The sequence below is a fragment of the Squalius cephalus genome (genome assembly GCF_949319135.1).
Source record: "Squalius cephalus genome assembly, chromosome: 2".
NCBI lineage: Eukaryota > Metazoa > Chordata > Actinopteri > Cypriniformes > Leuciscidae > Squalius > Squalius cephalus.
The window spans coordinates 14,492,610-14,564,698 of record NC_137123.1 but is presented as its reverse complement, the minus strand read 5'-3'; the positions used below and the strand labels follow the sequence as shown (position 1 = coordinate 14,564,698).

The 72,089-nt window shown below is 38.8% G+C and overlaps 1 protein-coding gene and 1 pseudogene across 2 annotated transcripts; one reads left to right on the top strand and one right to left on the bottom strand.

The window, feature by feature from the left end:
* Positions 1 to 26,415: 26,415 nt before the first annotated feature.
* LOC307152420 (adhesion G protein-coupled receptor E3-like) lies at positions 26,416 to 41,948 on the top strand (the record flags this gene model as incomplete). The annotated part of the gene is made up of 10 exons (XM_079861057.1): positions 26,416 to 26,575; positions 33,503 to 33,622; positions 33,749 to 33,930; positions 34,040 to 34,201; positions 36,657 to 36,863; positions 36,941 to 37,173; positions 37,259 to 37,325; positions 37,408 to 37,499; positions 38,444 to 38,606; positions 41,853 to 41,948. 10 exons carry the CDS (start codon positions 26,416 to 26,418, stop codon positions 41,925 to 41,927), a joined length of 1,461 nt encoding a protein of 486 aa, XP_079717183.1. The 3' UTR covers positions 41,928 to 41,948.
* Positions 41,949 to 42,685: 737 nt separating this feature from the next.
* Positions 42,686 to 43,868, bottom strand: LOC307152694 (dnaJ homolog subfamily B member 1-like; annotated as a pseudogene). The gene is made up of 2 exons: positions 43,418 to 43,868; positions 42,686 to 43,326 (listed from the first exon to the last, which is right to left on the bottom strand). The product of its transcript is annotated as a dnaJ homolog subfamily B member 1-like (transcript).
* Between the last annotated feature and the right edge of the window lie 28,221 nt (positions 43,869 to 72,089).

The following is a 72,089-nucleotide window of genomic DNA, read 5'->3' as shown; positions in this document are numbered from 1 at the left end:
ACACACACACAGCGGAGAGAACAGCGGACATGAATTGAATTATCAAAAGAAGTCTAAATGTCTTTATGTCGCTCTGAATTAGCAGAAGAAGAAGAAGAAGAAAAAGTAATGTCTAAAGCTGTACTTTTTGTTACATTTTGTAATAAAACGTTTTTCAGAATTTCTTTATTTAATATATTTTCGGCTAATCTCTCTGCAGACCCCTGCTACAACTACACTGTGCTGAACGATACATGGAGATCCGTCAATAATACATATGGCTCACATTACAATAACTACATGTGTGACCAGTCTGTCTCCTGGAGCGGCTGGTATCGTCTCTTCATTAACAACATGAGCGCTCATATCCCAGACACATGTGTTGCTCAGTCCAGATGTGGCACTGATCTCGCACTGTGGATACGTGGTGGACACCCAACAGTAACAGATGGAGTCGTCACTCGAGATTTCTGTGGTCACTGGAACAATGACTGCTGCTATATCGGGTCTTTTCCCATTAAAGTCAAAGCCTGTCCAGGCAATTATTATGTCTATGAGCTGGTTAGACCAACTGTGTTCTGTTCAGCATACTGTGCAGGTAATTATATTCACATGAGCTCTTTCTACACACTCATGATATTTGTGTTTCTGTTCATTAATCACTATTCATCCAAACTTTCAGACACTGGCAGCATTAACACCAGCCCTACAACTGTCACACCAGTGACCATCTCACCTGGTAATGTAACACACTGTGTTTCTATTGGCTTATTTTCTGAATGCTTTCTAATGTATGTAGGCTACAGATCAGGGCTGCATTTCCCAAAATCATCGTAAGCCTAAGTTGATCGCAGAACAACTGACACAATGATCGCTATGATCAGCTTAGGCTTACGATGCTACTCTGTATCATTGGATAGATGTGTGTGTGTGTGTGTGCGTGTGTCAGAAGAATTAAATATTTACTGCATCACTATAATTAAATAAAAACTTCAGCTGTTGTTGCCAGTACTTTACTGTAGAAAATACAGTAGCAACATATTGTTGCCTCTAATTGATTTGTTAATCCATACAGTGATTTCTCAGGGTCATTATTGTATGTCTTGCTTGTGTGTCAGCGTTATTTAAATAAATGTTTATAATAAATATTTTATAATAAACCACAAAGCTTCCCAGCAAACAGAGTTTAGTTACAAGAACGTTCTCCAAATATCCAGTGTTGATTCTGGGAATGTGAAAAATGTCCATTTATACATTTATCAAATGTCCAAAATGTTATTTGAATGTTAGTGTGATGTTCCTGAAACATTCTTTCAGTCGTTCAAGCTCTGAAAGAGAGAATAATAAGAGAAAGAGAGAGAGTAATAAGAACACAAACTACAACTTTATTTCATAACCAGCCTTAGATGAACTGAAGATAAAAGACATGATTAAATCTCTCAAGATCTGATTAAACAACTCCACAAACAGCATTACCAGCTTCACTTATTACTAACCAGACTGACTTTATTTCTGTCACGTCTACAGAAGCTCTTATTGAGAATTAACAGAGGTTTAGATGTTGATGAATGATTGTTTAGTTTGACGTCACCATTGATCACCATCAGCGTTTACTTTAGTTGTGCTCGTGACTCTTGATGTTTGTTGAGTCTCTTTTGTTTCAGTCTTTGCAGAAGTTTTCAGAAAACGTCACCATTGTTGTGTTTCATATGCCGAATGTTGATGTGTGTGAGTGTGTAAGTGACACTAAACAAGTTTTAGGTAAAGTTAGCAAAGACAATCTTTATAATTTCAGCTGAGTTTAATACTTCTCAATATTGCTTCAATTCTGTAAGTCAACAATTACAGAAAAAGCAGTTCACGAGTTCACCCTTACATCAATTAAACAGAGTAAAGATTATGTGTATTTGGCGTGCTGTCCGCTCGGAAATTTTGGTGAGGACATGTTGATCTGATTTACTAATGTAGAAATATTTTCTGAAAACTTTAAAAATGGCTGAAAAAAAAGTAACTTAACAATTGTCAAGAGCCTGGGTTATCATTCATTTTTAATAAAGATATGCTGTGGTGAATTTGAACATGGATTTTTATTATTATTCTGCATGTATTCACAGACATTTCATGCAGGGTTTGGTTATGAATATTTGCCTCAAAAGTCCTGGAAATGTATTTATAGAAATGTATGAAACCTGTAGATTGTTCTCAGGAGTGTCTGACTGTCATTCACTGTACAGTAGTTCTGAATATTCCACAATTCATAGTCAGAAACAGTCCTTGTGTTTTTACTGATGAAGAACTATAAAATATAGAAATTCTGCTGAGAACTCATCCCTCATTCATCCCTCATTCATCCCTCATTCATCTCTCATTCATCCCTCATTCATCCCTCATTCATCTCTCATTCATCCCTCATTCATCTCTCATTCATCCCTCATTCATCCCTCATTCATCCCTCATTCATCCCTCATTCATCTCTCATTCATCCCTCATTCATCCCTCATTCATCCCTCATTCATCTCTCATTCATCTCTCATTCATCCCTCATTCATCTCTCATTCATCCCTCATTCATCCCTCATTCATCTCTCATTCATCTCATTCATCTCTCATTCATCCCTCATTCATCTCTCATTCATCCCTCGTTCATCCCTCATTAATCCCTCATTCATCCCTCATTCATCTCTCATTCATCTCATTCATCTCTCATTCATCCCTCATTCATCTCTCATTCATCTCTCATTCATCCCTCATTCATCTCTCATTCATCTCTCATTCATCCCTCATTCATCCCTCATTCATCCCTCATTCATCTCTCATTCATCCCTCATTCATCCCTCATTCATCTCTCATTCATCCCTCATTCATCTCTCATTCATCCCTCATTCATCCCTCATTCATCCCTCATTCATCTCTCATTCATCCCTCATTCATCCCTCATTCATCCCTCATTCATCTCTCATTCATCTCTCATTCATCCCTCATTCATCTCTCATTCATCCCTCATTCATCCCTCATTCATCTCTCATTCATCTCATTCATCTCTCATTCATCCCTCATTCATCTCTCATTCATCCCTCATTCATCTCTCATTCATCTCTCATTCATCCCTCATTAATCCCTCATTAATCCCTCATTCATCCCTCATTCATCTCTCATTCATCTCATTCATCTCTCATTCATCCCTCATTCATCTCTCATTCATCTCTCATTCATCCCTCATTCATCTCTCATTCATCTCTCATTCATCCCTCATTAATCCCTCATTCATCTCTCATTCATCTCTCATTCATCTCATTCATCTCTCATTCATCCCTCATTCATCTCTCATTCATCTCTCATTCATCCCTCATTCATCTCTCATTCATCCGTCATTCATCTCTCATTCATCTCTCATTCATCCCTCATTCATCTCTCATTCATCCCTCATTCATCCCTCATTCATCCCTCATCCATCCCTCATTCATCTCTCATTCATCCCTCATTCATCCCTCATTCATCTCTCATTCATCTCATTCATCTCTCATTCATCCCTCATTCATCTCTCATTCATCCCTCATTCATCTCTCATTCATCTCTCATTCATCCCTCATTAATCCCTCATTAATCCCTCATTCATCCCTCATTCATCTCTCATTCATCTCATTCATCTCTCATTCATCCCTCATTCATCTCTCATTCATCTCTCATTCATCCCTCATTCATCCCTCATTCATCTCTCATTCATCTCTCATTCATCTCATTCATCTCTCATTCATCCCTCATTTATCTCTCATTCATCTCTCATTCATCCCTCATTCATCTCTCATTCATCCGTCATTCATCTCTCATTCATCTCTCATTCATCCCTCATTCATCTCTCATTCATCCCTCATTAATCCCTCATTAATCCCTCTTTCATCTCTCATTCATCTCTCATTCATCTCTCATTCATCCCTCATTCATCTCTCATTCATCTCTCATTCATCCCTCATTAATCTCTCATTCATCTCTCATTCATCTCTCATTCATCTCTCATTCATCCCTCATTCATCTCTCATTCATCTCTCATTCATCCCTCATGCATCTCTCATTCATCCCTCATTCATCTCTCATTCATCTCTCATTCATCCCTCATTCATCCCTCATTCATCTCTCATTCATCTCATTCATCTCTCATTCATCCCTCGTTCATCTCTCGTTCATCTCTCGTTCATCTCTCGTTCATCTCTCGTTCATCCCTCGTTCATCCCTCGTTCATCCCTCATTCATCTCTCATTCATCTCTCATTCATCCCTCATTCATCCCTCATTCATCCCTCATTCATCTCTCATTCATCTCTCATTCATCCCTCATTCATCTCTCATTCATCCCTCATTCATCTCTCATTCATCTCTCATTCATCCCTCATTCTTCTCTCATTCATCCCTCATTCATCTCTCATTCATCCCTCATTCATCTCCCATTCATCCCTCATTCATCTCTCATTCTTCTCTCATTCATCCCTCATTCATCTCTCATTCTTCTCTCATTTATCTCTCTTTCATCCCTCATTCATCTCTCATTCATCCCTCATTCATCTCTCAGTCATCCCTCGTTCATCCCTCGTTCATCCCTCATTCATCTCTCGTTCATCTCTCGTTCATCTCTCGTTCATCTCTCGTTCATCCCTCGTTCATCTCTCGTTCATCTCTCGTTCATCCCTCGTTCATCCCTCATTCATCCCTCATTCATCTCTCATTCATCCCTCATTCATCCCTCATTCATCTCTCATTCATCTCTCATTCATCTCTCATTCATCCCTCATTCATCTCTCATTCATCTCTCATTCATCCCTCATTCATCTCTCATTCATCCCTCATTCATCTCTCATTCATCTCTCATTCATCTCTCATTCATCCCTCATTCATCTCTCATTCATCTCTCATTCATCCCTCATTCATCTCTCATTCATCCCTCATTCATCTCTCATTCATCTCTCATTCATCTCTCATTCATCCCTCATTCTTCTCTCATTCATCCCTCATTCATCTCTCATTCATCCCTCATTCATCTCCCATTCATCCCTCATTCATCTCTCATTCTTCTCTCATTCATCCCTCATTCATCTCTCATTCATCCCTCATTCATCTCTCAGTCATCCCTCGTTCATCCCTCGTTCATCCCTCGTTCATCCCTCATTCATCTCTCATTCATCTCTCATTCTTCTCTCATTCATCCCTCATTCATCTCTCGTTCATCCCTCGTTCATCCCTCGTTCATCCCTCATTAATTTCTCATTCATCCCACATTCATCTCTCATTCATATCTCATTCATCTCTCATTCATCCCTCATTCATCTCTCATTCATCTCTCATTCATCCCTCATTCATCTCTCATTCATCCTTCATTCATCCCTCATTCATCTCTCATTCATCTCTCATTAATCTCTCATTCATCCCTCAATTATCATTCATTCATCTCTTTCCTCTCTCATGCATCTCTCATTCATCCTTCATTCATCTCTCATTAATCTCTCATTCATCCCTCGTTCATCCCTCATTCATCTCTCATTCATCCCTCATTCTTCTCTCTTTCATCTCTCTTTCATCTCTCTTTCATCTCTCATTCATCTCTAATTCATCCCTCATTCTTCTCTCTTTCATCTCTCTTTCATCTCTCTTTCATCTCTTTCACCTCTCATTAAACTCTCATTCTTCTCTCATTCATCTCTCATTCATCCCTCATTCTTCTCTCTTTCATCTCTCTTTCATCTCTCATTCATCCCTCATTCATCTCTCATTATTCTCTCATTCATCCTTCATTCATCCCTCATTCATCTCTCATTAATCTCTCATTATTCTCTCATTCATCTCTCATTCATCCCTCATTCTTCTCTCTTTCATCTCTCTTTCATCTCTCATTCATCTCTCTTTCATCTCTCATTCATCTCTCATTCATCCCTCATTCATCGCTCATTCATCTCTCATTAATCTCTCATTCATCCCTCAATTATCATTCATTCATCTCTTTCCTCTCTCATGCATCACTCATTCATCTCTCTTTCATCTCTCTTTCATCCCTCATTCATCTCTCATTAATCTATCATTCATCCCTCATTCAACTCTCATTAATCTCTCACTCATCCTTCATTAATCTCTCATTCATCCCTCATTCATCTCTCATTCATCCCTCATTCAACTCTCATTAATCTCTCACTCATCCTTCATTAAAGGTGAACTAAGTAACTTTTTTTACCTTAACTGAACAGCTTCGGAGTCATTGGAATGGTTATATTACTTATTTCGGGTTGAATGGTGGTCGTTTCGCACCCCCCTGGTGCCCGTGAGCGGAAAATACGCACTTGCAACTTTGAGCCGGCGGGCCGCCGGCCGCCGCGTCAGGAAGTCTCGCGTGATATCAGGTCTCGCGATGTAAACAATTGCTTTACGGCCAAAATAAATCAGCTAAAATGCTGTCACTATTGCGCTCCCTCACGCTGTCCGAACCCGAATGAAGAAGACGTTTTAAAGAATGTCCCATCTGCTTTGATGTCGTTGATCTATAGCCTCTGGTGTCTGAGAATCACCAACGAGTTTTTACAACAGTGTTGTCAAATATCTATTCCGAAGCTGTGGGGGGAGCTCTACAGAGAAACCTGCAAGCAAAAAGTGAGAATACAGCGAAGAAATGTATTTTGTAAGCTTTTTTTTATTTATTTTTTTATTTTATTTTTATTTTATTTAAACTTCAAATCATACAAAACACAAAGACATACCAAATAACAAACGACCATTTCACATTACACCTTCTTACAAAAAAAATCTGAGAAGGAATGAATCCTCCCTAACTAAAATACAGTAAGCAACAGATATCTAAACAAAAAAGTTTGACCCTATCATCTATAATGTATGTAAATTAATAAGCACATAAAACGAGAACATCTCAACCAAAGAAATATAACTCCAAAATAAATAAGCAAACTTAAGAACAATTCAAATACCCTAACATAGGGGTTTATATCAACTGATATTCAGATATAAGTGAGAAGAAGTTAATAGCAGGGACTGTATCAATTTTCTTTAAGGATTTACAAAATAAAGAAAAGTCATTTTTTAATGCAATCACATTTGGAAGAGATTTTGTGAAACGACATTTGTGGATATAGAATTTAACAAACAATATAATATTATTTATCAAAAATTCAACTTTTTTATTCTTCATTAAAAGTCCATATTTGATCCCATTCCAGGAAAAAAAATCCATATGAATAGACTTAATAATCAGCCAGCTATGTATTTCCTTCCACAAATTATGTACAATCTCACACTCAAAAAAAAGATGTTCTGTTGATTCCGACAATGATTTACAAAAATAACAATTCTCCGTTTCAAATTTGAATATTTTTTGAATAAATTCTTGAGAAGGATAAATTTCATTTACCATTTTAAAATGGATTTCTTTAAATTTAGGAGGAATAGGAAATTTCAAAAACTTAGCCCTTTAGGCGCCAAGTTTTTTTTTGAAAAAATGCTGGATTTTGACATCAAAATTTCAAAAGCTTGTGGCTTGAAAGGGCTTAAATATAGAGATCTACTGTAAATTAGAAAAATGTTGGGGATGACTGAAAGTTTATATGGGGTGTAAATATACTAATCTAATTTGCATATTATGACGTCATCAGGGGGCGGCCCTCTTGAATTTCATAATATTCAGGAAATAGTAGATATTGAACTGATGTTTGAACTTATTTGCATGTTTTATTTTTATTTATCCTCATTCCAAATGATGAGAAAAGAGGAAACCAACAATAACAGGAGAAAGTACTAAATTATTACTATACTATATAGTAAAACGCATGTGAACAGTAGCCTACTTTTTGATCAGTTCATCAGTAATATTCAGGAAATAGTAGATATTGAATTGATGTTGGAATTTATTTACATAAGAGGAAACCAACAATAAAATAGGAGAAAGTACTAAATTATTACTATATTACAATACTTTAGTAGTAAAACACATGTGAACAGTAGCCTACTTTTGGATCAGTTCATCAGTAATATTCAGGAAAAAATATATATAGAGTGTTTTTTTTTTTTTTTTTTTTTTTTTTGTCTTTTTATCCTCATTCCAAATGATCAGGAAAAGAGTACACTAAGCTTACGTCCACCCCTGCCACCCCCATCCCCGTTGGGCAAATGGTCAAAATGATCTGTTTGTGCTTCGTGAACACTCGCACCTTGCACGGCGGCACCATTGCGCGGCAAAGATGTACCGGGAGATGCGCGCGCGTGCGGCACGTTGCGCGGCAAAGATGTACCGGGAGATGCACGCGCGGCACCATTGCGCGGCAAAGATGTACTGGGAGAAGCGCGGGCGGCACCATTGCGCGGCAAAGATGTACCGGGAGAAGCGCGGGCGGCACCATTGCGCGGCAAAGATGTACCGGGAGAAGCGCGATCATTAGACGGCCGATCGTCATTTCCAAAAGGCAAATATTCCTCTTCAGAGTCAGAATCGGCGAATAACATTTGAACACATCCTCACGGACCACAGTACAAGTTTTTATTAGCCATTTTCTCTCACAAATCTCACAATTTACTCAGACGCTCTGAACTGAACTGCTTCCGCATCAATGACACGATCGCTCACTTGCTCTGCTGTTTCCTCCAACACTTTGAATAGGAACATGACGTCATTTTGGTCTTGAATCGAAGTATTACATGTCTGCCATCTAGTGGTAGGGAATACAAATGAGATATTACACCATATTAGGATCTACAGCCTGTTTTATTAAGTATGACGTCTTGTCGCAATTTTGCGACTTTGGCGCTTTTAGTTCTAATTGATCTAATTTCTTGTTTGTTCAAGTTTTTTAAATAATATGTTCTTTTAGAGGACCCAGGATAGATCTCATCAATTAGCAATTTTCTCAGCAACCGGTTATTGCATTTTTTGTCCCCAAAGTTTATACCATTGATCTGTGTTTTATGTAATCTCGGGTTCAGGGACTGATCCAAATTATTCCTTATTATATTAATCATAGCTATTGGAATGTAATTAACTACATTTCTGTAGTCCTCCAGCGTACAGATTATTTTATATTTATTACTAAATTCCTCACATTTTAATAGATTTCCTTCTTCATTCATCAAATGAACAATGGACCAAATTTGTTTTTCCATCCATCCTTCCAAGAATATTGATTTCTTCCTTCTTAAAATCACCCTGTTATTCCAAATTGGGACGTTATGTGGACTAAAGTTATGTTTGTAAACCATTTTCCAGTAGAGCAGCACTTGTTGGTGGAAGGCAGAGAATTTCACGGGTAACTTTGAAATCTCAAAATCACATGTCAAGAGGAAATCTATACCGCCTAATTTTTTAAACACAAACTTAGGTAAAGAGAACCACATGTCTTCACTACAATTCAAAAACGACTGGAGCCATTTTAGTTTAAGTACACCATCCATGGTCTTAAAATCAATTGCATTTATTCCTCCCTCCTCATATTTTTTAATCATGTCTGCTTTTCTAATATAATGGTGTTTATTTTTCCAAATAAAGTTAAAGATGAGAGTGTTTATTTCTTTTAGGTTTTTAATGGAAAGCGGTAATGAGTACGCTGGGTATATTAGTCTGCATGGAGATAAGTTCAGTTTTTGTCAATAATGATCTTCCAAATAATGTTAGGTCTCTCTGCAACCAATTATTTAATATTTTTCTGGATTTTTCAATAGGCTTCTGGATGTTCTTGTTGTCACTGGTTCTAGAATCTTTGGAAACCCATATACCCAAATAACGAACCTCCTTTTTCACTGGGATGTTATACAACATAGTATCTGAACTGTCATGAATACTTAAAAGTTCGCATTTATTAAGATTAAGTGTTAGGCCTGAAGCCTGGGAGAATAAACTCATCCTCTGAAGAACGACAGGTATTTGATCCTTATTTTTTAAAAACAGTGTTGTGTCATCCGCTAATTGACTGATACAGTAAGTATTTGTTTACCATCTATATTAATGCCTTCAATTTCAGAGTTTTTTAACCAGATAGACAATAACTCAGCAACTATAATAAATAACAGTGGAGATAAACTACACCCTTGTCTTATCCCTCTACCAATGTTGAATCTTGGGGTTGTACCCTCAGGGAGGGAAACACAACTACTAATATCTGTGTGTAACATTTTAATTATATCCAAAAAATATTCTCCAAATCCAAAGTATTCTAATGCCTGATAAATAAAAGAATGTTCAACCGAATCGAAAGCTTTTTGAAAGTCAAGAAATAAAATATAAGCATCATCTTCCACTAAATCCTTGTAATCTATTAGATCTAAGACCAATCTGATATTATTATGAATTAGTCTACCTTTCATGAATCCTGATTGCGAGTTACTTATGATTTTTGAGAGACCTACTTTTAATCTAAATGCCAATGCCATGGTAAGGAGTTTATAGTCTGTATTGAGGAGAGTGATAGGCCTTAAATTATTTAATATTCGTTTGTCTTTCTCCGGTTTGGGTATTAGTTTAATTAACCCCTGTTTCATCGTTGTCATCAATTCTTTTTTATCAATACTCTCTATAATAGCCTCAAATAGTAATCCTTTAATTTCTTCCCAAAAATGTTTATAGAAATTAGCGGTTAATCCATCTGGACCAGGCGAACGATCAGATGCTATTTTTTTAATAACTTCATCTAATTCCTCTAATTTTAAACCTTCTTCACATAACTTTTTAAAGTGATTATCAATTTTTGGTATTTTATCCTCTATTGTTAGAAATTTTTTTTTTGAATCCTGTTCATTGTAAGAAGGAGAGTAGATATTACTATAGAAGTTATAAATTTCTCTAGCTATTGATTTTGATTCTGTGCAGTCTTCCCCATTAATTAATAGACAAGAAATTGCGTTTTTTTCTTGTCTTCGTTTCTCAAGCCTATTAAAAAAGGCTGAATTTTTTTCCCCATCCTCTATCCACTTCGCCCGTGATCTAACATATGCGCGCTTTGTTAAGGTAAAACTGGTCTAATTGAGTCTGTATATTTGAAATTTCTATTTTATCCTCTTCTGACCAGTCCAATTTAGAGTAGTAACCGAGCAATGTTTTCACTAAATGGTTTTCCTTCTCTCTTTTTTCCAATTCTAGTCTTTTACTAAAAGCAATAGAGCGTTTTCTTATGGAAAATTAAAAAAATTCCCATTTTTGTGACTGGGATAAAATGGTATCTTTGTTGATGACTAAAATTAATTCTTTAATTTCACGACAGTAAACATCATTCTTTAGGAGGGATGAGTTAAACTTCCAATAATCTTTCTTACTCCTAGAAAGAGTCTGATTAGAGATGGTCAAGCTTATTACACAATGATCGCTGAGTGGGTTTACAGAAATATTAGTAGATACTTTGAAATGCATTATGGGATCAGAAACTAACCAGTAATCAATTCTTGATTTATTGTTTCCATTAGGTTTTAACCATGTAAATTGTCTTATGTTAGGGTTATTTGTTCTCCACATATCCACAAGATAATTTGCGTTCATAAAATGACCAATAATGGGGTTTGGATGGCACTGAGTATATTTTGAGGGCCACCGATCTATCCATTCATCTACAACAATATTAAAATCCCCACCTACTACTACAAGATCAGTAATATAGGTTGTTTTCAGCTCCTCTATAACATTTGTAATTTTATAAAGCAAATTTTTGTTTCTAAGTTCGTTATTGTAACCATAAATATTGATCAAAATGAAAATTACTTCTTCTATTTTCAAAACACAAGCTGCCCAGTGACCTTCACTATCTGTCCTTTGTGCAACAACTTCACCATAAAACTTATAAAAACAAATAGCAACTCCTGCGGATCGATTAGAACCATGACTAAATATCATCTTGTCTCCCCATTGCTGGGACCAAAATTTGACATCCGACTTATCAGAATGAGTTTCTTGAAAAAGGAAAATATTTGACCTTAGTCCCTTACAAAAAAGAAATATCGCTTTTCTTTTGACAGAATCTTTTAAACCTCTTGCATTAAACGATGAACAAGAAATAACACTTTGATGTGACAGCATTGAACACATAAAAAAAAACAGAAAAGAAGTCAGTTAAGGAGGTAAAGCAATAACTGTGAACGTCCCATTTTTAGAAAAGACTTTCCCCATAATGTCACCTTTTTTTCATTTTTTTTCTTTTTTCTTTCCAAACTCAGCCCGCTCCTTTAGGTGTCACCTCGATGCGCTTGCCATTGATGTATCCATATGGACCTCGGAAACCTGCGGTTTTCCCTTCTTTTCTCGCTTGTTCGATCTTGGGCCACATCTCTTGCCTTGCCAGAAGGTCATCCTTAGTTAGATCCTCAGCAAACCGGACCCCCGCCTCCCTGCACGCCGCTGATACTTTCGTTCTTTTCCAGATGTCATCTCGGATATTTCTTTTGGAGAAGAGAACGATTACCTGTCGATGCCTGTTCTCTATCTTTCTTCCTACCCTGTGGACGATATCCACCGCGTCCTCCATCTTATAAGCCAGGTCTGGGGCCACTTTGCACAGCAGGTTGACGGTATCGGCTCTGATGTTTTCATTTACATCTTCTTTTTTCCCTTTAATCCGAAGACTCCATCTTCTTTTGTACCTTTCTTGTTCCACCAGCCTTTCTTTCAGGTCCCCTTTCTCTTTGAGGAGGGAGCCAACCTGTTGCTCCAAGGACTTTATTTTTGTTTTGCACACCACTATGTCTTCTGAGTTAAGCTGTGTTGTTTTTGCAACGGAGGCCAGCATGGCACTATGTTGTCGTATTTGAGAGCTAATATCGTCCATGCGGTCATTTAGCCGTTGTCCAAGTTGATTAATAGCCGCCAAAATGTCTTTCTTCAAAACGTCAGATGCACTTTCTTCAGGTGTATCTTTAGGCTTTTTTTCCTGTTGTTTTTTTTCTGGTGTATTTGTTGGGGTCAAGTTTTCTATTCCCCGCTTAGCAGAGGAGTTAGCAAGCTCCGTTTGCATAGCGTATTCATGCTCCGCCGCTTTTTCCGAACGTTTAGAAGAGAGGGATTTGACCGCAGGAGGGTTCTTGGCATTTTTCATCTTGTTCGCAGGTGAGTATACTACAGTCTCGGTATTAGATAATGGAGATATCAATCTTACATGATAACAAATCCGGGACGGTGAACAGCTTCAGTAGAACGCGACCACTTCCCTCGCCATTCCACCGGAAGTCCCAGAAATCCCGAAGCTACTGAGTGCTGCTTTAATCTCTCATTAATCTCTCATTCATCCCTCATTCATCTCTCATTTATCCCTCATTCATCCCTCATTCATCTCTCATTCATTTCTCATTCATCAGCTCTGTACGGATGAGAATGGCCTGTTATGATTGGCCGGATTAAAAACACATCTGATGGGATAATCTTTTTTTCTTCCATCCTTTTATTTTGGGTTAAAAAACAAGCCAAAATATTTACACACAAATTCAGGGTGATTTACAAGTATGTGACAATTTGCAAATGCAGGAAATGTAAAATTATTTTAAAAAAAAATTGTGACCACATTTTGCATTTGGGAATACAATTCTGTGCATATCAATTTGGTTATGGATTTGGAAATTGTATTTTGTAAATATATTTATATTGAGACTATACCTTTGTACTGGTGTTTTCATAATGTATTTATAAGCAGGGCTTGACATTAACACCCGCCAACCCGCCAAATGCGGGTGGATTTTGCTCGTGGCGGGTAACACAGTCACTCCACTTTGGCGGGTTGAATAATTGTAGTCTTTTCAAAAGGCATCTGAAATAAGTGTGACACTTCAACACTGCAACTCCCATGAATATTAAGGCTGTCAAAGAATATTCTAAATTTGAATATATATTCGAATAGTTTTAAAAACAGAATTTCGAAAGGTGAAAATGAATATTCGAATGTGGAAAAATGGCTGCGGTAGCAGAGGCACGGCTGTCTGCTTTGCGAGTGGGCGCGCTGCCTGAGGGATCAGGGACGGACCGGTAACAGGAAGAAGCGTTAACGTTAAACAGAAACATTACTGAATTGTAGGCTACTGTACTGACTGAATAGATATTGCATGAATAAGGTAGGTTTAGATACAGCAGTTTCATGCACTGCAGGCTTCCACTGGTTTGATTATTTACCGTTTCATGTCAAGGAAAAGTTCCATGTTTACCACAGCACAGCTCGGTCGGAGCATTCAATGTCGGTTCTATATACTGTAAAACTTCAATTAATGTTAATAATATTTGTTTCAATCACTGAATGAAGCCTGCTATATAAGAGTCGCGACCTTAAATTGCTTGCACAAAACTCTTGATCAGCACTCAACATTTGCTTGTTGTTGTTCATTTAAACCGTTATGCGCAGAGAGCGTTATTCGCGCCGCAAGACCTCCAGACGCGCGTAAACGCGTCTTTACATTGACTTAACATTGAAATCACTCGCGCCAGACGCTCTATTCACGTTTGGTAAAAAAAAAAAAAGATATAATAAGAGTTAAGAGCCCAATTAATGGAAACACTAATCACTCTTATGGTGATTTCAAATGAAACACATTAGAGTTAAACCTCTGTTAATTCTCAATAAAACTTCTGTAGATGTCTGACAGAAATAAAGTCAGTCTGGTTAGTAATAAGTGAAGCTGGTAATGCTGTTTGTGGAGTTGTTTAATCCTCCTCTGCTGAAATCTTCACAGATTTAGTGTCTTCTTTTCTCTTCAGTTGATTTCATCTGAGGCTGTGGCTGAAATTACTCCATATTTAATATACACAGATTATTTTGGCTACGATAAGGTCCAGTTCTGGTTTATTTCTTTGCTCTTGGCTGACATGTGGCATTGCTATGCAGAGGTGTAAAGTCCAGGTTCAGAAAGTAAAAGTCCTCCTCAGTATTTTGTTCCAATCACCTGGATTTGCTAATTCGGCAGGAGAGAGAACTAATTAGTGAAATCAGATGACTGAGTTTATGGGTGGAATAAACATATGGCAGGACTTTTACTCTTTGGCCCTGGATTACCCACCTCTGAGTGAGGTGTCAAATCGACCGGCTCATTGAGGAGAGGTGTGCTATGACTTTTCTAAGCGATCGGGTGTACGATGTTCGCACAGCGGACGAAAAAGCGGCCAAAAAAGTCCCATTGACTTAACATTGGGGAATTCTAAAAACCCAGTTAGAAATGTTTTGTTCTAAAAACGTTCTGAGAACATTACCATGAAGTTCTAATAATGTTTTCAGCGGGTAGTTTTATTTTGGTTCCCAGGATGTTCTCCTAAAACGTACAAAGCAAAAACTCCAGTGATAAAAAGTTAATGAGATAATTAAGTGATGAATTGGGTGATGATTGATCATTATTGAAGACACCTGATGTTAACAAGCAGAATCACTGAAGGAGAAAATCACTATTTTTAAGTCACCATTATGGAGAATAGTGTTTGCTTTAGTTGGGCTCTTGACCCTTACATTTTTTTCTTAAGATTTTGTTTAGCTGTTGTAAGGACACTCTTACACGTTATAACTGCCAGATGAACAAAGAGAAAAAGAGATCAGATGTTGTTGGTTATGTTTTGACATAATCATCACTTGACCTCAATCACAAAACTCATTTAGAGTCTAATCTCTGACTTAGATTTATATTGTTGATTACAGCATCACTGTGATTCTAAAAAATGAGATCCAGAATGTTCAATATAATCCAAAGTATTTCTTAAAAGTTGTTTTGATTAAAAAAAAAAAAAAACAGAAAAAACAACTTTTAGGCACAAACAGACATCAAGGTTGAGTGTATGAATCTCAGCAATGGTGGCAAACAAAATAAATAAGACAATCAAGATCATTATTTATTCATACCGCAATGCATGATGGGAGCCATGAATGGGTTTTGATTGGTGGCACCCAGAATGCACTGCAGCATGCTTTATTTTTGTCACCATTGTTGAGCTTCACAGGCTGATTATTGATGTCTGTGTGTCCAAATAAAACATTTTTTGCACAGAACTTTTAAGAAATATATTTAATTCTATAGAAAATGCTACAAACCTAACTCTCTAAATTTTAGTCCTCTGTAAGTCACTTTGAATAAAAGTGTCTGCTTAATAACTAAATGTAAATGAGTTTAGCGACTCAGGTCAATTGATGATTAAGTCAAAACATAACCAACACCACCTGATCACCTTTTCTCTTTGTTCATCTGACTGATCTAACTTGGTTACAACAGCCAGACAAAATTTAAAGTTAGTAGTTTAAGGGTCAAGAGCCCAACTAAAGCAAACACTGATCTCCATAATGGTAACTTAAAATGAGATTTTCTCCTTTGGTGATTCTGCTTGTTAACATCAGGTGTCTTCAATAATACTTAATCATCACACAATTAATAACTTAATTATCTCATTAATTTTAAGTTTTTGCTGTGTAGGATAACATTCTCTTAAAACATCCTCAAAATGTTACAGTTAAAACGTTATATCTTAGTTTACATTTTACCTTATAGAAACATTATTTGAAATGAGAAAACATCCTTAAAACATTCTTTGAACATTACATTCAAATGTTTTCTTTAAAACATTAACAAAACTTGTAGGGCATGTTAGCCAACGTTCTGAGAACGTTCCCTGCTAGCTGGGAAATTTAAATCCAAACCGACGTTTTCACACACACAGACTCCAAAGGGCCTGACACCCCTGCATCTCTCCCTCTCTCTCTCCCTCAGAGGATTTATATTATCAAGCAACCAATAAGTAATGGCCTAAAATCTTCATAGCCACACCCTACCAACCAGTTACAGCACCCTAGCAACCATTAAGAGCTCTCTAGCAACCACCCTAAACCAATAAACCATTTTTAAAGCAATATCACACTCGCAGCCTTGTGATATTGCTTCATGCTTGTGCCTATTCGGCCATAGGCACGAGGCCGCAGGCCAACCCACATAGCAACATTGTGTCGGCCCAGATCCGGCCCAGATCTGGCACACGTGGAAAGATGATCTGGCCCACATGCAGCGTGGAATTACGGCACTTGGGTGGGCCGCTCCTGTTTGCCAGATCTGGGCCACAAGCAGGCCATAGCAATGCCACATCTCAGCCAAGAGCAAAGAAATAAACCAGAACTGGAGGATTAAACAACTCCACAAACAGCTTTACCAGCTTCACTTATTACCAACCAGACTGACTTTATTTCTGGCAGACGTCTACAGAAGTTTTATTGAGAATTAACAGAGGTTTAACTATAATGTGTTTCATTTAAAGTCACCATTACAGTGAATAGTGTTTCCATTAGTTGGGCTCTTAACTCTTATTATATCTATTGTCTTCTTTGGCCGCTGTGACAGAGTGTTTGTCAAACACATTTGCAGCAGCAAAGAAAGCTAAAGTGAAATGAGATCAGGTGATGATGGTTATCTGTTGATGGTTTTATAATCATCATGAAATAACCTGTTTCACTGAGATAATTTGAATCTCACAATTGTGTTGTATCATTAATATTTTCTCATCACAAACCCTGTGTTACTGCAGCATGAGGTCCAGCAATATTATAACAATCAGTTAGAAGACTTTAACAAACATGAACCGACTTTACTGATGAGATGCGCATAACAATATCGTGCGATATATCGCCCAGCCCTACTGTCTAGCAACGCCCTAGCAACTAGGGCTGGGCGATATATCGCACGATATTGTTATGCGCATCTCGTCAGTAAAGCCGGTTCCTTGATTAGTAGTAAATCGCCATCACCTGCTTTCAGATGGAGCGGCATTTACTACAAAGAGCCGTAGTTAACTGACAAGCTGAGCCATATCGCATCAATATCGCGGACGTATCGCCAGCGATAAAATTAGTGCAATATGGCTCAGCTTGTCAGTTAACTACGGCTCGTTGTACACAGCAAAAACTCCAGTGTTAAATTAACACTCTTGGGAGTGTATGAGTCCACACTCAAGAGTGTTGAAGTTAATGAGATAATTAAGTGATTAATTTAGTGATGATTGACTATTATTGAAGACACCTGATGTTAACAAGCAGAATCACTGAAGGAGAAAATCACAAATTGTAAGCCATCGTTATGGAGAATAGTGTTTGCTTTAGTTGGGCTCTTGACCCTTATGTGTTTACTTTAAATTTTGTTTGGCTGCTGTATCTGAGTTATAACCACCAGTTGAACAAAAAGAAAAGTGATCTGATGGTGTTGGTTATATTATGACAATCATCATTTGAACTTGATCACTGAACTCATTAAGATCCTTCTTTCTGCTGTAGATTTATGTTGTTGATTACAGAATAACTGTGATTCTACATAAATGCCAGAATTTTTGATATAATATAAAGGATTTCTTAAAAGTTGTTTAAAAAAAAATTGTACTTTTAGGCACACACAGACGTCAAGATTCAGTCTATGCATCTCAACAATGGTGACGAGCAGAATATTCAATTAGGGAAAAGTAAATTACATAGACAATTCAGATCATAATTTATTCATACCGCAATGCATGATGGGAGCCATTAATGAGTTGTGATTGGTGGCAGCCACTGCAACATGCTTTATTATTGTCACCATTGTTGAGATTCACAGGCTGATTATTGATGTCTGTGTTTCTATATAAATACATTTGAAAGTATTTTGATCAGAACAATGTTTATTAAATATTTTGAATCATAAGTAAAGTACTGATAATCATATGCTGTAGACTCACAAAGCTGCTGCTAACAAGATAAACCAAACTATCTCAATAAGTTTCATTTTTTAGATCACAGTATGATTGTCAAAACATATCCAACACTATCAGATCACACTTTGCTTTGTTCATTTAACTGTTATAAATCAATAACAGCAGACAAACAACAGTAAAATTTAAAGTAAACATATAAGGGTCAAGAGCCCAACTAAAGCAAACAATGATCTCCATATCGGTGGCTTACAATTTGTGATTTTCTCCTTCAGTGATTCTGCTTGTTAACATCAGGTGTCTTCAATAATGCTCAATCACTAAATTAATCACTTAATTATCTCATTAACTTTAACACTCTTGAGTGTTAATTTAACACTCATATTTTAACACTTTACACGTGTGGACTCATATACACTTCCAGCCCCAGGAGTGTTAATTTAACACCGCTCCATCTGAAAGCAGGTGAAGGCGATTTACAAGGAATCAAGGAACCGGCTTTACTGACGAGATGCGCATAACAATATTGTGCGATATATCGCCCAGCCCTACTAGCAACCACCCAGAATACCCTAGCAACCGCCTCGAAACCACCCAGAATACCTTGGAAACCTCCCAGAACACCATAGCAACTGCCTAGTAAAACCCTAGCAACCGTGCAGAATTTTGCCACTGCAAGCACCACTTCACATTTTCTTCAGGAAATGTACATTCTAGTTTTCGAGAGAGAGAGTAATTGAGAGAAACTGTGTAATTTCAGTGGTCCTCTCTGTGTTGTTTGATGATGCCACAGTCGTCATGGCAACTCTCAACTCCCAACTGTCACTCCGAATTCAGAAAATGCAATTGTCCAGTGCAAACTCATTATAATTAAAGTAGTTTAAATAAAACATACATAAACTGTATATAAATTGAAATAGACATAAATAAATACAAAATAATTTCCCATGATAATGTTCCTTGAAGAGTATTTGTACCAAATTTCATGATAGCATCACCATTTGAAATTTTTTTTTTAAGGATTCAAGAAAAATGGCGACCATCTTGAAAAATGGTTGCCATCTTGAATTTTTGAGGGACAAGCACCGTTTTCAAAAAAAACATTCTGAAGAGAGTATTTTCACAAAATGTTATTCCTACATCACTGTTTGAACGATTGACATAATGAGCATTTGACAGAAATAGTTGAATTTTTGGGTGGCCAACGCCTTTTTCCCAAAAAGTGACCCTTAGAGAGTATCTGTGCCAAATTTCATGCTTTTATACCAATTTGAACGATTCTCTTGAAATATGCCATTAATCTGCTGCACTATCCACCCAGTGCTATTCTATCCAGAGTTACATTTTAACACACATTGTGTGCTAAAATCTACACGTGTGTCAACATACCATCAACACATGCTGTGTGTTGTTATTTAACACATCTCTTTTTAGAGTGTAGTAGTGTAATGTAGACAGACACAACTAAAAGAGGTTTGAATTTGTTTAGTGCACCAGATTGATAAATTTAACATTAAAATGCATGCCCTCGAACCCCCCTAGAAGTCCTGAGGTCCACCCACCACAAATTTACCAAAAATCCTGTGAGAAACACTGGGATTGCTATGTCAATGCAGTTGATAGCTTGTTTTTTGGATTAATCACTGTGGAGTATAATTCAATTGTTTTAATAAATGACAATTGTGTACTTATTTCATCTGTTAACTCTCACTCATTCCTGCTCGCCTATTAGTTTGGGGGTGGGGGGCGGTCAGGGACCTAGATATTGGATAGGGGGCGCTGGGCCAAAAAAGGTTGAGAACCACTGGTATAAATGAACAGTGTTGATCCTAGGTATTGTTTTTCTGCGATTGTGACGACCGCAACATGAGGCTTCTCCCGCTTGTTTATGATCTGTAAACCCTCGCTTCCAAATTAATCTTGTTACCCACCACATTTATTTTATAATCTTTGATCCCTCCATGCAGAGCCGATCAGCCCTATATGCACACTACGCAAGCTCCTCGTGTCAAAGCGCGTCAATCAAAGTTTACAACATTGATGAGAAAATTAAGTGGAACTATCCTTCTGGTCACAAAGAGAGAAAGAGAAAAACACACCATGAGAGTGAATTGCGGGAACAGCAATCAGGTGTTCTCTCCTCTCCAAGTTTGATGTCAGTAAAGAACATTAAAGTTAAGTTGATGTGCATGTCTGTCTTGCTAAGCTGGGCAGTGCGTCTTTAGGTCTGTTTCGCCCAACAACAAAAAAAGTGAGACTGAAATACAACTATTTATTACGTTTGATAAACGACAAAGGGCAATGAACGGTCTTTGTTTATAAACTGCAGCTCGGAAAAGATAACAGCGTCAAGAATGTACTTTTTCTAGTAACAATGTCTATTTCTGATATCCGGAATTACATTTTCATTAGTACTAATTGAAGGAGGGAGGATTGTAGTGGGACTGGGAGCACTGGGGTGTCAGGTGTGACTGTGTGGCAATGGCAAATGGTTTCCATGGCTCATGGGTCAGGTAGGAGGCCCCCTTAACAGAAGTTTGCTAGGGAGGTCAGGATCGGCTCTGCCTCCATGGCATATTTAAGTCCCACTTGAATGCCCCTTGACGAGAGGTGGTCCTTCTGTGTCCAAAATTTATCAAAAAACATCTTGGGACAAGGTTTTCACACTGACTGCTGTCATTGTAAGACAGTTAGCAACTCCGTTTGTTTATCCGAGTTAGCAACAGTAACAAAGGGGGGCGGAGCTTACCGTCAATTTCTGGTCATCTCCTCACATGGTTGATTTTCCAATATTGTACTTTTTTTATGTGTTGGATCAATATTTCACAAATTGAATCTTTCTTTCATTTTGACTCCTACTTATATGTTAATAAGTGATGTGACAGGCAGCGAGCCTATGACAGATTGCGTGCAGAGTATTGCTGCGCTACATTACTCGACAACGCACCAAAAGTGGAGATTTAGTACTGACATGAAGAACAAATATAGACAGAGTGAGAAATTTAAGACTCAAACTTTCTTTGATGCAAAAACACCTTGTTCACTAATATAGTCCACTTGACAGAGTGAATAAAAGAAGTGAGTGAATTGAGAAACTGATGAACACCTGATAAGCAGAATCACTGAAGGACAGAGAAACAAGAACAGAAAAAAGAGAAACACAAAAACTACAACTGACTTCCAGCAACACTGAGTGTGAAACCAGTTTACGATTATTTCTTTCATACATGTACAAAAGTTCTTGTTGAGAATTAACAGAGATTTAGTTAATAATAAAGTTTGTTGTCACCATGATGGAGATCAGTATTTGCTTTAGTTGGTCTCTTGTCCCTTGACTTCTTACCATTCATCTCTCTCTGACTGCTGTAACAGTGAGTTTATAAAACACATTTGTTATGGCAAGAAAAAGTCAAAAGGAACTTGATCAGATATTTTGGGGATTTTGGGATGATGTCACAATCATCCTGGGCATGTCTGATTCTCTGATCTTTCCTATATTCTTTGAATTTATGGGTACTTCATATTTAGCATATATCTGTGAATCTACGACATGAAAATAATATTTCTGTACTCAGGTCTACTGAAGAATATCGTAATCATATAGTACATTTTTAACTCCTGCTTGACTCAGACACACACAGACATCAACAATCAGCACATGAATCTCAACAATGGTGACAATCAAAAGTTTCATGTTGCAATGCATGCTGGGTTCCAGGATAATATAAAACTCCCAGCATGCACTGCAGCATGAATAAAAAAAATATTGCCACCATTGTTGAGATTAATGTGCTAAATTGTGATATCTCTGTGTTTCTAAAAGACTGTGTAGTTCTGTTTCTTTTGTTAATGCATGATGTGTTAAAAATGAGTCATTGTAATTTATTGCTGTGGTTTCACAGTGGTGGTAATGTAACACTTTTGATTGAGGATTAAACTCTGAATGAGTGAGAATGAATTCCTTAGTAGTGCTGTGCGATATATATCGTGAGATTGTTATGCGCATCTCGTCAGTAAAGCCGGTTCCTTGATTAGTAGTAAATCGCCATCACCTGCTTTCAGATGGAGCGGCATTTACTACAAAGAGCCGTAGTTAACTGACAAGCTGAGCGATATCGCATTAATATCGCGGACGTATTGCCAGCGATAATTAATGCGATATGGCTCAGCTTGTCAGTTAACTACGGCTCTTTGTACACAGCAAAAACTCCAGTGTTAAATTAACACTCCTGGGAGTGTATGAGTCCACACTCAAGAGTGTTTAAGTTAATGAGATAATTAAGTGATTAATTTAGTGATGATTGAGCATTATTGAAGACTCCTGATGTTAACAAGCAGAATCACTGAAGGAGAAAATCACAAATTGTAAGTTACCATTAAGGTGATGGGTGTTTGCTTTAGTTGGGCTCTAGACCATTATATGTTTACTTTAGATTTTATTTGGCTGCTGTATCTGAGTTATAACTGACAGATAAACAAAGAAAAAAAAAGTGATCTGATGGTGTAGGTTATATTATGACAATCATCATTTGAACTTGATCACTGAACTCATTAAAATCCTTCTTTCTGACTTCGATTTATGTTGTTGGTTAGTGAATCTGCATAAATGCCCAGCATTTTTTATATAATATAAAGGATTTCTTAAAAGTTGCTTAAAAAAAAATCATTCTTTTAGGCACACACAGATGTCAAGATTCAGTCTATGCATCTCAACAATGGTGAGGAGCAGAATATTCAATTAGGAAAAGTAAATTACATAGACAATTCAGATCATAATTTATTCATACCGCAATGCATGATGGGAGCCATTAATGAGTTGTGATTGGTGGTAGCCACTGCAACATGCTTTATTATTGTCACCATTGTTGAGATTCACAGGCTGATTATTGATGTCTGTGTTTTAAATGAATTTATCTGAATGTCTTTTGATCAGAACAATGTTATTACATTTTTAGAATTATAAGTAAAATACTGATAATCTTAGGCTGAAGAATCACTAAACTGCAGCTAACAAGTTAAACTCAACTATCTCAATAAGTTTCCTTTTTCAGATCACTGCATGATTATGTCAAAACATAACCAACACTATAAGATAGATAACATTTTACTTTGTTCATTTAACTGTTATAAATCAATAACAGCAGACAAACAACAATAAATATAAAAAGTAAACATATAATGGTCTAGAGCCCAACTAAAGCAAACACCCATCACCTTAACGGTAACTTACAATTTGTGATTTGTTAACATCAGGTGTCTTCAATAATGCTCAATCATCACTAAATTAATCACTTAATTATCTCCTCAGTCCTAAATGCCGCTCCATCTGAAAGCAGGAGAAGGCGATTTACTACTAATCAAGGAACCGGCTTTACTGACGAGATGCGCATAACAATCTCACGATATATATCGCACAGCCCTAGTCCACAACTGCTGAAATCTTGATGAATCCACAATCTTGCTGAAATTGCTGCTTAATAAAAGAGTTATTTATCAAAGTTTAGGCAGTTTATTATAATACAGTCTTCATGCTGATTTCTGTCATTGCAGGTATACATATAACGCTGCTGGAAGGATGCAACGTAAGTTGAGTTTCTGAAATTGAAGTTGTAGAGACTCACAGCTCCTATCAATAATAGTCCAAACTGAAGCAGTGCAAAAACATGTGCATTTTAGATATGTGTGTAATCTGAAATATGAATGTGCTTTTCTAATAATTGCTGATGGTTTATAGGGGCATTCAGTTATGAAGGACTAAAAATGACAGAACGAAAAATAAATAAATAAATAAATAAAAGTAGAAATAAATAAATAAATGCAGAAATAATATTAAAAATAAATACATTTTGGTAATATAAATGGCTATTTCTGTATTTTTACATGTATTTATTTATGCATTTCTATATGTATTTATTTATGTATTTATACATTTATTTATATATTTATGTATTTATATATTTATTTATTTATATATTTATATATGTATTTATTTATACATTTATTTATTCCTACATTTATTTATTTATGTATTTCCACATTTCTACATTTATTTATTTCTGTATTTCCACATTTCTACATTTATTTATTTCTGTATTTCCACATTTCTACATTTATTTTTCCCTGCGCATGTATGCTAATTGACCAATGGCTAAGCCACGCCCCCTCCACTCACTCGGACAAACAGTCAACATTCGGTAACAGGCGCTTTGGCAGCTGTCACAGTAGGAGACATTTCACAGGAGGCAGTTGATGATTTTTTGGAGACAGAAAGATTATATATCATCTCGATGTCACCAAAAGGGCCTTAAATATGCATTGGAGGGTTATATTAATAATTTTATTGTTGAGAAGGTCGATAAGCTTCAGCTCCAGAACAAAGATTTACAGTTCACAGTGTAAACATCCCAGTGGGCATTTGATGTCAATTTAACATCAATATGACATCAAATTGATGTCAAAATTACGTCAAGAAATAGGTCAAAAATGAAAGTCAAATTGACGTCAAAGTGTCGATGTCAATTTGTTGTCAAGATTTTGACCTCTGCTGATGTCATTTTGCCAAACAAAAAGGTGAAATGCATGGCCGTACATTTATTACCAGCTTCACTTAAAACTAACCAGATTTTAACACACTCAAAAAAAAAAAAAAAAAAACAATGTCTAAACATAAGATTTATGTATTTAAATTGCATATAGAATTTCCATCCATTTGGATTACATAGTTTTAACATAAACCAATTAATAATCTGAATGTAATTCATATTTTTAAGTCATATATAAATGAAACAGATAAGATTTATGTAATAATTTTTTTTTTTTTTTGAGTGTGTTCACGTTGGCCTAATTGGATTAAATTGACATTTTTAATGTTTTTGTTTCGTTTACACTTTCATAGAGGACATCACAGCAAAATAACTATGTAGGGCTAGCACAAGATGGGAAAAGTTTTATTAATTCTTGTTTACTTGTGTTCATTTAATTTATTTTTATTTTAGAGCATTTAATGTGCTTCTTAACAATATTTTATTTATTACACACAAGTTAATTTTTTTTTTTTTTTTTTTTTTTTTTTTTTTTTACCCATCAGCCCTCTGTGTCTAAATAAGAAATAAAAGTCCCAGAGTTAAAAAATGTGTAAAACGAGCCTGTGTGTGACTTGGTATGACTTGATGACTAAGTTGCGACTTGACTTGACTTGACAAAGAGTATGACTTGACTTGACTTGACTTGACTTGATTTGACTTGACCCTTACAACAGAATGACTTGGCTTGACTTTGACTTGCAATGTTAAGACTTGGACTTGACTTGAGACTTGAATTTAGTGACTTACTCCCACCTCTGCTGTCCACTGTAACAAACAAAATACAGAAAAGCACCTTTAGAAAAGCATTTTCATTTACACCAGTAGGTGGCGACAAATGTTTAAAAAATATATGTCACTGAATCATTTGTTAAAGAAATTCATTCAGAAACACTGTCTGTGTCTCATTTCAGAGGCACTCAGCACACCCGGTTAAAGTCATCGCTCACACATCGTCAAATTCTGTCTTCTCATTTTGATTTCAGAGTCAGACTGAATGCCTTCAAAATCTTCTTGAGCAGATCGAGAACATTACAGCTCAAGAGCTTCCTTTGACTGTAAGTCTTCAAGTGTTTTTTTTTTTTTTATAAAACAATCAAATCAAATGTAATTGTCAGTTACATGATTGACATCGCAGGTCTGATTAATTGGCTTTCTTAATATTTACATGTACAGTAATTGTATTTTTCTGATCAATAAATTAGAATGTGACCAATATTTTGAATATGGTCCTCAACGCTTCAGGAAAGATTTCAGAGTCTTCATCATCAGCTGTACTAGCCTCCTATGGAAACCGTGTGTTAAAAGCCAACGAGAAACTCATCTCTACATTGGTGAAGCCGACAGACACGAGTGACAATGTCAGTTTTACTCTTGCTGTTGTAGGTGAGTGGAGAAACTGTTATTATTGATGATGAAACTGAGATTATATATGATATCGAGGAGTTTATAGTCTAGAGCAGGGGTTCTCAACTCTGGACCACGAGATCCACTTTCCTGGAGTTTCGCTCCAACCCTAATCAAACACACCTGAACAAGCTAATCAATGTCTTCATGATTAATACAACGTTACAGGCACACAGCAAAATCCCCAGTGTTAAATCAACACTGCTCAGAGTACATATTGTCCCAATCTAAAGAGTGTTAAAAGTGTTAAAGGGCACCTATTATTACTCTTTTCACAAGATGTAAAATAAGTCTCTGATGTCCCCAGAGTGTGTATATGAAGTTTTAGCTCAAAATACCCAACAGATAATTTTTTACAGCATGTTTAAATTGTCATTTTTTGGGGCTCAGAAAAACACACCGTTTCAGTGTGTATTCCTTTAAATGCTAATGAGCTGCTGCTGTCCGCACAGGGGGCGGAGCCTGACGAGCTCGCGCTCAGAGCCAGGAATCTCATCTGATAATATGTGACCCTGGATCACAAAACCAGTCTTATGTTGCACGGGTATATTTGTGGCAATAGCCAACAAAACATTGTATGGGTCAAAATTATAGATTTATCTTTTATGGCAAAAATCATTAGGATATTAAGTAAAGATCATGTTCCATGAAGATATTTTGTAAATTTCCCACCTTAAATATATAAAACTTTTATTTCTGTGAGTGAATGCAGCACAATCGCCAACATAAATGAACAACTTTAAAGGCGATTTTCTCAATATTTAGATTTTTCTGTACCCTCAGATTCCAGATTTTCAAATAGTTGTATCTCGGCCAAATATTGTCCTATCCTAACAAACCATACATCAATGGAAAGATTATGTATCCAGCTTTCAGATGATAAATCTCAATTTTAAAAAAAATTACACATAAGACTGGTTTTGTGGTCCAGGGTCACATATCAGAACAGAAACTCTCAGTAACGCTGTTCATTTCGACCAGGAGTCGGACAATAATGCCCACAGAGCCAGAGAATATGTATGGAGCTAAAACAGGTATCGTTTAGTTTAATTACGGTTATAACTAATATGTCATCTGCTTTTATCCACTATTAAAGGGATAGTTCACCCAAAAATGAAAATTCTGTCATCATTTACTCACCCTCAAGTTGTTCCAAACCTGTATGAGATTCTTTGTTCTGCTGAACACAAAGGAAGATATTAGGAATATAGGAAAAAAATATACTATGGAAGTCAATGGGGACCGAGACCTATTTGGTTACAAACATTCTTCCAAATATCTTCCTTTGTGTTCCGCAGAACAAAGAAACTCATACAGGTTTGGAACAACTTGAGGGTGAGTAAATGATGACAGAATTTTCATTTTTGGGTGAACTATCCCTTTAATACAAGCCTGCTGTATGCAAACCCCGTCCGAATGATGACCAAAATATACCGATGAGTTCAGTGAAAGGCACAATATGTAACTTTTTTGCTTTAAAATTAGCAAAAATCACTATATCTATGTTATATATTTTTTCTAGTTGTGTACTTACATTATCCCGACTGTTTCCAACAACTTTCAAACCAGGAGAATTTTTTATTTAATTTTTAGACACGGCACGTTTCTTTATTTCCGCTTTGTCGCAGTCAATGGCGTCATATCCGCGTTGTCCCTGGTTTCCGCCTATGGTTTCCGCTCGTACTGCCATGGTAACCAGAGCTATGAGCAGAGCCCTCTGATTAACCAAAGCGACAGACGCAGACAACTGTGGAGTTCGCAATGTCTATTTGCACGCTGTTGTTGTTTCGTTCAAACATTACGGACCATGGCAAGCAGACTTTGGATAAAAAAGGAGAGCTAAAACGAGAATCAATATCAGCGCGGTGTTTTCGAGATGCCGAGAGCTCCCATAGACAGTATATAAACGAGAGCTCCACGTCCGAGACTTCGACCGCTCTTACATGCACTTTATTAAACAGGTGAGCATATTTACATAAAACTAATCAATGTTTTATAGTTCAACAATGATAAAATGTTAGAATATGATCTGTATGTTATTCTAATGTTGATCTAGTTTACTGCTAGTCTCATATAGACAAACTAACACATACATTTCAACACATTCAGATGCAGTTTAGTGCGCTAGTGTAATGTTAGACCAAGTGAAACAACGCTGCGTTTTCTCACAAGTTTAATTTGTCTAATAAACTGACCTGAGTAACTTAGTAGCCTAATTCTGCGTGTAGTTCGGTAGAATGAATTGTCCGTATTCCTTTTATATCCGCGGGACTCGCGTCGCGTGTGGAGCTGATAGCTGTATATATACACTAGACGTCGCCTTGGCTACTGCAGTTCATTGGAACGAAACCGTAGCCAAGGCGACATCTAGTGTATATATCTATACCCGCCCGCGCCCTCAGATCATTTGGACGCGGCTGTGTTCAAGAGGTAACAACGATATAAATACTGTTCGTTTTCTCACACAAACCGCTCGTTTCGTGTCTTAGGCCATCAATGTGTACTTACGATGGGGAATTGTTTAATTTGGACGATGGGGAATTGTTTTAATTTGGACTTTGTGCATGCTCTTTGAGACAGTGACCATAGACCTGCATGAAATGACTGACAGACAAGAACGGTTTGACCTAAAAATATCAAAATTGAAACTACTGCGGAAAAAAAGACACCTACATCTTGGATGCCCTTGAGGTAAGCTAAAACATACCAAAATTTAATTTCAAAGTGAACTATCCCTTTAACACTGAAGCAGTGTTGAAGTTAATGAGATAATTAAGAGATTAATTAAGTGATGATTGGCCATTAGTGGTGACACCTAATGTTAATAAGCAGAATCATTGAGGAAAGAGAAAAAACAATAACAGAAAAAAGAGAAACACAAGAACTACTGACTTCGAGTCATTACACATTGTTGCACTTATTATTACCAGTTTGACTTTATTTCTGTCATACATCTACAAAAGTTCTTGAGATTCAACATAAGTTTAGACGGTAATGTTTTATGGAAGTTTTCTTTTCAAGTTACCATTATGGTGGTCAGTGTTTGCTTTAGTTGGGCTCTTGACTCTTTTCATTGTGTTAATATTAATTTTTCTCTGACTGTTCCAACATTGTTTATAAAGCACATTTGTTACTGCAAGAGAAAACATGACCTGCTCGCAATATGTTTTGATGATAATGACATTATCATCATGTAGTGTCCTGATTCACTGATGTCATTCAGGGTCTAAATCTTTGACTATATTCTTGATGTCTCGTTTTAGTATTGGTGATTTGTAGCTCTGAGATTCTACAGTTTGAGATCCAACAGCAATATGAAAATTTTTGAAAATACTTTGTGCAAAGAAGTTATTGTGTTAAAACACACAGACATCAAGAATCAGCATATGAGTCTCAACAATGGTGACAGATCATTAAAACATTGCTGGAAGTAACTACTGTAGTGAAAAATTAATAAAACATTTGAATAATCAGTTTATAATGCTGGGTGACATCATTGAATCAGGTCACTAGTAATTTCATCATCAAATCATAACCAGGGCTGCATTTCCAAAAGCATCTTAAGCCTAACTTGATCGCAGACCAACTGCAACAAATGTCCATACGATCAAATTAGGCTTGCGATGTTTTCAGGAAACACAGCCAAAGTCACAGTTTCTCTTGCCACAACACATATGCTTTATAAACACAGAGTTGGAGCAGCCAGAGAAATACTAATGTTAAAAAGTAAAGGGTCAAGAGCCCAACTAAAGCAAACACTGACCACCATAATGGTGACATGAAAGAAACATTCCATAAAACATTACCATCTAAACGTCTGTTAAATCTAAATAAGACCGTGTGTAGATGTATGACAGAAATAAAGTCAAACTGGTAAAAAAATAAGTGCAATAATGGCTCGAAGTCAGTAGTTCTTGTGTTTCTCTTTTTTCTGTTCTTGTTTCTCTTTCCTTCAGTGAGTCTGCTTGTTATCATCAGGTGTCACCACTAATGGCCAATCATCACTTAATTAATCACTTAATTATCTCATTAACTTCAACACTGATTCAGTGTTAATTTTTAACACCCTGTTGTGTGGACACATATGTACACTGAGGAGTGTTAATTTAACACTGGGGATTTTGCTGTGTACAATTCACACTTTAAATAAAGTGTTGCTGAATCATTTTCATTTCATAAATTTCACTTATTTCAAGTTCATAAGTGACTAGGAAAACAGCAGTATGAAAACCGAACAGCAGCTACTGTTAGTGTTGACTAAGTAGTGTAAATTATACACACCTTGTAACTGCGTCATTATTTTACATAGCTCAGTGCGTGTGCACGCGCGCGTCTTTTGCATCAGTAAAATGTGATCGGTTAATTTGAGTGACAAGTTGTAATCACGCATTGAATGCAAGGAAGATTTTATCAGCTCCAATTGTTTGGAGTTAGAAATATATAACTCGCGCTGCATATTTAGTAATTTTGCCTCAGATACAGGATTATACATTCCCTTTAACAAGCAGGTTGTTCATTACCACGGCAACCGCTCGCCTGTCATGCTGAATGCGATTTTCGTGTTTAAAAAGTAACTATACATAAGAGACGGAAAGATGCAGATAACTATACATTATTTAAGGTTATTTCTATTCGTTACGATATTGATATATGAACTGTTGTTGTCAAGTAAGCTTCATTCCCCGTTGCGATCGTGCACTCCTCTAAACTGTAGCCTACGGGTGCGTCACTGCTCTAGTTGACTGCTGCGCCTTTCTCCCCGAAATACCACTTTAACAACAACCCTTTAGAAAACGTAATTCCTTTGTGGATCCTCTTGATCTGCTTTCTCCGTGTTTCTTTGACAAACCTCAGTGTCTCAGTCTCTCGCACGATGCATGTAAGTTAACCACGGCCACTTATTTACATGTCGCGGTATACACGAAATAAAAAAATCTGTTACGGTTGACATTTTCTACCGCGGTAACGATATATACCGTCATACCGCCCATCCCTATGAGACAGTGCTTATGATTTATTGAGATTGTAAAAAAAATCATTTTTATCATTCTAGGGTGGTTTTGCTCACACACTGCCAACACACATTTATGTTCAAACACCATGTAAAAGTGAATTTTGCATAATAGGTGCCCTTTAAAGTTAATAAGATAATTAAGTGATAAATTAAGAGATGACTGAGCATTAGTGATGAACACCCGCTTCAGCCACAGCCTTAGGGTCTGTTTACATGACACCGTGTTCAACTAAATACTTTTTATGAGTTTTGGCCATTCGTTTCCACGACAACAAAGAGTCAGTTTGGGTGCCTGAAAATGCAAAGGAAACACTTCTGAGTTTTAAGCATATCGTTGTCGTCTAAACGTACCCTAAGATGAATCAACTGAAGATAAAAGAAGACATTACATCTCTCAAGATCTCAGCAGAGTACACAGCAAAAAGTCCAGTGTTAAATTAACTCTCCTGGGAGTTTATATGGCTCCAGAGTCAGTGTTAAAATATGAGTGTTAAATTAACACTCAAGAGTGTTAAAGTTAATGAGCTCATTAAGTGATTAATTGAGTGATGATTGAGCATTATTGAAGACACCTGATGTTAACAAGCAGAATCACTGAAGGAGAAAATCTAATTTTTTAAGACACCATTATGGTGATCAGTGTTTGCTTTAGTTGGACTCTTGACCCATAAACTGTAAACATTAGATTATTCTTTGGCAGTTGTATCTGAGTTATAACGGCCAGATGAACAAAGAGAAAAGTTGATCAGGTGGTGTTGGTTATGTTTTGACATAATCATAATTTCACCTGAATCACTGATCTCATTTAGAGTCTAATCTCTGACTTAAATGTATATTGTTGATTACAGCATCACAGTGATTCTACAGCATAATATCTTTTTTTCTAACTAAGGATTTCTTAAAAGTAAAACAAAATCTTTCTTTTAGGCACACACAGATGTCAAGAATCAGTGTATGAATCTCAACTATGGTGACAAACAGAATATTCAATTAGGAAAAGGAAATTAGTAAGACAATTCAGATCATAATTTATTCATACCGCAATGCATGATGGGAGCCATGAATGAGTTTTGATTGGTGGCACCCAGAATGCATTGCAACAAGCTTTATTATTGTCACCATTGTTGAGAATCACAGGCTGATTATTGATGTCTGTGTGTCCAAATAAAGTAATTTTCAATGTCTTTTTATCAGAACAATTATTTTGGATTACATTGATAATGATAAAAATCATTTGCTGTAGAATCACAGGCTGTTGTATATCAACAAGGTAAATCTGACTCTCTAAATAAGAGTTGATATTCAGGTCAAATTATGATTATCAAATCATAACCAACACCACCTGATCACCTTTTCTCTTTGTTCATCTGAGAGTTATAACTCAAATACAACAGCCAAACAAAATTTAAAGTTAAAGCTTTATGGGTCAAGAGCCCAACTAAATCAAACACTGATCTCCATAATGGTGTCTTAAAAAATTAGATTTTCTCCTTCAGTGATTCTGCTTGTTAACATCAGGTGTCTTCAATAATGCTCAATTATCACTCAACGAATCACTTAATTAGCTCATAAACTTTAACACTCTTGAGTGTTAATTTAACACTCATATTTTAACACTGACTCTGGAGCCATATAAACTCCCAGGAGAGTTAATTTAACACTGGACTTTTTGCTGTGTAGGATTAAACAACTCAAACAGCATTACCAGATTGACTTAATTTAACTCTGGGGATTTTGCTGTGTACAAAGTAAACTGATTAGTTCAAACTAGTAATTAGATGAAATATTTTATTTTAGTCTTTTTATTGTTTTGTTTTTTGCACATTTGTGCAGATTGAATCAACTTTAATAAAAACAAAAAACAAAACATAACTGCTTATTTTCTAAATCAGAGGTTGAAGTCTTCATGGTTGGACCACAGGTCACCTTAGATAAAATCCCTCGACTTGACACGACAAATTCTTCTGTGGACATCGATCTTATTGGGATCGCCAAGAACAACAATGAAACAAGTATGTGAGATGTGTTATAATACAACGTTTTTAATAAAACATTTTTAGAAGATATATCACTAAACCACATTTAACTAAAGGTTTTTATTGTGTTGAATATAAGTTTCTTCTGTTTATGCCACACAGGATCAGCTGCTGTGGCTTTCATGAGTTATAACACAATGGAGAATCTACTGAAGCCCGACTTCTTCAACACATCAAATGACACGATTAAAACCATGATGTCCACTGTGATCTCAGCTACTCTTCCCAAAACCACCAACACTAAACTCACCAAACCAGTCAACTTCACCCTCAAACACATCAGAGTGAGAGACTGAAATGTGTTTTTGTCCAACCTGAGAACTGATGAACATCTGAAAACATCTAATATTCAGTGTTGTTATATTTTCTGCATGTTCTTTCTTCTTTTTGCAGGAGTTTGACCCCAGCGGTTCTCTGTCCTGTGTGTACTGGAATATCAGCGAGTGGATTGTAGATGGTTGTTCTGTTTTAGAGACCAACAGCAGCTACACTGTGTGTTCCTGTGTTCATCTGTCCACATTCGCTCTCATCATGCAAACCAGCCGCCCATCAGAGGTACGAGAACATTTATAGTGAGCATTGAAGAACAGCACAGATTTGGCACTAATGTACACAGCAAAATCCCCAGTGTTAAATTAACACTCTCAGTGTTTATATGAGTCCACACTACAGAGTGTTATAAGTAACACTGAAGCAGTGTTAAAGTTAATGAGATAATTAAGTGATTAATTGGGTGATGATTGAGCATTACAGACACCTGATGTTAACAAGCAGAATCACTGAAGGAGAAAATTAACGTAAAATAACACCATTATGGTGATCAGTGTTTGCTTTAGTTGGGCTCTTGACCCTTACTTTTTTAACTTTAGAGTTTGTTTGTTATAACAACCAGCTGAACAAAGAAAAAAGGTGATCTGATGGTTGTGTTTTAAAATAATCATTAGTTGGCTTGAATCACTGAACTTTCAGAGTTAAGTTTACCTTATGGATTATAGTAGCACTGTCCTTGTCGAGCGTGCCATTTGTAACTTTTTTCAAGGAAATCCAAATGATAAAATCAATTACAAAAAAAAAGTAAAGAGTGTTTTATGTAGGCACACACAGACATCAATAATTAGCGTATGAATCTCAACAATGGTGACAAACAGATCAACTCTGAACATAAGCTCATTAATTATTCATGCAGCAATGCATGATGGGAGCCATGAATCAGTTTTGATTGGTGGCACCCAGAATGCACTGCAACATGCTTTATAATTGTCACCATTGTTGAGATTCACAGGCTGATTCTTAATGTCTGTGTTTAAAAAACGTATGTTAAAAACATTTAAGAAATTATTTGGATTACTTTGTAAAAGTTAAAAATATTATCCTTTTCATGGACAGTGCTGCTATAATTAATAAAGTAAATTTAACTCAGAAATTAGGCTCTATATGAGTTCAGTGATTCAGGTTAAATGATTGTGAAATAATGATTATTTTAAAATACAACCAACACCATCAGATCACCTTTTCGCTTTGTTCATCTGGCTGTTATAACTCATGTACAGCAGCCAAACAAAACCTAAAGTTAATGACTTAAGGGTCAAGAGCCCAACTAAAGCAAACACTGATCACCATAATGGTAACATACCGTTTACGATTTTCTCCTTCAGTGATTCTGCTTGTTAACATCAGGTGTCTTCAATAATGCTCAATCATCACTCAATTAATCACTTAATTATCTCATTAACTTTAACACTGCTTACAGCACAGGTGTCAAACTCCACTGGGGCCACTGTCCAATACATAGTTCCTACATGACGTCACAAAATACGGGCCGACCCGGCGCCATTTCTGTGGGCATGCTGTGGGAAGAACATTAGAAGAAGAAGCTGAAACGAGTTAATTTCGTGATAAAAAGTGAAAATGGTCATCTCCTGCTGGGTCAATGGATGTTCAAATTGTGCCGGAGGTTCAGTTAAATCTGGATTTGACAGTATACCCGTCATTAGACTTCATGAATGTGAGAAGTCAGAACAACGACGGAGGTTATGGCTGGCGAGGATAAACAGGAAAGAAACTTGAATGATGTCACGTATTCAAAATGACGAGGTATTAAAAACATACAAAACAACATTGTTTCCACTGTTCGATCGCGCCCGCGCCTCTCTCTCTCTCTCACTCACTCACACACACACACACACACACACACACACACACACACACACACACACAGACAGACAGACACACACATTCCAGCATTGCAATCTCAGATTATGTCCCTAAAGAACCCGCGTATAAAGTAGTTCCACATTCCATTAATTAATTTGCACGCAAGTTTTATTTATTTTTATACCTTGTATATTCATGCTACTTTTCCATTGATTGCACTTGAGCAAACTGATTGTTCCAGGCTCAGAATTGCTCACATGTGTAAAAACTCCTAGCCAATACCAGATAATGGTACACATGATAATACTGTATCTGAGGCAAAGCTGCATAATCAGTGCTCAGTGCTTCCTTCGTTAGCGCATAAATCCACACCATTTATGACTGAAATTTTCGCATTGTACCTCTCTCTGTCTTGTGTTAATGGAGTCTCTTTATAATCTCTGTCACTTTGTCTCTTCATGACTTTCGTAACATTATAAACAGAAAGAAATATTCGAAATTTACTTGTAAAACTTAGTAAACACAGCAGCTTATGCCATCAAAGATGGCGTCTCCGGTGAGGTCACGTGACATTAATTCGCCTGTGGGAACTATGTATAGAGTTTTGTTCCAACCCTGCTTCAACACACACACACCTGCAGTTTTCAAATAAGCCTGAAGGACTTGATTACCTGATCAGGTGTGATTAAGTAGGGTTGAAGCTAAAATTTGCAGGGCTGTGGCCCTCTAGGAACTGAGTTTGACACCCCTGGCTTACAGTGTTATTTATAACACTCTGAGTGTCGACTCATATAAACACTGAGAGTGTTAATTTAACACTGGGGATTTTGCTGTGTACTCTGACATGTTTTCTCAGAGCGACTCACTGCTGGAGCTGTTGAATATGGTGTGTGTGATCGTGGGCCTGGTGTTCTTCAGTTTGGCCCTGTTGACCTTTGCCCTTTGTCAGTGGAGTCCTGGAATAAATAATGTGGCTCGAATCAACCTCTGTGTGAGTCTGCTGTTGGCTCACCTTCTGTTCCTGCTCACACAACAGTTCCTGAGCCTCATACGCCGTCGTCAGGTGAGAATGATGAAGGAGCCCTACAGCTCAGCACAGTCTCACTGAGAATCATCATAACCGTCTCTCATGATCTCCAGGTGTTGTGTGCCGTGATATCAGGTGTGCTGCACTTCCTCTTTCTCTCCGGCTTTGTGTGGATGTTCATTGAAGCTGTGCTGCTCTTCATCTGTGTGAAGAACCTATCACAGATCAGCTCCAAAAAGAGGGAGGTGCTTAGCAGTGGATACCTGTGTGTGATTGGATATATGGTTGCTCTGGTTGTGGTGGCCGTGTCTGCTGGGGTGGAGCCCAAAGGCTACGGAAGTGAACAGTGAGTTTAGTTTGAGCGACTCAGAGATCAACACCTTCATCCTTCATGTTTGTTCATTGATTTTTTTTTTTCTTCCTCCAAACAGGTGCTGGATTAAAATAAATAAAGGTTTTATCTGGAGTTTTCTGGGACCTGTTTGTGTCATACTAGCAGTAAGCACATTTCTCATCATGACTTTGTATTAAAAGGAAAAGTGATTAAAGATTAATTCCTGTTGTTTCTCTTACTGTGCAGTTAAACATGATTCTCTTCATCTGCATCATCATCAATCTGATCCTGACCTTGAAAAATCGGAACGCTGAAGTTTCACAGATGAAACGAACCAAGTAACAAACAATATGATTTGAACACTCCATGAAATGTGTATATTGTTATATGCTGCATATTTCTAGACACCTTTAACCTTATTTTCATTATTCTCAGGTTAGGTAAAGTCAAATGCGTCCTAAATCATAAGCATCTGAATTTTCATACTCACAATCCATAGGTCAGAAGACTTCTTCGTGGTCTGTTCAGCTCACTTTATTAGAAATCAAAGACTTTTGGCAGGCAAGAGCAGCAAAAGAGTTTCTTAGTTTCAATTAAATATAGTTTTATTATCTACAGGCTAATTAGTTTACATATAAAGTACTAATATAAAAAACAAGACAAAACAACATTGAGAAAATCGTTTACAAGCGTTAACACTGGAGAGGCCATTAAGAATCAGCGTCTGCCTTCATCTTCTCCTTTCAGCCTTTTATAGACCATCTGATTTCTTGAGGTCATCTTTGGAAATCCCCTCATAAATGATCAGTCTCTTACAGACAATTTATCCAATCCTAAGTCTTGAGGTGTCTTGAGTTCTGGGAATTCCTTTCAGACCTGTCTTTATAAAGCCTTTCACCTCTTAGTCTTCCTTCTTCAGACTTTTCTTCTTTGTTGCATTCTGCGCTTCGTCCGCAACACATCCGACGGTAATGCTTGCATTTATCTTCTTTCTTTAGCAAAGCTCTTTCTAATACATGTTTTGTTCCTCTCTATGCTTTTTAAGTAATGTTTAAAACATTAAGTGTGGTATGTTTTTCTTTATAAAAAAACATTTTACAATAACAATTGCAGAGTTTTTTTTCATAAACCACTTTCTTAATAAACAAGTTTCAAGTGTGGTTCATTACAATACAGAAGTGTTCTACAGACAAAAAGGCATACTTATAACAGGACAATTGCAGATTTTCCACAACAATATAATCAATAAATATATATGTTAACTCTCCATCTCTCTCTGCAGGATTATGACATTTAAAACACTGGCTCAGTTTGTGGTTCTTGGTTGCTCCTGGATTCTGGGTTTCTTCACTAATGACAGTAAGGAGCTGGAGATCCTCTTCCTGATCTTGAACTCCCAGCAGGGAACCTTCATCTTCCTGGTCTATTGTGTCCTAAATGATGAGGTCAGACATCAGTACAGACAGTCTACCAGAAAATCATCTCTCACCTACTTTATATTAAAGGGTTAGTTCACCCAAAAATGAAAATTAGCCCATGATTTACTCACCCTCAAGTCATCCTAGGTGTATATGACATTCTTCTTTCAGACAAATACAATCGGAATTATATTACAAAATGGCAGTGAATGGCCGTTTGTGTTTTGAAGTCCATCAAAGTGCATCTATTCATGATTAAAGTGCTCCACACTGCTCTGTGGGGTTAATAAAGGCCTTCTGAAGTGAATCGATGTGTTTGTGTGAGAAAAATATATCGACTAAAACAACTAGCTTCCGGCAGACGGCCGTACGCAAGTCGACTTGCGCCAAAAGAGTAACCAGTAACGCATGTATGACATAGATGTAGGAGTGGCGTTATCTTTGACGCCTCTCGCGGTTCAAACAAACAGGGCTGGGCAACAAACTCAAGCTCCTCCCACATTTCTCTTTAAAAATTTTCTTTTCAGACTTCTAATTTGTGACTGGTGTTTTGTTTTGCTCTATCCTCTGCGCTTCCGCGTTCATCATTACGTGTGCATCGGGTCAAGGGTCACTCTTTCGCCGTAAATCGATGCGTACGGCCATCAGTCAGAAGCTAGTTATTTTAGTCGATAGTTTAAAAAATGGATATTTTTCTTACACGAACGCATCGCTTCACTTCAGAAGGCCTTTATTAACCCCCCAGAGCAGTGTGGAGCACTTTAATCATGGATAGATGCACTTTGATGGACTTCAAAACAGAAATGGCCATTCACTGCCATTATAAAGCTTGGAAGAGCCAGGACATTTTTTTATATGATTGAACTCTGTATTCGTCTGAAAGAAGAATGTCATATACACCTAGGATGACTTTAGGGCAAGTAAATCATGGGCTAATTTTCATTTAGGGGTGAACTAACCCTTTAAGTTAGGCTACGTCTACATTAATCCGGATACATTTGAAAACGGCGTTTTCGTTTATAAACGCTCTCCGTCCACACTAGCGTTTTCAGGCATTTTCGGACGTTTCAGTGTAGATGAGAAACTTTTTAAAAACGCCTGAAAACGCTAAATTCACCTTTACTGCGCAAGCGTAAAACCCCACAAAAGATCACTGACATGATTCAGGAAAAATAAATAAATAATAAATAATGAAGTTATCGCGCAATTCTTCTGACAGGATCATTTTATTTAGTAAAATATCTCAGCATTCACTGATGCAGTAGGTTTGGTCTAAAACGCTAAAACTGCTCTCATGTATTGCCGCAGGATAGCAAATGTGAGTAAATTCTGTCATCTTTGCAGGACTGTGATATGAAGAGTGTGCAATGTAGAATATTTTTAGCAACAGTGTGAAAGTGAATACCACATAACAGGCACAATACTGGTAGGGCTGGGCGATTTAAATCGCGATATTGTTATGCGCATCTCGTCAGTAAAGCCGGTTCCTTGATTAGTAGTAAATCGCCATCACCTGCTTTCAGATGGAGCGGCATTTAGGGCTGAGGAAATAATTAAGTGATTAATTTAGTGATGATTGAGCATTATTGAAGACACCTGATGTTAACAAGCAGAATCACTGAAGAAGAAAATCACAAATTGTAAGTTACCATTAAGGTGATGGGTGTTTGCTTTAGTTGGGCTCTAGACCATTATATGTTTACTTTAATATTTACTGTTGTTCGTCTTCTGTTATTGATTTATAACAGTTAACTGAACAAAGTAAAATGTTATCTTATAGTGTTGGCTACGTTTTGACATAATCATGCTGTGATCTGAAAAAGGAAACATATTGAGATAGTTTGGCTTAACTTGTTAGCAGCAGTTTTGTGATTCTTCAGCCTATGATTATCAGTACTTTACTTATAATTCATATTTAATAAACATTGTTCTAATCAAAAAGACATTCAGACATATTAATTTAATACACAGACATCAATAATCAGCCTGTGAATCTCAACAATGGTGACAATAATAAAGCATGTTGCAGTGGCTGCCACCAATCACAACTCATTAATGGCTCCCATCATGCATTGCGGTATGAATAAATTATGATCTGAATTGTCTATGTAATTTACTTTTCCTAATTGAATATTCTGCTCCTCACCATTGTTGAGATGCATAGACTGAATCTTGACATCTGTGTGTGCCTAAAAGAATGATTTTTTTTTTTAACATCTTTTAAGAAATTTTTTAAATTACATCAAAAATTCTGGCCATTTATTCAGATTCACAGTTATGCTGTAACCAACAACATAAATCGAAGTGAGAAAGAAGGATTTTAATGAGTTCAGTGATCAAGTTCAAATGATGATTGTCATAATATAACCAACATCATCAGATCATTATTTATTCTTTGTACAACTGGCAGTTTTAACTCAGATACAACAGCCAAACAAAATCTAAAGTAAACATATAATGGTCTAGAGCCCAACTAAAGCAACTACCCATCACAATAATGGTAACTTACAATTTGCTATTTTCTCCTTCAGCGATTCTGCTTGTTAACATCAGGTGTCTTCAATAATGCTCAATCATCACTAAATTAATCACTTAGTTATCTCATTAACTTAAACACTCTTGAGTGTGGACTCATACACTCCCAGGAGTGTTAATTTAACACTGGATGTTTCGCTGTGTACAAAGAGCCGTAGTTAACTGACAAGCTGAGCCATATCGCATTAAATATCGCTGGCGATACGTCCGCGATATTGATGTGATTTGGCTCAGCTTGTCAGTTAACTACGGCTCTTTGTAGTAAATGCCGCTCCATCTGAAAGCAGGTGATGGTGATTTACTACTAATCAAGGAACCGACTTTACTGATGAGATGCGCATAACAATATCGCGATTTAAATCGCCCAGCCCTAAATACTGGTATGAACATGAATATCTATTGGTACAATATGCGTCACATGACTAAATTTACGTCATCGTTTTTAAACACCACCGGTTTCTCAGTCCACACTACAACGCGAAAACAGCGTTTTCAAATGTATCCGCTTTGGAGTGCGTTTTCAAAAAGCTTCGTTTTCATTAATAAAAACGTCGTCATAAAAACGGAGAGAAAAATATACGTTTTCAAACGAAAACGTATTAGTGTGGACATGGCCTTAATTTTTCATTTCTCATCTTCTAAAATTAAATTCTTGAAAAATAACCTGGACATGTTCTGTGTTTTTTTTTTTTTTTTAAACCAGAGTTTAAAACTATTTCTCTTCTCATTCTTGTCCAGGTCAGGCAGCAGTACAGGAAGTTCTTCAGATGTCTTTGCTGTGGACTCAAATCAAACACCATCAAGAAACACTGAAGACTAAAGCATCCATATTCAGCAAAGGAAGTGTCATTATTATAAAAGTGATTCTGTCATGATTTAGATATTATATGACTGTCTCAGCTACACATTTCACTAGTTAACATGTTATATATATTTACAGCGGTCAATACACTTATGTGAATCTACACATTTCTTTAACTGCAACATTTCTTTGGTAGAGGAACTACCATGATTTTTAGAGGCTTGTATACTGGGTTACATGTTTAATACGCTAAAAAAATAATAAGATAAAGCAATTGTTTTTCAGTTTAAAGTGTTTTATTAAAGCAGTGTGATATCTGTAACATTTCAAATCTTATTTTCTTTTAAACAATATATTCAAAACTCAAAACATATTCATAACTCATAATCTCACAATCCAAAAAAAAATCCCACAGAAGTATCCCACTGAATTTGTGAATAAACAAATTCAGTTTCACAATTAAAAACAATAACATAAATTACCTGTAATAAAACAGAAAAAAAGTTCCATATGATTTTGCTTAAGAAATTAACCACAATATCAATAGTTTGAATCATTTATTTTAAATAAATCTAGTATTTGTTACAAATTTGTCCTCTAGCTGACTTTGAGTTCCTGACCATATAACTTCTGCATCAAGTGTTGTTTCACATACTTAGAAGAGGGAGGATCCAAGCATCACTTTGAGCCACCACTATATTGGAAATGACTTTTAATGGCGTCACTAAATGGTCACATTAGACCGTATTAGCAGAAAAAGTACAGGCTGCTTTCACAGAAAGACTTCCCTGAGGTGTCCAAAGGATCAGGCTGCTGATAAGAAACTATATTATTGTAGCCCCGCAACATCACAACATGCTCTACTGTTCATCTTTGGAATAAGTAAACTTAGATGTGTTAGATCTGTGTGTAGTTGACAACAAAACGCTGGCCAAGAGTTCGCAGCTGGAGACTTTCTGCTGGACTTGACCCAAAAGAAACATAGGTTCAAAATGTACATGACAAACACATAAACCAGGCTAGTCCAGCAATGTTTTGGTTCAGATAGTCTCTCATTGGCAGTACATTACAGAATAACAGTTCGACAATTTCAGCAGCCCCTCATATTCATCCTTTAAATACTATGAAACCAAAAATTCCCAATGGCAATGTCTCCAGCATTGCAGTATAAACGGCTCAAGAAGCCGGCAAAACATTTGCGATAGTGTCCTTGGCACTCTGGCTTAATCTTTCGGGAAACTTGACCTCATACTCGACAATCAAGTCCCCACGACGATCTGGGGATTTCGGAAGAGGAAGACCCTCCCCGGTGACACGCCATTTCATCCCGGGACGGACAATGTCTTGAGTTGTTAAGTTAACCGTGCGATTATCCAGTGTTGGAACGTTAACTGTGCAACCACAAAGTGCCTGAGAAAGTAGAGAAGAACGGGATTAGAAAAATACAGACAGGGAAGAAAAGAGTGTGTAAGCAAACTCTTAAAATAGGAGCCCATCTTACCTCTTTGTAATTTTTGTAGGATAAATTATGTCTGATCCATCTCTTCTGTACACTGGATGTGGCTTATCCTTCACCACAAACACCACATCTGCGGGGATATTTGATAGACTCATCACCTTCCTTAGGGAAAGTAATCTTGGTTCCTTCTTTCCAGCCTTTCTTCACTTCCACTGTAAGGATCTTGTCCTCAGTGCGCGTCGTTCTTCCGTCGGGATTCAGGCGTTTGCGGGAGATCTTCATCTTCTTGGTGCAGCCAGTGAACACTTCTTCTAGACTGACCCTCAGGTCGTGGGTCACGGGAGGATCCTGTTTTTTGGTCAGTGCCCCGCCGGGACCTCGCGTGTTAAAGGAGCGTGGGAAACCGCCCATGCCACCCATGCCAAAACTAGCGAATGGGTCATCAGTTTCCATTCCCTCGTCCATGCCACCGTTACGGCCAAACATGTGTTCAAAAGGGTAAACAAAGAGGGCACATATTACAGAACTGTGTGGTGTTGTATAAAAATGATAGACAACTCATAAAAACTGCACCAAGGGACAAAATTGAATGAATTAAGATGAATTAATGAAATGTTTATTATTTTACATGGAACTGTTCATTACCTTGATTTCCCAACTACTACACATTCTTCCTAACTCAAATTCACAGAAACTGAACTTTTATGCAAAATACAATCAGTTATTGTAGTTTAAATTAGGGCCGTAACCACCATAATAATTACCAACAAGTCCACCGCAATAATTAGAAATGGCCATAATGTAATTAGAAAAGTTTAAAATGCTGTCTAACAGCGCTCGTGAATGTCAAAATGTTTGAGATGACCAATCAAATCAAAGAAGGTTCATTCAAAGACATGTTCACATAAGACAAGTGCAAATTCCAACCAAAGTCCCTTCATGCTCTGTATAAAAAAAAGTTTTCTGCCTTAATTTTTTAAGTACAATCAACTTGGAAGCTTAAGTAATGTCATCTTAAATTACATTAAGCTGACTGAGTTGAATCTTGAATGACTAATAAAAAAGTTGAAAATTGCTTAACTTATTTTAATGAGTTAAAGCAATGTAAAAACATATGTTGTCATAACTTATTGATCAATTATCATAAGCTACATCAGCAACAAATAAACTTAAGTTATTAAATATTAGCTCAAACGACGTCATGCATTCCTCTAATCCTTGGTGGATTTGCATCTTTGATGCAAGATGTAAAGTAGTGGGCAGATCTGTGTTTATCTTGTCACAGAATAATGGAAATAAAGAGATAAGGTGTTTCTCGAATCCAAGGTGAATATAAACTGGGTTCAAAGGTTTCATGCACCAAAATGGACATAAATGTAGTGTGAAAGTAATACATACAACATACAACTATTCACTTGGAATAAGTGAAATTCACACTCAAATCATAAACAGTTCAAATAATATCCCAACTAGGATCATAGGCGAAGAGTCTCTGGGCCTTTACAAACCCCTCCTATTATTTGCTGTAAATAAGATTTTACAAAGAAACAATAGCCCAGCTAACAGACTTTTGTTATAAGAACGTTCTCTAAATATTCAGTGTTGGTTCTGGGAACGTGAAAAATGTCCAGTTTTCTGAAGAAAGTGTTTTAAAGGGTATAATGTTCCTCAAAAGTTCTTTCAACTTAATTTTGATTTAAGATTCAACATTATTGGAACGCTGATTTGTTCCAACGTTGATTTCTAACATTCCAAGAACATACAAATGTCCAGTTTCCTTAAAGGGGGGGTGAAATGCTCATTTTCACTCAATCTCCTGTTAATCTTGAGTACCTATAGAGTAGTATTGCATCCTTCATATCTCCAAAACGTCTTTAGTTTTATTATATTTATAAGTGAAAGATTGACTGTACCGAGTCTTTCCGGAAAAAAACCGAGCGGCTGGGGGCGGGCCGTGTGGGCGGTGTGCTATAGCTGTGCTAACTGATCTAACAACAACACAGAGAGACATTTGAAGTAGTTTACTCACCGTGACTGCTCGATCCTTAAGCATTAGACGATCTGCAAATAAGTCGATCTGGGCTTTGTTTATAAAACAATCATCGTCGAAATGCAGGGAACAAAGAGTCGTGCACAACCTCCGTTGATGCTTCGAAAAAACAAACTCCATCCACTATTCCCTTAACGCTGGGTTCTTTGGGAATCTGTGCAGGGTTGTCTTGCCCTGCCAACCAAAAACCCACTTCTTTGGTGACATTGACTTCCCTAAAAGCCGAGCATAGAGCTCTGGTCTGCGAGTGCGCGCGCGGCCGCGGAGAAGTGCCCTTAGGACCCATATAAGGAAATTCCGCTCTATCTTACGTAAGACAGAGCCATACTCGAAAAAAACTTTCCGAAACTTGTGACAAACCGGAAGGAGTATTTTTGGAACAAAAATACTCCTTCAAACGTACAACTTAACTTTTGAAACTTTGTCCATGTTTAGCATGGGAATCCAACTCTTTAACAGTGTAAAAAACTCAGTATGCATGAAACAGCAATTCACCCCCCCTTTAATGTTACTAGAATGTTATTTAAAGGTAATTGTGATGTTCCTGAAACATTCTTTCTATCATCTTTCGAAAGAGTAATAAAAACACAAACTACAACTTTATTCAGACACAGCCTTAGATGAACTGACAATAAAAGACATTAACTCTCTGAAGATCTAAATTTAGCAACTCCACAAACAGCATTACCAGCTTCACTTATTACTAACCAGACTGACTTTATTTCTGTCACGTCTACAGAAGTTCTTATTGAGAATTAACAGAGGTTTAGATGTTGATGTCTTTATTGAAAATGTTTTCTTTGAGGTCACCATGGAGATCAGTGTTTGCTTTAGTTGGGCTCTTGACCCTTGACTTTCATTAAGTTGGTGTTTTATCAGCAATTGCAGGTGTTTATGAAGAACATTTCTGCATTGATAAAGCAGATCAACATGGCTGTTTTAATAACAGACAAATGACTGCTTTTTCAGTTCATGACTGAAAGGTGCTCTAAGCAAGTGGTTCCTAACCCTGCTCCTGAAGGACCCCCAACACTGCACTTTTCTTTGTCTCCCTAATCAAACACACCTGATTCAACTCATCAGCTCATTATCACATGGGTTAATGAGCTGATGAGTTGAATCAGGTGTGTTTGATTAGGGAGACAAAAAAAACGTGCAGTGTTGGGGGTACTTCAGGAGGTTTGGGAACCACTGCTCTAAGCGTTTTTTAGGCCAAAACATTTATTGATAGATCCAGCAAACATCTCCTCACTAGTTGCCTGAACACACTGTAAAAAAACACGCGGTCTTTGTAGAGGTCTCCACAAACGGCAACAAAAACAGAATGGGCTAACCCGCACCACGAAACATAACAAACTGTTCCAGCCAAAAACCGACAAGAAGGATCTCTAGAGCTGTGATTAGAAGCATAGTTTCTAGATTGCATGACATGAGGACTTAATAAATCCCAATCTTGAGCAAAATAAGCAATATGTCATTCAGTACAACATGTGTCTTTTATTTAAAATACATACAAATGTCATTTATGTCTTTGAGCTTGTCAAGAGATTTAAAGCACCGTTTTTGAAGACTGCGCATGTGCGAACATGCTCTACTAAGTAAGAACGAGCCAATGATTGAATCTGGAAATAAAGCAAAATACCGTATATACCCGAATATAAGACAAGGTTTTTGTCCTAGAAATAGGCTGAAAAATGGGGGGTCGTCTTATTTTCGCGATATAGACAAAATCACGGGGGAAAGTGAGAAAGCAGGGGGAAACAGTAGAGGGCGCCAACACGATAGGCTACGTAATTAGTGACAGTGTTATGAATTAAATAAACAGTAAAGTGCCGCCATGGAGAAGTCAAGAGATCATCTTGAGAAAAGAGCTTCAAAAGTTGGTCAAATAAACCAACACGTTCAAAACAGTTATGACACCAACTTTAAACTTATGGTCGTGAATGAGGCGGAATCATCTAATAATTGCAAAGCTGCCAAAAAATTTGGAGCCACAGAATGCAACGTTCGGAGGTGGCGAGCACAAAAAGAACGACTAAAAAATACCAACAGCCAAAGGAAAGCTTTCCGTGAACCTCAAAGTGGCAAGTTTGCAGAACTTGATGATATAATCTATGAATATGTGATAGAAAAACGTCGGGATGCGATGCCAATCACAAGATAAATCATTCGGCTGAGGGCTCTGGAGATAGCAAAGGAGCTGAACATACCGACAAATGAATTCAAAGCTAGCACTGGGTGGTGTACACGAATGATGCGGCGCAAAGGGCTGACACTGCGTCGTAGAACAAGTCTGGCCAAGCCCGTGCCCTTAGACTTCGAGGAGAAGTTGCTGTCTTTTCAGCAATATGTGCTTAAACTCAAGACTATGCCAAAGGAGATGATGCCAGCTGGCATTATCGTACGTGCCCAGGAAAAGGGCTGGATGGACACTGACCTGGTACACAGCAAAATCCCCAGTGTTAAATCAACACTGCTCAGAGCAAATATGGTCCCACTCTACAGAGTGTTAAAGTAACACTGAAGCAGAGTTAAAGTTAATGAGACAATTAAGTGATCAATTGAGTGATGATTGAACATTAGTGATGAACACCTGCAGTTGACAAGCAGAATCACTGAAGTATAGAGAAACACAGGAACTAGGGCTGGGCGATTTAAATCGCGATATTGTTATGCACATCTCGTCAGTAAAGCCGGTTCCTTGATTAGTAGTAAATCGCCATCACCTGCTTTCAGATGAAGCGTCATTTACTACAAAGAGCCGTAGTTAACTGACAAGCTGAGCCATATCGCATTAATATCGCGGACGTATCGCCAGCGATAATTAATGCGATATGGCTCAGCTTGTCAGTTAACTACGGCTCTTTGTACACAGCAAAAACTCCAGTGTTAAATTAACACTCCTGGGAGTGTATGAGTCCACACTCAAGAGTGTTTAAGTTAATGAGATAATTAAGTGATTAATTTAGTGATGATTGAACATTATTGAAGACACCTGATGTTAACAAGCAGAATCACTGAAGGAGAAAATCACAAATTGTAAGTTACCGTTATGACGATCAATGGTTGCTTTAGTTGGACTCTTGACCCATATGTTATTAACTTTAGATTTTGTTTGTCTGTTGTTTCTGAATTATAATCACCAGTTGAACAAAGAAAAAAGTGATCTGATGGTGTTGGTTATGTTATGACAATCATCATTTGAACTTGATCACTGAACTCATTAAAATCCTTCTTTCTGACTTCGATTTATGTTGTTGGTTAGTGAATCTGCATAAATGCCCAGAATTTTTGATATAATATAAAGGATTTCTTAAAAGTTGTTTAAAAAAAAATCTTTTTTCTAGGCACACACAGATGTCAAGATTCAGTCTATGCATCTCAGCAATGGTGAGGAGCAGAATATTCAATTAGGAAAAGTAAATTACATAGACAATTCAGATCATAATTTATTCATACCGCAATGCATGATGGGAGCCATTAATGAGTTGTGATTGGTGGCAGCCACTGCAACATGCTTTATTATTGTCACCGTTGTTGAGATTCACAGGCTGATTATTGATGTCTGTGTTTTAAATGAATTTATCTGAATGTCTTTTGATCAGAACAATGTTTATTAAATATTTTGAATTATAAGTAAAGTACTGATAATGATAGGCTGAATAATCACTAAACTGCAGCTAATAAGTTAAACCAAACTATCTCAATAAGTTTCCTTTTTCAGATCACAGCATGATTATATCAAAACATAACCAACACTATAAGACAACATTTTACTTTGATCATTTAACTGTTATAAATCAATAACAGCAGACAAACAACAGTAAATATTGAAGTAAACATATAATGGTCTAGAGCCCAACTAAAGCAAACACCCATCACCTTAATGGTAACTTACAATTTGTGATTTTCTTCTTCAGTGATTCTGCTTGTTAACATCAGGTGTCTTCAATAATGCTCAATCATCACTAAATTAATCACTTAATTATCTCCTCAGCCCTAAATACCGCTTCATCTGAAAGCAGGTGATGGTGATTTACTACTAATCAAGGAACCGGCTTTACTGACGAGATGCGCATAACAATATCGCGATTTAAATCGCCCAGCCCTAACAGGAACTAGAACTGACTTCCAGTCACAGTCACATTAAATCAGATGAAGATAAAAGAAGACATTAAATCTGTGAAGATCTCAGCAGAGGAGGATTAAACAACTCCACAAACAGCATTACCAGCTTCACTTATTACTAACCAGACTGACTTTATTTCTGTCATGTCTATGAACAGAGGTTTAGATGTTGATCTTATGGGGTTTTAAAATGTTTGGCCACCATTATGGTGATCAGTGTTTCCTTGGTTGGGCAGTTTGAATCTTGGCATTTTAAGTACAATTTTGGTCTTTGTAACAGTATTTACCAAAACACATAATTTGTTACAAAGAATGCCAAAAACAAAGGCGTTCAGGTGCTTTTTAGTTTTCATTATTATAAAGTAGAGTGATTCACTAATCTTTTCCCTGATCATAAGTTGTCACTTGTTATTTAAAAATAGCTTACACCTTTCTTGATACAGAGCTGACATTTTTATTTTTATATACATTGCTGAATTTTTTGGAAAATATTTTTTTTTTTTTTTTTTTTTTTTTTTTTAGGAACAAACAGACATCAAGAAGCAGCATATGAATCTCAACCAAGCGTGCCGCACAAGCCCTGAAAAGTGAAGCCAAAACGTCTCGATCGCCCCCCGGTGACTGGTCCTAGTATAGGTCAGAAGCCCCGCCTCCCCGTGTTATTCAACGGGATGTGAGACCAACTAAACAATTAAATTACACTTCAAATATCTTTTTCCAAAGGTGGTTTCTTTCATTTGCTGTCGTTTTTATCACGCTGATGTAAGTTCAAGTGTCTGTTTCAAAAATAAGTTGTTTTTTAGTTAGTTACGTGATGCGGTGGTGTAACGTCATGATTGACAGCTGTGATTGACAGGTTCTCCGAGCGAAGTAGTCACTGAAGCACCAACGGACATTTTTTCGGGATCTTCGGAGGACTGAGGAGATTGTATTTACTTTATTTTAACAAGCCTCTTGTCGTACTGCAATCCATTTTTAAAAAAGTGTGCAGAATGCACTTTCCCTGAGGTGAGTGAGGGCGGAGCGTTGATTTTGCGGCTTTACTTCCTGCTCACTACTGCGCAGGTCTGGTCCCGAGATCGCTACTGCGTAGGGTTGCCAACTCTCTGAAATGAAAATAAGGAACGGGGGGACACGCCCCCGTGACACGCCCCCGGACACGCCCCCCAAGGAATAATAAAAAAAAAAAAAACTCCTGAAATGATGACTTCTGGTGAATATTGTGGAAACTAAATGATATATTTAGATAAATATATTTAATACATTGTAGCATATTATAATACAACTTATAGGCCTATAGAATAGCAAAGTAGGCCTAATCAATATACAAGACTGAACCACATAAGTTAGATGTGAAATATAAAGCCTATCATGATCATTTTGCCAACAATGAACCATGGATTTATTTAGTTTATAATACATTTTATTTTTAACTTAAACAAATACAACATCTAACATTCAAAACTTCTGTAGCCTTGTGCAAACTTATTCAATAGAATTAGACTTCTAGAATGTTCTTTCCAGTGCAAAAAAATATATTTTTAATTTAATTAGACAACATTTTAAGGAGGTGTAGTGCAAATATATTTATATAATTATACTTCCATTATAGTTAACTTTCTTTCCAGTGCAAAACAATAATATAAAAACATAAATAAAAAAGCTAATAAAGAAAATCTAAAATATTGCACTCAAATACTGCATTCAAGCAATACAACACCTGTATGTATGCACATGGAAAATCTCACAGAAATAAATAAACCTCCAGACTAAGCACATTGTGCAGCTATTTTTTCCATGTGTACTTTTTTGATTTCTTTACAATGTTAGGCTAAACCTGTACTATCTCTTTTAATATAATCACTTTCTTATGAACTAATTTGAGTTTTAAAATTACATAGCCTACCATATCAGCTGGAGACGTCTGACGGACAAGGAACCGTGACATCGCTCGGCCGTGTATTCATTGTCCCTCACGCATTCCAGCCACGGGTAGTCATTTTCCCATTCAATTCTTTATTTTTGTGCTCTTTTCTTTTTCGCCGGCTGCTCGGAGGAAGTCATTTTTACATTTCCCGCTGTTGTCACTTGTCGTCATCGTTGCTACGATACGTGACTCACAATGACTGAAACGACCAATTAAAAGGGCATTCTCTGATGATGTTCCAAGATGTTAAAAACGCTACGCTGATCATAGACAATCTGGGGGAGAAATTAGTAGCCTATCTACCGCACCGTCGGGGTTTTTTTTCACTGCACTGAATTGATTCTCAAAAATACGGAACAAAGTGCGTTCCGTATCAGTTCAATACGGAACAAGACTTTTATGTGTCAAATACGGAACGATTCCGTATTATACGGAACGGTTGGCAACCCTACTACTGCGCAGACTCAAGTTCCAATATGTCAGCGCTAGGGCTGTGCGATATATATCGTGAGATTGTTATGCGCATCTCGTCAGTAAAGCCGGTTCCTTGATTAGTAGTAAATCACCATCACCTGCTTTCAGATGGAGCGGCATTTACTACAAAGAGCCGTAATTAACTGACAAGCTGAGCCATATCGCATTAATATCGCGGACGTATCGCCAGCGATACTTAATGCGATATGGCTCAGCTTGTCAGTTAACTACGGCTCTTTCACAGCAAAAACTCCAGTGTTAAATTAACACTCCTGGGAGTGTATGAGTCCACACTCAAGAGTGTTTAAGTTAATGAGATAATTAAGTGATTAATTTAGTGATGATTGAACATTATTGAAGACACCTGATGTTAACAAGCAGAATCACTGAAGGAGAAAATCACAAATTGTAAGTTACCGTTATGACGATCAATGGTTGCTTTAGTTGGGCTCTAGGCCCATATATTATTAACTTTAGATTTTGTTTGGCTGTTGTTTCTGAATTATAATCACCAGTTGAACAAAGAATAAAGCGATAAAGCAGCTAACAAGTTAAACCAAACTATCTCAATAAGTTTCCTTTTTCAGATCACAGCATGATTATGTCAAAACATAACCAACACTATAAGATAGATAACATTTTACTTTGTTCATTTAACTGTTATAAATCAATAATAGCAGACAAACAACAGTAAATATTAAAGTAAACATATAATGGTCTAGAGCCCAACTAAAGCAAACACCCATCACCTTAATGGTAACTTACAATTTGTGATTTTCTTCTTCAGTGATTCTGCTTGTTAACATCAGGTGTCTTCAATAATGCTCAATCATCACTAAATTAATCACTTAATTATCTCCTCAGCCCTAAATGCCGCTTCATCTGAAAGCAGGTGATAGCGATTTACTACTAATCAAGGAACCGGCTTTACTGACGAGATGCGCATAACAATCTCACGATATATATCGCACAGCCCTAACATCATAGCAACCGTTACTATGTGAGCAGGTCCGACAAGCAAGATGGTGAAGCGGTGCGCCCACGTTGTTTGTAAATCGGACACTAGAGATTGTCTGGAAGAGTTGTGTTCTTTCCATTCCCAAAGCCGAAAACACAACGTGAGCGGTGCCTACAATGGATAAGACAGTGTGGACGGCCCCACTCCCAGTTAAATGTGTCGAACATTACGAAGCATAAATACGTCTGCTGGCTGTGGTATCGATGGCTACTTAAAGGTTTTTTTGTTTTGTTTTGTTTTGTTTTTTTCTGATCTGAAAAACTATCCTATCTGTAACTCAAAAACATAATATTGTCTGAACCGCGAGTTTTATGATCCATTGCCCCCCTAATAAATATTATGGTCTGAACCGCGATTTTTGTGATGCGTTACCCCCCTAATAAATATTATGGTAAGTGCATTATGAAAGACAATCAATGAAAGTTATTTAGATGCAAATTAAGGCTATGTCTGGTTAAACAGCTATTGTGTGATTTTCGTTTATTGTGCTTTGTCAACTATAAGCATGAATTTGAGAAAGAAAATCATTTTTGGAAGAAAATGCACCACATACTTTTGTCAATGATAGCTAAAAGATTGTAAAAGCTTTCAGTTCACCCTGCCTAATTGAAGTCAAATTAAGCTTGATTAATGATTTACTGTGACTGATAAAATAAACTACAGCATCGAGAATATCCTCCTGAGACCCAGAAAAAATAAGTTTTGTGAATTTAATTTTTTTCCATGTCATCACACTGTTTAGAGCACAATAAACAAATGGTAAAAAAAAAACATTTTTGAAAAAGAATATTTTATTCATACGTTATGCTATGTCCTCTGTAGTGGACGCCAGGACTAAGTTGTTTAAAAAATAAAATGACATGAAATGATATTGTATAGGCAAAAACAATGGATTTTGGGGTTTCAGGATTTTTTCAGCCAAAATGTGTATAAAGATTATTCTCAACTATGTTATGAAAGATATAACGGAATGAATTGATACACCATTTTACTTTATGCAATATGTGGGTAAAATGGCCATAAATTAATATTCCCATTCAATGCAATGTATACACTGTATCTAATTTGCACATTAATGTGTTCTTGGAGCAACATTTAATGAAAAAAGAAGTGTAATAATTGGAGTAATAATTGGCATTAATTGGAGTAATAATATCTAATATTTCATAGGAATATTGATGTATAATTTATTTCCATATTCACTTGTTGTGTCTCACAAAATGCCTGATAAACATGATTTAAGTCCTGATGTCCTCTACAGTGGACATGTATGAAATCAACGCCCTGTTCTGGAACAGAAAGTATTTTTTTATTTGAAACCCCTTAACATTTTCCTGAGATGTTGTTTTATGAAATACAATTTGAAAAGTAGTCCAATTTAAATTATAATTACAATATATTATCATATTTCCATAAGAATGCTACATTTGATCACTAAATTAATGTCAGACATTTTTAAAGACCAAGGACTAGTTGTTTTCATGGTGAAACCTCCAAACATTTGGTATCTCTGAAAAGGCCTGAATGTGCTCTTTACAGGACACCCAGGTTGTGTCATGTGACATGTATGATGTCAGAGAAATTCACTAAAATATAATGTCCACTACAGTGGACAAAAGTCTATTCTTGGGTCCCAGGAGGGTATAACGTTAACTCCCATGTGTTTTGCAGCGGTAGTCATGGTGTTGTGCGAAAAAACACACATAAGAAATTATTGCTGACAGCACTTTTATTTTCAGAGACAGTTTTTTCTTTCACACAAAAACACAACAGTGAGTGTCTTTCAATGCTTTTTAAACACTTGTTTCCTTGTTCTTTCTCATATCACAAATGATGTGTTTTAACACCGGTAAGCATTAGCCTCGATAGTAACTTAGTCGTGTCTCCTTCATTGCGTATTTTTATATTTTGAATATATCCCTCCACTGCATACTGTAACCCCTTTTGCCTCGACCTGGAGGATATCGCGGAGGTATTGCTCCAAAAAAGGTCACTGACACGCACGGGTATACCTCTTCCCGTCATGGCAATCTGTCGCGCTGGTCGTGTTTGACTTGACCATTTGTTTGTCGGACGTAGCAACAGTAATTAAGGGGGGCGGGGCTCGGCGAAAGGCTAATTCACATCATAATTTATTCATACCGCAATGCATGATGGGAGCCATTAATGAGTTGTGATTGGTGGCAGCCACTGCAACATGCTTTATTATTGTCACCATTGTTGAGATTCACAGGCTGATTATTGATGTCTGTGTTTCTAAATAAATACATTTGAAAGTGTTTTGATCAGAACAATGTTTATTAAATATATTGGATTATAAGAAAAATGCTGATAATCATATACTGTAGAATCACAGAGCTGCTGCTAACAAGTTACACCAAACCATCTCAATAAGTTTCATTTTCAGATCACAGCGTGATTATGTCAAAACATAACCATAACCATAACAATAACAGCAGACAAACAAAGTCTAAAGTTAATAATATACACTAAGGGTCAAGAGCCCAACTAAAGCAAACACTCATCACCATAACGCTGGCTTACAATTTGTGATTTTCTCCTTCAGTGATTCTGCTTGTTATCATCAGGTGTCTTCAATAATGCTCAATCATCACTCAATTGATCACTTAATTGTCTCATTAACTTTAACACTGCTTCAGTGTTACTTTAACACCATGTAGAGTGGGACCATATGTGCTCTGAGCAGTGTTAATTTAACACTGGGGAATTTACTGTGTAGACGCAGCATTCTGAGCTGATATCATCAGGACAGACAATACTGGTTAACTAGACCGACAGCAGCCTGGCCTGCAGGGCGGGAACCTCTAGGTTGTAAAACCTTATAAATGTAGACGGGGAGGCCCAGCCCGCCGCCGTACAAATATCTTGCAAGGCAATCCCACTCGACCAGGCCCACGAAGAGGCCATGCCTCTCGTGGAGTGCGCTTTGACACCCATCGGGCACTGCACGCCCTTGAAGGCGTATGCTTGCGCAATAGCATCAACTATCCATCTGGATAGGCTCTGTTTCGACGCGGCTAGTCCCTTAGAGCGCCCGCTGAACAAAACAAAGTGCTGCTCTGTCTGTCTGAAAACAGACGAGCGAGACACATAAGCTCGCAATGCCCTGACTGGGCAAAGGAGGCTCGCGTCTCTTTCCTCCTCAGGGACCGGTAGGGCTGACAGGGAAATGACCTGCGCCCTAAACGGTGTGTTGAGGGATTTTGGAACATAACCGTGCTTAGGTTTGAGTATAACCCTTGAGTCATTAGGCCCAAATTCCATGCACGTCGCGCTCACTGAGAGCGCGTGTAAGTCCCCTATGCGCGTCACTGAAGCGAGAGCCAGCAGAAACACAGTCTTGAAAGACAGATGTTTCAGATCAATCGTCTGTAAAGGCTCGAATGGGCCACCTTTCATGGCTTCCAGCACCAAAGAAAGGTCCCATACGGGGACTGAGGGAGGTCTGGGAGGATTCAGTCTCTTAGCCCCTCTAAGAAAGCGGATGACTAAATCGTTCCTTCCTATTGACTGACCAAGCGTTGTTCTCGAGAACGCTGCTATAGCCGCCACATAAACTTTGAGCGTGGAAGGGGTCCTGCCCTTATCCAACAGCTCTTGTAGGAAGGAAAGCACCTCCGTCACTTCACAGTCTGTGGGTGACACGCCACGGGCTGTGCACCAGCCCGAAAACACTGACCATTTCGAGGAGTAGAGACGTCTCGTAGACGGAGCTCTAGCCAGCGTGATCGTGTTTAACACTCCCTTAGGGAGTTCAACATGTACCCGTTGATGGCCCAGACATGAAGGGACCACAATTCTGGGTGAGGATGCCAGATCTAGCCGTGGGCCTGAGAGAGGAGGTCTCTCCTCACTGGCACTGGCCACAGGGCAGTGCTCGCTAGCTGCATCACAACTGGGAACCAAGGTTGGTTTTTCCAGAACGGTGCAACGAGCAGTACTGAGCATCCTTCTTCCCTGATCCGCTCTATCACCTGAGGCAGGAGAGAGATGGGGGGGAAAAGCATAGAGCGGGTGGCGGGGCCATACATGAGCCAGCGTGTCCCTGCTCTTGGAGAAAAATTCCGGACAGTGAGCGTTTTCTTGAGACGCGAACAGGTCTACTTCCACTCTGCCGAATTTCTTCCACAGCAGTTGGACTGTCTGTGGGTGTACAGACCATTCGCCTGCTGGAACATTGTTCCTGGACAGTCTGTCTGGTCCTATGTTTAGGAGCCCTGGCACGTGCGCTGCTCTCAGCGAGCGCAGGTTGCACTGAGCCCATACCAGGAGGCGTTCTGCTAGCCTGTGCAGGTTCCTGGACCTGAGGCCGCCCTGGCGATTTATGCAGGACACCACAGACATGTTGTCCGAGCGGACCAGGACGTGGCGTCCTTTTTTTTGGGGACAAAAACGCGTCAGCGCGTTGTCTACTGCCAACATTTCGAGGCAGTTTATGTGCAGGAGCTTCTCCCGTTCTGACCACTGGCCGAAGAACGGTCTGCCCTAGAGCAGCGCTCCCCATCCCGAGGTGGATGCGTCCGTAGACACCACCCTCACCCTCGAGGAAGTCCCCAGGCTTACACCTGATTGGTACCAGTCGTCCGCTTTCCAAGGTTTCAGAGCTGTGACGCACTTCTGATTGACCTTGAGACGAAGCAGACCGGATGTCCACTCTCGGCGTGGGACTCGCACTTTCAGCCAGAACTGCAGTGGGCGCATGCGGAGCAGGCCCAGCTGGAGCAGGCCCAGCTGGAGCACTGATGATGCTGAGGCCATGAGACCCAGCATCTTCTGAAATTTTTTTGAGCGGGACAAATGCGCCGCAGCGGAAAGAGTTCGCTGCACGCTGAATGTCTACCGCGCGCTGTGGTGATAGTCGCGCTATCATGGACAGCGAGTCCAACTCTGTGCCCAGGAAAGATATCGTCTGACTGGGGGACAGAGAGCTCTTCGCCCAATTGACTCTGAGACCCAAATTCTCGAGGTGTTCGAGTAAAATGGTCGTGTGCTCTATGAGCACTGAGCGAGATTGCGCTAGAATCAGCCAATCGTCCAAATAGTTCAGTACTCGCACGCCCCTCATTCTGAGGGGTCCTCATTCTAGCTTTGGTGGAAGTCCGGCCGCGGCGGGACTTGAACACCGTCGTTTTCCTAGGCGTGCTAGGACGACTTTGGGGCCTCGGGCTTTACCACAATCCTAGGCCGCGGGCCACGCATAGCGGGGCGGCGGCCGGATGAGCGAGAGCGCGGCTGCGCGCTTCGGGCCTGGCGGCGCTGTGAAGTGGCGGCAGTGGGCGGTGTCTGGGGCTGTGAGCTCTGTGCAGACGGTTTCGCACGGCTTGCTGCAGAGCTGGAGTGCTTCGGGAGGAAGTGCTTCATAGCCTGTGACGCTTTCTGTACCTCGGCGAATCTCTCCGCAAAATCCTTCACGGAGGGTCCGAAGAGGCCAGCGGGAGAAAGCGGGGCATCGAGGAACGCGGTGCGCTCGGACTCGGCCATCTCTGAGAGCATCAGCCACAGGTGCCTCTCAGTCACAGTGAGAGAGGCCATACTTCGTCCAATGGCCTGTGCTGCGGACTTAGTGGCACGGAGAGCGAGGTCCGTGGCGCTCCTTAAGTCCGGCACGCAGATCGCGTCAGGTCCTTTCTCATCCAGATTTCGGAGGAGATCGGCCTGGAAGATCTGCAACGTGGCCATGGTGTGCAGCGCTGACGCAGCTTGCCCGGCGGCGGAGCAGGCTTGACGTCGTGCGGCAAGCTTTTGAGGGTAGGGCCAGCTTAGCGCGCCGTCCAGCGGAGGGCGGGCATAAGTGGGCCGCTATCGCCTCTTCGACCGGCGGCAGTGAATGGTATCCCCTGTTCTTGGCATCGTCAACTGCAGAGAATGCCAAAGAAACAGATGGACGCACTCTAGCTGAATAGGGGGCGTTCCAGGACTTAGAAACTTCTTCATGTAGCTCAGGAAGAAAAGGCGCTGGTCTGGATGCAGGCGAAGCGCTTCCCAGGCAGAAAAAAGCCATCCAGCCGGTTGTGAGCAGGCTGCTCGGGCGAAGACCACTCGAGGCCGAGGCTCGCCGCGGCCTGTGCGAGTATTCGCATGAGCTCTGTCTCGATGGACGCTCTCTTGCCTGACGATGTGCGGGCAGGGGGCGCGAGATCCTCAGAGCTCGCCCAATCCTCACTGCCTGACGCCAGGATAGAGCAGGAATCATCCTCTCCCAGCAGGGCTTCCTCGTCAGCGATGTCGACGGAAGCGGCGGCAGACAGCGGCCGCTGTCCGTCAGGAAGAGAGGCTGACGAAGCCGGTGAAGCAGGCGGGCGAACCGGCGAGCTTTGGCGGCTGGGGGAAGGTTCCGGGACCCGCTGGGCACGGCGCTTTTTACGGCGCGACACCGCGGCGGGCGGGGGAGCAGTCTCGGCGAAGAAAGCCAGGTGAGTCCTCAGAGTCGCCATGGGCAATAGCTCGCAGTGAGGGCAGCCGCCGTCAGCGAGCGCAAGAGCTGCATGTTCCTCACCCAGGCAGGAAACGCAGTTCACGTGGCGTCCCCGTCGCTGAGTGTGGCTCTGCACGAGCCGCAGGAAGGCATCTTAAAAAAGACGCTGCTCGGCGGCGACACACACACACACAATACAGAGAGTAAAAGGATATAAGCGCCGGAAAGCGCAGCAGGAAGGCAAGGAAGGCGGCGCGGCCAGCGACTTCAGTGACTCGTCCCGCTGAAGGTGCTCTCTCTCAGATGGCGCGGCTTCTCTCCAGCTCCAGCGATGCGTGTGCTTCGCTTGAAGGATGAAAAATCAGATAATAGCTGCCTGCGAGCGGTATTTATAGGCCTAGACCACGCCCGTTTCAGCGGGATGTGACGCAACGGGCGCGAAGCACCCTCATTGGGTCTGGCGTCACGCCAGGCCTCGCTCGATAGGCTGCTGCAGTTGACGCAGAACTGCCAATAGGCGCGCGAGCTGCCTCGCCTATGTCTGTATGCTGCCGCAACGCGTTTTGCATTATTGAAAAATTAAGGATAATTTTTGGCTTCAATATCTCGCGGAAAAAGGATTTTCCCCTAGCTATCTTACGCAGTACGAGAGACCTCTCGTAAGAGAACCAGACTGACTTTATTTCTGTCATACATCTACAGTTCTGTTTGAGAATTAACAGAGGTTTAGATGTTGACGATTTATTGTTTCATTTGAAGTCACCATGATTACCAATTATGATTAATTATTAATATTTGGGTCAGTTAATTAGATTAACTTTGAGGTAAGCCAAATTAATATTGCAATCAACTAATTAGTTCCAACAAACTGATTGATTATTATTTTTCTAAGAACAATGTATCTTTCATGGTCACTGAAAAATAATTATTCCTTAGCCTGTACATCGCTTAAGAGCATGTAACAAGATCAAGATCGTAAAAGGGACTTTGTATGCAAACAGAGGATCAGAAACCAAATTCATAATTATGCACAAGTTTTATTAACTAAATCACAAACATAACTAAACTAAGCAAAACAAACAAACAAACATACATATTTTCATCCATCCATACATGCATAGGTCAAGTGGTGAGTGTTATGGAACCGGAAACAGGAAATAGAACTATGGAGCAAGATCTATTTTTGTATGAAAAGAACCATAAGCTTATCATTTTCAGAGCACCTCATTAAAATAGATACTTGCATGTAGGGCTGGGCGATTTAAATCGCGATATTGTTATGCGCATCTCGCCAGTAAAGCCGGTTCCTTGATTAGTAGTAAATCGCCTTCACCTGCTTTCAGATGGAGCGGCATTTACTACAAAGAACCGTAGTTAACTGACAAGCTGAGCCATATCGCATTAATATCGCGGACATATCGCCAGCGATAATTAATGCGATATGGCTCAGCTTGTCAGTTAACTACGGCTCTTTGTACACAGCAAAAACTCCAGTGTTAAATTAACACTCCTGGGAGTGTATGAGTCCACACTCAAGAGTGTTGAAGTTAATGAGATAATTAAGTGATTAATTTAGTGATGATTGAACATTATTGAAGACACCTGATGTTAACAAGCAGAATCACTGAAGGAGAAAATCACAAATTGTAAGTTACCGTTATGACGATCAATGGTTGCTTTAGTTGGACTCTTGACCCATATATTATTAACTTTAGATTTTGTTTGTCTGTTGTTTCTGAAATATAATCACCAGATGAACAAAGAAAAAAGTGATCTGATGGTGTTGGTTATGTTATGACAATCATCATTTGAACTTGATCACTGAACTCATTAAAATCCTTCTTTCTGACTTCGATTTATGTTGTTGGTTAGTGAATCTGCATAAATGCCCAGAATTTTTATATAATATAAAGGATTTCTTAAAAGTTGTTTAAAAAAAAAAAATCATTCTCTTAGACACACACAGACATCAAGATTCAGTATATTCATCTCAACAATGGTGACGAGCAGAATATTCAATTAGGAAAAGTAAATTACATAGACAATTCAGATCATAATTTATTCATTCCGCAATGCATGATGGGAGCCATTAATGAGTTGTGATTGGTGGCAGCCACTGCAACATGCTTTATTATTGTCACCATTGTTGAGATTCACAGGCTGATTATTGATGTCTGTGTTTTAAATGAATTTATCTGAATGTCTTTTGATCAGAACAATGTTTATTAAATATTTTGAATTATAAGTAAAGTACTGATAATCATAGGCTGAAGAAACATTAAACTGCAGCTAACAAGTTAAACCAAATTATCTCAACAAGTTTCCTTTTTCAGATCACAGCATGATTATGTCAAATCATAACTAACACTATAAAATAACATTTTACTTTGTTCATTTAACTGTTATAAATCAATAACAGCAGACAAACAACAGTAAATATTAAAGTAAACATATAATGGTCTAGAGCCCAACTAAAGCAAACACCCATCACCTTAATGGTAACTTACAATTTGTGATTTTCTTCTTCAGTGATTCTGCTTGTTAACATCAGGGGTCTTCAATAATGCTCAATCATCACTAAATTAATCACTTAATTATCTCCTCAGCCCTAAATGCCGCTTCATCTGAAAGCAGGTGAAGGCGATTTACTACTAATCAAGGAACCGGCTTTACTGACGAGATGCGCATAACAATATCGCGATTTAAATCGCCCAGCCCTACATGCAAGTATCTATTTTAATGAGGTGCTCTGAAAATGATAAGCTTATGGTTCTTTTCATACAAAAATAGATCTTGCTCCATAGTTCTATTTCCTGTTTCCGGTTCCATAACACTCACCACTTGACCTATGCAAAAACACTCACCACTTGACCTATTTAAATCGCCCAGCCCTACTTGCATGATCAATTCTTGAAGTGGTTGAAGATTGAATTCATTGCTGGGTCCTTGAGTGTCAAAAGTCATGGTGCAAGTTGCAATCGTTTCTTCTCCGTTGGATGAAGAAGATAGGATGAACTTGTATTGTCGCTGTTCTCATGGCTGGAGTGCAGATTGTGGCCTACACATTCTGGGCCGGCAGGACACAAAGAGCACATGGTGAAAGTTGCGAGGGACTTCGTCCGTGTTGAATGACGTCACTGAAGTCCTGAGGTTGTCCTTGATGCTGGAGTGAGCACATGTCCTGGATACTTCGAAGCCTCCTGCCCTGGGCCTGTTGAGGCCACGCTCGACCGCACGGCATCCTTAAGACAAGAGTTGTCCGTTTTCTTCTTGGTTGGATTTAAGGAAGGCAGGCTGACTCGGTCTGCAGGGCCCAGTGGGGGAGGGGAAGGGAGGGGAAAGGAGGGTTTTGGTAAACCATATAGTATGCAACAAAGTCTGAAAATCATGAGGTGGGAGAATTAGATACATGTCTACACATTTCTCAAGAGGTTATCCATAGGATACATATGATTAATAGGGTTTATCTCTCCTTCTCAGCTAGAATTAGGTGAGAGTCCCGTTTTGGTTGTATAATCAAATATCAAAGTATATACATAATAGTACACAAAACATCACACTCATTCACACAGTTTCTGGGATGCATGTTCATTTCTAGATCAGTTCGTTTCTGATTAATTCAGCGAAGTCTGCATGGAAGTTTGTTTCTGTCTCCCCATTGTCTCTCTCTTTCTTGCATGTGGCCACATTCTTTAACACCCATAAACCCTTATCTGATTGTAAAACTCTCTGTGTTCCCTGTAACAAGACACCGTCCTGCCAGTGTGTTAGCTTCATTTGGGATGTTAGTTTTGGGTGAAAGTTTCACAGTGAGTTTGCTGGATTATTCATTAAATAAATGAATCATTTGTGTGTGTCCGCTTGGTCCAGACGCTACATATTTCCCCCCTTTCGACTGTTGTTGTCCCTCTCAAGGACAACCACGAACGATGTTTAAAGTGCAGAAAGATCAGACACACCTCTGTCATACCAGGCTGGAAGGCCATGGTGGCCTCTGGTTGCTGGTGTTTCCTGGAGCGGTGGTCATTCCATCAGGTGATGTAGACAGTAGCCAAGTACAGGTCTTTGAGTTGGTGCAGCAGGTGCCGAGGCAGCAGGTGCCTTGACAGGGTGTCACCTGTCCTGTCATTCTGAAGTCAATTAGTTTTGGGGCAGGTGTTTGCTTGTGGTTGCAGGAAGTGGTTAGAGCTCTATGTAGCATAAAGAGGTTTTCAGGCCGACCTAGTGCTGGTGGCAGGAGGTCAGAAGGTAGTTGTTAACCTCTCAGTCACGAGAAGTCTGAAGGATTGAAGTGTTGCTCTGTCCTTATGGCGGTGCTGAGGTGAGCTTGCCTAAGCTGGGGTAGGCAAGGAGTCGGATGCTTGTACTTTACAGGACTCCTCGGGTGAGTCCTGTTCAGGGAGCTGGTTTGTGAGTGTCAGCAGCTCCTGTTGCTGTGAATCAGGTGTGTTCAGCTGTCCTTGTGGAGCCTCCGATTGCCAATTGTGTGAATGGTGTGGAGTAGGATGTTGTCGTTGACAGCCGTTGGTCATCCTGTGGTGTTTGCAGGTTGAGGGTGTTGCCCTCCATGGCTTCTCCAATGGGCTTGGCTGGTACCTGGGTTGTTGCCATGGTGACAGTTCTGTGCAGGTCCTGGGCATGCTCAGTCCAGCTGCGTTGAATCTGGTTTGAAACTCAGTCTCTAGCTGGTATGTGAGGCTTTGAGCACAGGTCCGCTCCTTGTGGGACGTTGTGATCTTTATGTGAGGTTGTTTACCTTCTGTTTCATACCCATAAGGTGGGGTAAGGAGATGATACTCTTGATCAGCTCGGTGTGGCTGTAACTCTGGCTTGGGTCAAGGGCCGTTAGTCCTCTTCTCTCATGGTGCAGTTACGTTTGGCTCTGGTGCTGTAGGATGTCTGCAGTCATGGGTGGAACAGTGTTCCTTGCGATGGCTTGCCAGTCCTTTTGGTCTCCTGTCTGGTTAAGGTCAGGTTAAACAGAGGATCTGCGACATTTTTGGCACATGAGTGGAAAGAGACTAATGCATGGCCCTAAAGAGTTCAGAACTAAGGTTTGATAGGTTAGCTAGGTATGTAGCATAAAGCTAGGTGTTTCATGTGTAGCTAGCTTGTCAAGTGTGTCTTGTATCCTTATCATCTTAGCTGTGGGTGTTAGTAGGCTAAGACTTGTGTGATTCCGAGGATATTTTCTGGAAAGGGCATAAGCCGAGAGGAAATAAATGACTTAAGATGGTTCTTATGGCTAACTTATTTCTCTGGACTTAACTGGTGGTTCACAAAGGGCTTGACGAAGTGAAGGATAGGAGGAAAAGGACAGTTTTCCTATTCAGATTATGCTTATTATCAATCCTCAGGACTATAGTTATGCCCTAGTAATCGTTGAGATTACTTGTTTTGCAGGGTCATAAAAATGAGTGCACTTGTTGAAAATAACAAAATCACAAATAAAGGTGTCTCTGGTTCCTTTCTGGGCCCTATGGGAAATGGAACCACATTAGAACAAGAGGGGAAATGTAAATAAATCAAATAAATGAAAGAATAGACAAGTGAATAGCTGACGGCTATTATTATCAAAATAAAATAAATAATAAAAAAGGCTTAAATAAGTGATCAAAACAGCGGGAATGACCTGAAATTGGGAATAATCAATAGCACAAGTGGCTAAACCTTTGATGTGCTTGGACCAAACTCCATAGTGGGTCACAGCTGCTGTGTGTTCAAGATACACGATCCCTATGTGTGTCCTTACAAAAGTTTAGTCAACATGCTGATAAAAATTCTCATTACTATAAGAATTCTTCTCTAGCTACACAGTTTACATGTAATCAAATTTAGATTTAATTTACAAGGTAACTGCAAATTTAGCCGACAGCTCTCAGCAAGGACTACTCCTAAACTAGTGGCAGTAAAATTCAGCTGGGAACAATTGAAAGTAAGGAAAGAGAAAGTGACAAATCAGAACCCTAACTGGGGTTAAATGAAAGGTATTTTAGATCACTTTGCACTGTGCACAGCACAAGCTGTAGATAAAGGCTTTGAGTAAACGATGCTAAATGCTAACTGTAGAAGTTATTATTTAGCTTAGCCTTAGGGCTGGGCGATTTAAATCGCGATATTGTTATGCGCATCTCGTCAGTAAAGCCGGTTCCTTGATTAGTAGTAAATCGCCTTCACCTGCTTTCAGATGAAGCGGCATTTAGGGCTGAGGAGATAATTAAGTGATTCATTTAGTGATGATTGAGCATTATTGAAGACACCTGATGTTAACAAGCAGAATCACTGAAAAAGAAAATCACAAATTGTAAGTTACCATTAAGGTGATGGGTGTTTGCTTTAGTTGGGCTCTAGACCATTATATGTTTACTTTAATATTTACTGTTGTTTGTCTGCTGTTATTGATTTATAACAGTTAAATGAACAAAGTAAAATGTTATCTTATAGTGTTGGTTATGTTTTGACATAATCATGCTGTGATCTGAAAAAGGAAACTTATTGAGATAGTTTGGTTTAACTTGTTAGCAGCAGTTTAGTGATTCTTCAGCCTATGATTATCAGTACTTTATAATTCAAAATATTTAATAAACATTGTTCTGATCAAAAGACATTCAGATAAATTTATTTAAAACACAGACATCAATAATCAGCCTGTGAATCTCAACAATGGTGACAATAATAAAGCATGTTGCAGTGGCTGCCACCAATCACAACTCATTAATGGCTCCCATCATGCATTGCGGTATGAATAAATTATGATCTGAATTGTCTATGTAATTTACTTTTCCTAATTGAATATTCTGCTCCTCACCATTGTTGAGATGCATAGACTGAATCTTGACATCTGTGTGTGCCTAAAAGAATGATTTTTTTTTTTTTTTTTTTAAACAACTTTTAAGAAATCCTTTATATTATATCAACAATTCTGGGCATTTATGCAGATTCACTAATCAACAACATAAATTGAAGTCAGAAAGAAGGATTTTAATGAGTTCAGTGATCAAGTTCAAATGATGATTGTCATAACATAACCAACACCATCAGATCACTTTTTTCTTTGTTCAACTGGTGATTATAATTCAGAAACAACAGACAAACAAAATTTAAAGTTAATAATATGGATCAAGAGTCCAACTAAAGCAACCATTGATCATCATACCGGTAACTTACAATTTGTGTTTTTCTCCTTCAGTGATTCTGCTTGTTAACATCAGGTGTCTTCAATAATGCTCAATGATCACTAAATTAATCACTTAATTATCTAATTATCTAAAATTAACTTCAACACTCTTGAGTGTGGACTCATAAACTCCCAGGAGTGTTAATTTAACACTGGAGTTTTTGCTGTGTATAAAGAGCCGTAGTTAACTGACAAGCTGAGCCATATCGCATTAATTATCGCTGGCGATACGTCCGCGATATTAATGCGATATGGCTCAGCTTGTCAGTTAACTACGGTTCTTTGTAGTAAATGCCGCTCCATCTGAAAGCAGGTGATGGCGATTTACTACTAATCAAGGAACCGGCTTTACTGACGAGATGCGCATAACAATATCGCGATTTAAATCGCCCAGCCCTACTTAGCCTAAGCTGAATGGATGCAAGGTTGGGTTAGCTTAGCCATCTAGACTGGTTTGTTTACAATATGACGTCACGAGTTTGCACTTCCTGTGACAAGTCGTTGTCATGGAAACCAGTGCATGTCAGAGCAATTCAACAGTCTATGAACATTTACATTACATTTACATTTATTCATTTAGCAGACGCTTTTATCCAAAGCGACTTACAAATGAGAACAATAGAAGCAGTTAAACTAGCAGTAGGACAACAAAATGCAAGTGCTATGACCCTTCTCAGTTTAATTCAACGCATTTTTTTTTTTTTTTTTTTTTTTTTTTTTATAGAACAGAATAGAGTAGTAGAGAGAAAGTGTTAGTATTACTGGATCAAGTGCTGTCGAAAAAGAAGTGTCTTCAGCCGTTTCTTAAAAGTGGCTATGGACTCAGCCGCTCTGGTTGAGTTCGGCAGATCATTCCACCAGCAGGGAACAGTCATGGTAAAGGTCCGAGAAAGAGATTTTGTGCCTCTTTGAGATGGCACCACAAGACGCCGTTCACTTGCAGAGCGCAAGTTCCTGGAAGGCACATAAGTCTGAAGTAAAGAGTTAAAGTAAAAGGGAGCAGAACCAGTGGTTGTTCTGTAGGCAAACGTCAGTGACTTGAATTTGATGCGAGCGGCAACTGGCAACCAGTGCAATTTTGTGAGGAGAGGAGTGACATGTGCCCTTTTCGGCTCGTTAAAGACCACTCTAGCTGCGGCGTTCTGGATCAGTTGCAGAGGTTTGACTGTGCAAGCTGGAAGACCAGCCAGGAGAGCGTTGCAATAGTCAAGTCTGGATAAAACAAGCGCTTGGACAAGGAGTTGAGTAGCATGTTCTGATAGGAAGGGTCTGATCCTCCTAATGTTGTACAAGGCAAATCTACATGACCGGGCAGTTCTTGCAATGTGGTCTGTGAAGTTCAATTGATCATCAATTACCACACCAAGGTTCCTGGCTGATCTAGATGGAGTTATGGATGACGAGTCTAGCTGAATGGTGAAGTTGTGGTGAAGTGTTGGGTTGGCCGGGACCACGAGTAGCTCTGTCTTCGCAAGGTTTAGTTGAAGGTGGTGGTCCTTCATCCAGCCAGAAATGTCTGTCAGGCAGGCTGAGATACGATCAGCTACCGTCGGATCGTCGGGCTGGAATGAGAGGTAGAGTTGTGTGTCATCAGCGTAGCAGTGATAGGAAAAACCATGTTTCTGAATCACAGATCCTAGTGATGTCATGTAGATGGAGAAGAGAAGTGGTCCAAGCACTGAGCCCTGAGGCACTCCAGTAGCTAGATGTTGTGTCTTAGACACCTCACCCCTCCACGAAACCCTAAAGGACCTACCTGAGAGGTAAGACTTGAACCATTGGAGTGCGGTTCCCGAGATGCCCTTCGTCTTTAGGGTTGACAGGAGGATCTGGTGGTTAACTGTGTCAAAGGCAGCAGACAGATCCAGCAGGATGAGAACTGAGGATTTGGAGGCTGCTCTTGCCAGTCTCAGAGCTTCAATTACTGAGAGCAGGGCCGTCTCAGTTGAGTGTCCGCTTTTGAAACCAGATTGATTGTTGTCCAAGAGGTTGTTCTGTGTAAGGAAGGAAGAGATCTGGTTGAAAACAACTCGCTCAAGTGTTTTCGCAACGAATGGAAGGAGAGATACTGGTCTGTAATTCTCCAGATGTGCTGGATTTAGAGTGGGTTTCTTAAGCAGTGGGGTTACACGAGCCTGCTTAAATGCTGTGGGAAAGGTACCAGTGTGAAGAGAGGTGTTTATGATGTGTGTGAGTGTGGGTACAACCGAGGATGAAATGGCTTGAAGTAGGTTAGTGGGAATAGGATCAAGCGGACAGGTGGTAGGGCGATTGGAAAGGAGGAGATTGGAGACTTCTGTCTCTGAGAGTAGAGAGAAGGAGGGTAGAGAGTGCGTGTTAGCTGGAAAAGTGTGTGTGTCAATTTGTGGATTGCTAAATTGGCCGCTGATGGAGGTTGTTTTATTTATAAAGAATGTAGCAAAATCGTCAGCATTTAGTGTTGATGAAGGAGGAGGAGGAGGAGGGTTGAGAAGAGAGGAGAAGGTTTTGAAAAGCATGCGAGAGTCTGAAGAATTGTTAATTTTGTTGTGATAGTAAGTCATTTTAGCAGTAGAGATATTATCAGAGAAGGAAGAGAGGAGGGACTGATAAAGACCAAGATCAGTAGGATCTTTTGATTTGCGCCACTTCCTCTCTGCACCCCTAAGTTTCGAACGATGTTCCCGGAGAACATCAGATAACCAGGGGGCAGAGGGTGTGGCGCGGGCTGGCCTGGAGGAAAGGGGGCAGAAGGTGTCCAAGCAGGATGTTAAAGTGGAGAAAAGATTATCAGTTGCACTGTTAGTATCTAGTGTTGAAAGCTGATCAGGTGGAGGAAGTGTGGATGAGACCAGAGAGGATAGACGAGAGGGTGAGAGTGAGCGTAGGTTTCGCCGAAAAGTGACCTGTGGAGGAGTGTGTGTTGTGTTCCGTGGCAGGTTGATGTTGAGAGTGAGGAGGAAGTGATCTGAGGTGTGCAGTGGAGTGACCAGTGTATGGTCAGTGGAGCAGTAGCGTGTGTAGATAAGGTCCAATATATTACCTGATCTGTGAGTAGTCGCAGTAGATACTCGCTTGAGGTCAAATGAGGCAAGCAGAGTGTGGAAATCAGCAGCCTAAGGTTTATCTAGGTGGATGTTGAAGTCTCCAAGAACAACGAGAGGAGTACCATCCTCAGGGAAGGATGAGAGTAGCACATCAAGCTCTTCCAAGAAACTGCCGAGCTGCCCTGGGGGACGATATACAACTACAAAATGGATTTTAATAGGGCTAGTGATAGTAATTGAATGTGATTCAAAAGAGCTGTTGTCACACAGAGTTAGTAAATGATCAAATTTCCAATCGTTTGAGATGAGCAGACCAGTACCACCACCCCTTCCAGTCAGGCGAGGGGTGTGTGAGAAAGTGAATTTAGTGGAGAGGGCAGCTGGTGTGGCAGTGTCCTCTGGTCTGATCCAGGTCTCAGTCAGGGCCAGTAGACTGAGACCCAAATGACTAGAAATAGATGTAATGAAATCAGCTTTGTTTACAGAGGACTGGCAATTCCAGAGACCAATAGGAAAAGAGAATATAGTACTAGAAGACACCGGAAAAGTACGCAGGTTGTTAGGATTGGACTGCCTCTGACGTGTGACATTTGATTTACGTGTGTTAGTAATAGTAGGGATTTGAAAACACATAGTGTAAGGTCACAAACAAATAGATCAGATGAAAAAGTTGTGTAGACGAGAAAGTAAAGGAATAAATAGGAAAAATTAATACTCAAGTGCCTTGTTGGTGTCCTTGCTCGGTGGAGTCGCACAGGTAGAGTCGTTGGTCTTTACACTCTTCGGTCTTCACACGATGAGGGCTTCACACGAGGGCTGCCGCGACTGCTGCCGCGGTGCCCTAACCAATTTTATACACACCTAATACCTCTTTATTGAATACAGCAGGTCCCGCCCTCCTTTTTAGTCAAGCGAAACTAACAAGTCACGACGCACAAACAAAGTCACACGTGCGTTTTTACCATAGTAAAAACACGGTAAAACACACTTCCTAGCAACACAGCCGCGCTAAAATCTACTGGGAAAAGTAAACACTCACAGACTGCTGATCTCTCCTGTTGTTCGACTGCTTCTTCTGATAAGTACTAGCAGTTTCTTCGAATAAATACTTTAACTGGCTTAGGTCCCGCCCTCCTGTTTAGTCAAGCGAAACTAACAAGTCACGACGCACAAACAAAGTCACACGTGCGTTTTTACCATAGTAAAAACACGGTAAAACACACTTCCTAGCAACACAGCCGCGCTAAAATCTACTGGGAAAAGTAAACACTCACAGACTGCTGATCTCTCCTGTTGTTCGACTGCTTCTTCTGATAAGTACTAGCAGTTTCTTCGAATAAATACTTTAACTGGCTTAGGTCCCGCCCTCCTGTTTAGTCAAGCGAAACTAACAAGTCACGACGCACAAACAAAGTCACACGTGCGTTTTTACCATAGTAAAAACACGGTAAAACACACTTCCTAGCAACACAGCCGCGCTAAAATCTACTGGGAAAAGTAAACACTCACAGACTGCTGATCTCTCCTGTTGTTCGACTGCTTCTTCTGATAAGTACTAGCAGTTTCTTCTATGAAGCAGTTTCTTCTATGAAGAATGTCTGCACATTTTAAATGAGTTATACATGTTTAAACGAGTTAAAATATGGCGCCTATACTTTGAGTCTTCCAAAAACTTGATGTTACATTCAGTAACATGCAACTGTGGTTTGGCATTTGCCAGTTTTAATCCAGTAACTCTTTCCTTTACTTTAACACCCCCCCGCGAAAATAAAATCATAATCAATTTACTAAGCAACCACTGAATGGAACAACATACAATAGGTATCATTTTAAAGCTTAGAATCTCAGCTTTTTAATGCATCCAATCTCTTTGATCAACTCCTAACCAGTGCTGAGTTATTCCTCTAAAACCGAGTGTACCCCCCAGGGAACTACACTAACCTTTTCCACTGGTGGCACTTGCGCTACTAACTTTTTCAGTTACTGGCGCAAAACATGATTTGGTCGCACAAATTATTTATAGTAAGATGTGCTTTTTATTTTACTTAAACCACATGCCTTCTTGTTTTCTTTAACATTGGTTGGGAGAGATTTACTGCAATAGAAAATACAGTACACAACTGTCTCTACACTTCGCGTGCTTCATACTGTCATTGTGAAGCTTCACTGATTCGTGTTTGAATTGTTTTGACGCAGTTACAAATTTGGACAGTCCTGCAATTGAAGGCCCACAGAATTTACAGTACACACAGTGCATTGCTCCATCTTGGTACCTTAACCACTGGTATTCTTCGAGCCACTGGTGTCGAAATTCATATGTCCGTATAGGGGTGTAACGGTTCACAAAATTCATGGTTCGGTTCGATACGATACACCTGTGTCACGGTTCGGTACGTTTTTGATACAGCAAAAAGAAAGAAATGCCAGAGAAATTTCCTTGATTTAATTTTTTTAATTCTTTTTATTTCATTTTATTAA